Source organism: Macaca fascicularis, chromosome 8 (genome assembly GCF_037993035.2).
Source record: "Macaca fascicularis isolate 582-1 chromosome 8, T2T-MFA8v1.1".
NCBI lineage: Eukaryota > Metazoa > Chordata > Mammalia > Primates > Cercopithecidae > Macaca > Macaca fascicularis.
In genome coordinates this window covers 52,691,686-52,763,774 of record NC_088382.1, presented here as the reverse complement: position 1 = coordinate 52,763,774, position 72,089 = coordinate 52,691,686, and positions in this window count along the sequence as shown.

The following is a 72,089-nucleotide window of genomic DNA, read 5'->3' as shown; positions in this document are numbered from 1 at the left end:
TTCCAGATTTCATCTGAGGATATTTCCTTTTTCACCATAGCCCTCTATGGGCTTCCAAATATCACTTTGCCAATTCCACAAGAACTGTCTTAGCGAAAGGCTTCTTGAGGGGAAAGCTGTAACTCTGTGAGATGATTTCACAGAACACAAAGAAGTTTCTCAGAAAGCTTCTTTGTCTTTGTTATCGCAGGATATTTCCTTTCTCCCTATAGTCTTCAAAGGGATCGGAAATATCTGTTCTCAGTTTCCACAGAAATAAGGCTAGCAAGAAGATCGACGAAATAGAGATGTAACTCTGTGAGTGGAAGTCACACATCACAGAGCAGTTTCTCAGAAAGCTTCTTTCCAGATTTCATCTGAGGATATTTCCTTTTTCACCATAGCCCTCTATGGGCTTCCAAATATCACTTTGCCAATTCCACAAGAACTGTCTTAGCGAAAGGCTTCTTGAGGGGAAAGCTGTAACTCTGTGAGATGATTTCACAGAACACAAAGAAGTTTCTCAGGAAGCTTCTTTCTCTTTGTTATCGGAGGATATTTCCTTTGGCCCTATAGTCTTCAAAGGGATCCAAAATATCTGTTCTCAGATTCCACAGAAATAAGGCTAGCAAAGACATCCCCGAAATACAGATTTAACTCCGTGAGTGGAAGTCACACATCACAGAGTAGTTTCTCAGAAAGCTTCTTTCCAGATTTCATCTGAGGATATTTCCTTTTTCACCATAGCCCTCTATGGGCTTCCAAATATCACTTTGCCAATTCCACAAGAACTGTCTTAGCGAAAGGATTCTTGAGGGGAAAGCTGTAACTCTGTGAGATGATTTCACAGAACACAAAGAAGTTTCTCAGAAAGCTTCTTTCTCTTTGTTATCGGAGGATATTTCCTTTGGCCCTATAGTCTTCAAAGGGATCCGAAATATCTGTTCTCAGATTCTCAGAAATAAGGCTAGCAAAGAGATCCACGAAATACAGATGTAACTCTGTGAAATGAATGAACAGAACACTAAGCAGTTTCTCAGAAAGCTTCTTTCCAGATTTCATCTGAGGATATTTCCTTTTTCACCATAGCCCTCTATGGGCTTCCAAATATCACTTTGCCAATTCCACAAGAACTGTCTTAGCGAAAGGCTTCTTGAGGGGAAAGCTGTAACTCTGTGAGATGATTTCACAGAACACAAAGAAGTTTCTCAGAAAGCTTCTTTCTCTTTGTTATCGGATGATATTTCCTTTGGCCATATAGTCTTCAAAGGGATCCGAAATATCTGTTCTCAGATTCCACAGAAATAAGGCTAGCAAAGAGATCCACGAAACACAGATGTAACTCTGTGAGATGAATGAACAGAACACTAAGCAGTTTCTCAGAAAGCTTCTATCCAGATTTCATCTGAGGATATTTCCTTTTTCACCATAGCCCTCTATGGGCTTCCAAATATCACTTTGCCAATTCCACAAGAACTGTCTTAGCGAAAGGCTTCTTGAGGGGAAAGCTGTAACTCTGTGAGATGATTTCACAGAACACAAAGAAGTTTCTCAGAAAGCTTCTTTCTCTTTGTTATCGCAGGTTATTTCCTTTGGCCCTATAGTCTTCAAAGGGATCCGAAATATCTGTTCTCAGATTCCACAGAAATAAGGCTAGCAAAGAGATCCACGAAATACAGATGTAACTCTGTGAGATGAATGAACAGAACACTAAGCAGTTTCTCAGAAATCTTCTTTCCAGATTTCATCTGAGGATATTTCCTTTTTCACCATAGCCCTCTATGGGCTTCCAAATATCACTTTGCCAATTCCACAAGAACTGTCTTAGCGAAAGGCTTCTTGAGGGGAAAGCTGTAACTCTGTGAGATGATTTCACAGAACACAAAGAAGTTTCTCAGAAAGCTTCTTTGTCTTTGTTATCGCAGGATATTTCCTTTGGCCCTATAGTCTTCAAAGGGATCCGAAATATCTGTTTTCAGTTTCCACAGAAATAAGGCTAGCAAGAAGATCGACGAAATAGAGATGTAACTCTGTGAGTGGAAGTCACACATCACAGAGCAGTTTCTCAGAAAGCTTCTTTCCAGATTTCATCTGAGGATATTTTCTTTTTCACCATAGCCCTCTATGGGCTTCCAAATATCACTTTGCCAATTCCACAAGAACTGTCTTAGCGAAAGGCTTCTTGAGGGGAAAGCTGTAACTCTGTGAGATGATTTCACAGAACACAAAGAAGTTTCTCAGGAAGCTTCTTTCTCTTTGTTATCAGAGGATATTTCCTTTGGCCCTATAGTCTTCAAAGGGATCCAAAATATCTGTTCTCAGATTCCACAGAAATAAGGCTAGCAAAGACATCCCCGAAATACAGATTTAACTCCGTGAGTGGAAGTCACACATCACAGAGCAGTATCTCAGAAAGCTTCTTTCCAGATTTCATCTGAGGATATTTCCTTTTTCACCATAGCCCTCTATGGGCTTCCAAATATCACTTTGCCAATTCCACAAGAACTGTCTTAGCGAAAGGATTCTTGAGGGGAAAGCTGTAACTCTGTGAGATGATTTCACAGAACACAAAGAAGTTTCTCAGAAAGCTTCTTTCTCTTTGTTATCGGAGGATATTTCCTTTGGCCCTATAGTCTTCAAAGGGATCCGAAATATCTGTTCTCAGATTCTCAGAAATAAGGCTAGCAAAGAGATCCACGAAATACAGATGTAACTTTGTGAAATGAATGAACAGAACACTAAGCAGTTTCTCAGAAAGCTTCTTTCCAGATTTCATCTGAGGATATTTCCTTTTTCACCATAGCCCTCTATGGGCTTCCAAATATCACTTTGCCAATTCCACAAGAACTGTCTTAGCGAAAGGCTTCTTGAGGGGAAAGCTGTAACTCTGTGAGATGATTTCACAGAACACAAAGAAGTTTCTCAGAAAGCTTCTTTGTCTTTGTTATCGCAGGATATTTCCTTTGGCCCTATAGTCTTCAAAGGGATCCGAAATATCTGTTCTCAGTTTCCACAAAAATAAGGCTAGCAAGAAGATCGACGAAATAGAGATGTAACTCTGTGAGTGGAAGTCACACATCACAGAGCAGTTTCTCAGAAAGCTTCTTTCCAGATTTCATCTGAGGATATTTCCTTTTTCACCATAGCCCTCTATGGGCTTCCAAATATCACTTTGCCAATTCCACAAGAACTGTCTTAGCGAAAGGCTTCTTGAGGGGAAAGCTGTAACTCTGTGAGATGATTTCACAGAACACAAAGAAGTTTCTCAGGAAGCTTCTTTCTCTTTGTTATCGGAGGATATTTCCTTTGGCCCTATAGTCTTCAAAGGGATCCAAAATATCTGTTCTCAGATTCCACAGAAATAAGGCTAGCAAAGACATCCCGGAAATACAGATTTAACTCCCTGAGTGGAAGTCACACATCACAGAGCAGTTTCTCATAAAGCTTCTTTCCAGATTTCATCTGAGGATATTTCCTTTTTCACCATAGCCCTCTATGGGCTTCCAAATATCACTTTGCCAATTCCACAAGAACTGCCTTAGCGAAAGGATTCTTGAGGGGAAAGCTGTAACTCTGTGAGATGATTTCACAGAACACAAAGAAGTTTCTCAGAAAGCTTCTTTCTCTTTGTTATCGGAGGATATTTCCTTTGGCCCTGTAGTCTTCAAAGAGATCCGAATTATCTGTTCTCAGATTCTCAGAAATAAGGCTAGCAAAGAGATCCACGAAATACAGATGTAACTCTGTGAGATGAATGAACAGAACACTAAGCAGTTTCTCAGAAAGCTTCTTTCCAGATTTCATCTGAGGATATTTCCTTTTTCAACATAGACCTCTATGGGCTTCCAAATATCACTTTGCCAATTCCACAAGAACTGTCTTAGCGAAAGGCTTCTTGAGGGGAAACCTGTAACTCTGTGACATGATTTCACAGAACACAAAGAAGTTTCTCAGAAAGCTTCTTTCTCTTTGTTATCGGAGGATATTTCCTTTGGCCCTGTAGTCTTCAAAGGGATCCGAAATATCTGTTCTCAGAATCCACAGAAATAAGGCTAGCAAAGAGATCCACGAAATACAGATGTAACTCTGTGAGTGGAAGTAACACACCACAGAGCAGTTTCTCAGAAATCTTCTTTCCATATTTCATCTGAGGATATTTCCTTTTTCACCATAGCCCTCTATGGGCTTCCAAATATCACTTTGCCAATTCCACAAGAACTGTCTTAGCGAAAGGATTCTTGAGGGGAAAGCTGTAACTCTGTGAGATGATTTCACAGAACACAAAGAAGTTTCTCAGAAAGCTTCTTTCTCTTTGTTATCGGAGGATATTTCCTTTGGCCCTATAGTCTTCAAAGGGATCCGAAATATCTGTTCTCAGATACCACAGAAATAAGGCTAGCAAAGAGATCCACGAAATACAGATGTAACTCTGTGAGTGGAACTCACACATCACAGAGCAGTTTCTCAGAAAGCTTCTTTCCAGATTTCATCTGAGGATATTTCCTTTTTCACCATAGCCCTCTATGGGCTTCCAAATATCACTTTGCCAATTCCACAAGAACTGTCTTAGCGAAAGGCTTCTTGAGGGGAAAGCTGTAACTCTGTGAGATGATTTCACAGAACACAAAGAAGTTTCTCAGAAAGCTTCTTTCTCTTTGTTATCGGATGATATTTCCTTTGGCCATATAGTCTTCAAAGGGATCCGAAATATCTGTTCTCAGATTCCACAGAAATAAGGCTGGCAAAGAGATCCACGAAACACAGATGTAACTCTGTGAGATGAATGAACAGAACACTAAGCAGTTTCTCAGAAAGCTTCTTTCCAGATTTCATCTGAGGATATTTCCTTTTTCACCATAGCCCTCTATGGGCTTCCAAATATCACTTTGCCAATTCCACAAGAACTGTCTTAGCGAAAGGCTTCTTGAAGGGAAAGCTGTAACTCTGTGAGATGATTTCACAGAACACAAAGAAGTTTCTCAGAAAGCTTCTTACTCTTTGTTATTGGAGGATATTTCCTTTGGCCCTATAGTCTTCAAAGGGATCCGAAATATCTGTTCTCAGATTCCACAGAAATAAGGCTAGCAAAGAGATCCACGAAATAGAGATGTAACTCTGTGAGTGGAAGTCACACATCACAGAGCAGTTTCTCAGAAAGCTTCTTTCCAGATTTCATCTGAGGATATTTCCTTTTTCACCATAGCCCTCTATGGGCTTCCAAATATCACCTTGCCAATTCCACAAGAACTGTCTTAGCGAAAGGCTTCTTGAGGGGAAAGCTGCAACTCTGTGAGATGATTTCACAGAACACAAAGAAGTTTCTCAGAAAGCTTCTTTCTCTTTGTTATCAGAGGATATTTCCTTTGGCCCTATAGTCTTCAAAGGGATCCGAAATATCTGTTCTCAGATTCCACAGAAATAAGGCTAGCAAAGAGATCCACGAAATACAGATGGAACTCTGTGAGTGGAAGTCACACATCACAGAGCAGTTTCTCAGAAAGCTTCTTTCCAGATTTCATCTGAGGATATTTCCTTTTTCACCATAGCCCTCTATGGGCTTCCAAATATCACTTTGCCAATTCCACAAGAACTGTCTTAGCGAAAGGCTTCTTGAGGGGCAAGCTGTAACTCTGTGAGATGATTTCACAGAACACAAAGAAGTGTCTCAGAAAGCTTCTTTCTCTTTGTTATCGGATGATATTTCCTTTGGCCCTATAGTCTTCAAAGATATCCGAAATATCTGTTCTCAGATTATACAGAAATAAGGCTAGCAAAGAGATACACGAAATACAGGTAAAACTCTGTGATTGGAAGTCACACATCACAGAGCAGTTTCTCAAAAAGCTTCTTTCCAGATTTCATCTGAGGATATTTCCTTTTTCACCATAGCCCTCTATGGGCTTCCAAATATCACTTTGCCAATTCCACAAGAACTGTCTTAGCGAAAGGCTTCTTGAGGGGAAAGCTGTAACTCTGTGAGATGATTTCACAGAACACAAAGAAGTTTCTCAGAAAGCTTCTTTCTCTTTGTTATCAGAGGATATTTCCTTTGGCCCTATAGTCTTCAAAGGGATCCGAAATATCTGTTCTCAGATTCCACAGAAATAAGGCTAGCAAAGAGATCCACGAAATACAGATGTAACTCTGTCAGTGGAAGTCAAACATCACAGAGCAGTTTCTCAGAAAGCTTCTTTCCAGATTTCATCTGAGGATATTTCCTTTTTCACCATAGCCCTCTATGGGCTTCCAAATATCACTTTGCCAATTCCACAAGAACTGTCTTAGCGAAAGGCTACTTGAGGGGAAAGCTGTAACTCTGTGAGATGATTTCACAGAACACAAAGAAGTTTCTCAGAAAGCTTCTTTCTCTTTGTTATCAGAGGATATTTCCTTTGGCCCTATAGTCTTCAAAGATATCCGAAATATCTGTTCTCAGATTATACAGAAATAAGGCTAGCAAAGAGATACACGAAATACACGTAAAACTCTGTGATTGGAAGTCACACATCAAAGAGCAGTTTCTCAATAAGCTTATTTCCAGATTTCATCTGAGGATATTTCCTTTTTCACCATAGCCCTCTATGGGCTCCCAAATATCACTTTGCCAATTCCACAAGAACTGTCTTAGCGAAAGGCTTCTTGAGGGGAAAGCTGTAACTCTGTGAGATGATTTCACAGAACACAAAGAAGTTTCTCAGAAAGCTTCTTTCTCTTTGTTATCGGAGGATATTTCCTTTGGCCCTATAGTTTTCAAAGGGATCCAAAATATCTGTTCTCAGATTGCACAGAAATAAGGCTAGCAAAGAGATCCTCGAAACACAGATGTAACTCTGTGAGATGAATGAACAGAACACTAAGCAGTTTCTCAGAAAGCTTCTTTCCCGATTTCATCTGAGGATAATTCCTTTTTCACCATAGCCCTCTACGGGCTTCCAAATATCACTTTGCCAATTCCACAAGAACTGTCTTAGCGAAAGGCTTCTTGAGGGGAAAGCTGTAACTTTGTGAGATGATTTCACAGAACACAAAGAAGTTTCTCAGAAAGCTTCTTTGTCTTTGTTATCGCAGGATATTTCCTTTGGCCCTATAGTCTTCAAAGGGATCCGAAATATCTCTTCTCAGATTCCACAGTAATAAGGCTAGCAAAGAGATCCACGAAATACAGATGTAACTCGGTGAGATGAATGAACAGAACACTAAGCAGTTTCTCAGAAAGCTTCTTTCCAGATTTCATCTGAGGATATTTCCTTTTTCACCATAGCCCTCTATGGGCTTCCAAATATCACTTTTCCAATTCCACAAGAACTGTCTTAGCGAAAGGCTTCTTGAGGGGAAAGCTGTAACTCTGTGAGATGATTTCACCGAATACAAAGAAGTTTCTCAGAAAGCTTTTTTCTCTTTGTTATCGGAGGATATTTCCTTTGGCCCTATAGTCTTCAAAGGGATCCGAAATATCTGTTCTCAGATTCCACAGAAATAAGGCTAGCAAAGAGATCCACGAAACACAGAAGTAACTCTGTGAGATGAATGAACTGAACACTAAGCAGTTTCTCAGAAAGCTTCTTTCCAGATTTCATCTGAGGATATTTCCTTTTTCACCATAGCCCTCTATGGGCTTCCAAATATCACTTTGCCAATTCCACAAGAACTGTCTTAGCGAAAGGCTTCTTGAGGGGAAAGCTGTAACTCTGTGAGATGATTTCACAGAACACAAAGAAGTTTCTCAGAAAGCTTCTTTCTCTTTGTTATCGGATGATATTTCCTTTGGCCATATATTCTTCAAAGGGATCCGAAATATCTGTTCTCAGATTCCACAGAAATAAGGCTAGCAAAGAGATCCACGAAACACAGATGTAACTCTGTGAGATGAATGAACAGAACACTAAGCAGTTTCTCAGAAAGCTTCTATCCAGATTTCATCTGAGGATATTTCCTTTTTCACCATAGCCCTCTATGGGCTTCCAAATATCACTTTGCCAATTCCACAAGAACTGTCTTAGCGAAAGGCTTCTTGAGGGGAAAGCTGTAACTCTGTGAGATGATTTCACAGAACACAAAGAAGTTTCTCAGAAAGCTTCTTTCTCTTTGTTATCGCAGGATATTTCCTTTGGCCCTATAGTCTTCAAAGGGATCCGAAATATCTGTTCTCAGATTCCACAGAAATAAGGCTAGCAAAGAGATCCACGAAATACAGATATAACTCTGTGAGATGAATGAACAGAACACTAAGCAGTTTCTCAGAAATCTTCTTTCCAGATTTCATCTGAGGATATTTCCTTTTTCACCATAGCCCTCTATGGGCTTCCAAATATCACTTTGCCAATTCCACAAGAACTGTCTTAGCGAAAGGATTCTTGAGGGGAAAGCTGTAACTCTGTGAGATGATTTCACAGAACACAAAGAAGTTTCTCAGAAATCTTCTTTCTCTTTGTTATCGGAGGATATTTCCTTTGGCCCTATAGTCTTCAAAGGGATCCGAAATATCTGTTCTCAGATTCCACAGAAATAAGGCTAGCAAAGACATCCCCGAAATACAGATTTAACTCCGTGAGTGGAAGTCACACATCACAGAGCAGTTTCTCAGAAAGCTTCTTTCCAGATTTCATCTGAGGATATTTCCTTTTTCACCATAGCCCTCTATGGGCTTCCAAATATCACTTTGCCAATTCCACAAGAACTGTCTTAGCGAAAGGATTCTTGAGGGGAAAGCTGTAACTCTGTGAGATGATTTCACAGAACACAAAGAAGTTTCTCAGAAAGCTTCTTTCTCTTTGTTATCGGAGGATATTTCCTTTGGCCCTATAGTCTTCAAAGGGATCCGAAATATATGTTCTCAGATTCTGAGAAATAAGGCTAGCAAAGAGATCCACGAAATACAGATGTAACTCTGTGAAATGAATGAACAGAACACTAAGCAGTTTCTCAGAAAGCTTCTTTCCAGATTTCATCTGAGGATATTTCCTTTTTCACCATAGCCCGCTATGGGCTTCCAAATATCACTTTGCCAATTCCACAAGAACTGTCTTAGCGAAAGGCTTCTTGAGGGGAAAGCTGTAACTCTGTGAGATGATTTCACAGAACACAAAGAAGTTTCTCAGAAAGCTTCTTTGTCTTTGTTATCGCAGGATATTTCCTTTGGCCCTATAGTCTTCAAAGGGATCCGAAATATCTGTTCTCAGTTTCCACAGAAATAAGGCTAGCAAGAAGATCGACGAAATAGAGATGTAACTCTGTGAGTGGAAGTCACACATCACAGAGCAGTTTCTCAGAAAGCTTCTTTCCAGATTTCATCTGAGGATATTTCCTTTTTCACCATAGCCCTCTATGGGCTTCCAAATATCACTTTGCCAATTCCACAAGAACTGTCTTAGCGAAAGGATTCTTGAGGGGAAAGCTGTAACTCTGTGAGATGATTTCACAGAACACAAAGAAGTTTCTCAGAAAGCTTCTTTCTCTTTGTTATCGGAGGATATTTCCTTTGGCCCTATAGTCTTCAAAGGGATCCCAAATATCTGTTCTCAGATTCTCAGAAATAAGGCTAGCAAAGAGATCCACGAAATACAGATGTAACTCTGTGAAATGAATGAACAGAACACTAAGCAGTTTCTCAGAAAGCTTCTTTCCAGATTTCATCTGAGGATATTTCCTTTTTCACCATAGCCCTCTATGGGCTTCCAAATATCACTTTGCCAATTCCACAAGAACTGTCTTAGCGAAAGGCTTCTTGAGGGGAAAGCTGTAACTCTGTGAGATGATTTCACAGAACACAAAGAAGTTTCTCAGAAAGCTTCTTTCTCTTTGTTATCGGATGATATTTCCTTTGGCCATATAGTCTTCAAAGGGATCCGAAATATCTGTTCTCAGATTCCACAGAAATAAGGCTAGCAAAGAGATCCACGAAACACAGATGTAACTCTGTGAGATGAATGAACAGAACCCTAAGCAGTTTCTCAGAAAGCTTCTATCCAGATTTCATCTGAGGATATTTCCTTTTTCACCATAGCCCTCTATGGGCTTCCAAATATCACTTTGCCAATTCCACAAGAACTGTCTTAGCGAAAGGCTTCTTGAGGGGAAAGCTGTAACTCTGTGACATGATTTCACAGAACACAAAGAAGTTTCTCAGAAAGCTTCTTTCTCTTTGTTATCGCAGGATATTTCCTTTGGCCCTATAGTCTTCAAAGGGATCCGAAATATCTGTTCTTAGATTCCACAGAAATAAGGCTAGCAAAGAGATCCACGAAATACAGATGTAACTCTGTGAGGTGAATGAACAGAACACTAAGCAGTTTCTCAGAAAGCTTCTTTCCAGATTTCATCTGAGGATATTTCCTTTTTCACCATAGACCTCTATGGGCTTCCAAATATCACTTTGCCAATTCCACAAGAACTGTCTTAGCGAAAGGCTTCTTGAGGGGAAAGCTGTAACTCTGTGACATGATTTCACAGAACACAAAGAAGTTTCTCAGAAAGCTTCTTTCTCTTTGTTATCGGAGGATATTTCCTTTGGCCCTGTAGTCTTCAAAGGGATCCGAAATATCTGTTCTCCGATTCCACAGAAATAAGGCTAGCAAAGAGATCCACGAAATACAGATGTAACTCTGTGAGTGGAAGTAACACACCACAGAGCAGTTTCTCAGAAATCTTCTTTCCATATTTCATCTGAGGATATTTCCTTTTTCACCATAGCCCTCTATGGGCTTCCAAATATCACTTTGCCAATTCCACAAGAACTGTCTTAGCGAAAGGCTTCTTGAGGGGAAAGCTGTAACTCTGTGAGATGATTTCACAGAACACAAAGAACTTTCTCAGAAAGCTTCTTTCTCTTTGTTATCGGAGGATATTTCCTTTGGCCCTATAGTCTTCAAAGGGATCCGAAATATCTGTTCTCAGATACCACAGAAATAAGGCTAGCAAAGAGATCCACGAAATACAGATGTAACTCTGTGAGTGGAACTCACACATCACAGAGCAGTTTCTCAGAAAGCTTCTTTCCAGATTTCATCTGAGGATATTTCCTTTTTCACCATAGCCCTCTATGGGCTTCCAAATATCACTTTGCCAATTCCACAAGAACTGTCTTAGCGAAAGGCTTCTTGAGGGGAAAGCTGTAACTCTGTGAGATGATTTCACAGAACACAAAGAAGTTTCTCAGAAAGCTTCTTTCTCTTTGTTATCGGAAGATATTTCCTTTGGCCATATAGTCTTCAAAGGGATCCGAAATATCTGTTCTCAGATTCCACAGAAATAAGGCTGGCAAAGAGATCCACGAAACACAGATGTAACTCTGTGAGATGAATGAACAGAACACTAAGCAGTTTCTCAGAAAGCTTCTTTCCAGATTTCATCTGAGGATATTTCCTTTTTCACCACAGCCCTCTATGGGCTTCCAAATATCACTTTGCCAATTCCACAAGAACTGTGTTAGCGAAAGGCTTCTTGAGGGGAAAGCTGTAACTCTGTGAGATGATTTCACAGAACACAAAGAAGTTTCTCAGAAAGCTTCTTACTCTTTGTTATTGGAGGATATTTCCTTTGGCCCTATAGTCTTCAAAGGGATCCGAAATATCTGTTCTCAGATTCCACAGAAATAAGGCTAGCAAAGAGATCCACGAAATACAGATGTAACTCTGTGAGTGGAAGTCACAATCACAGAGCAGTTTCTCAGAAAGCTTCTTTCCAGATTTCATCTGAGGATATTTCCTTTTTCACCATAGCCCTCTATGGGCTTCCAAATATCACTTTGCCAATTCCACAAGAACTGTCTTAGCGAAAGGCTTCTTGAGGGGAAAGCTGTAACTCTGTGAGATGATTTCACAGAACACAAAGAAGTTTCTCAGAAAGCTTCTTTCTCTTTGTTATCGGATGATATTTCCTTTGGCCATATAGTCTTCAAAGGGATCCGAAATATCTGTTCTCAGATTCCACAGAAATAAGGCTAGCAAAGAGATCCATGAAACACAGATGTAACTCTGTGAGATGAATGAACAGAACACTAAGCAGTTTCTCAGAAACCTTCTATCCAGATTTCATCTGAGGATATTTCCTTTTTCACCATAGCCCTCTATGGGCTTCCAAATATCACTTTGCCAATTCCACAAGAACTGTCTTAGCGAAAGGCTTCTTGAGGGGAAAGCTGTAACTCTGTGAGATGATTTCACAGAACACAAAGAAGTTTCTCAGAAAGCTTCTTTCTCTTTGTTATCGCAGGATATTTCCTTTGGCCCTATAGTCTTCAAAGGGATCCGAAATATCTGTTCTCAGATTCCACAGAAATAAGGCTAGCAAAGAGATCCACGAAATACAGATGTAACTCTGTGAGATGAATGAACAGAACACTAAGCAGTTTCTCAGAAATCTTCTTTCCAGATTTCATCTGAGGATATTTCCTTTTTCACCATAGCCTTCTATGGGCTTCCAAATATCACTTTGCCAATTCCACAAGAACTGTCTTAGCGAAAGGCTTCTTGAGGGGAAAGCTGTAACTCTGTGAGATGATTTCACAGAACACAAAGAAGTTTCTCAGAAAGCTTCTTTCTCTTTGTTATCAGAGGATATTTCCTTTGGCCCTATAGTCTTCAAAGGGATCCAAAATATCTGTTCTCAGATTCCACAGAAATAAGGCTAGCAAAGACATCCCCGAAATACAGATTTAACTCCGTGAGTGGAAGTCACACATCACAGAGCAGTTTCTCAGAAAGCTTCTTTCCAGATTTCATCTGAGGATATTTCCTTTTTCACCATAGCCCTCTATGGGCTTCCAAATATCACTTTGCCAATTCCACAAGAACTGTCTTAGCGAAAGGATTCTTGAGGGGAAAGCTGTAACTCTGTGAGATGATTTCACAGAACACAAGGAAGTTTCTCAGAAAGCTTCTTTCTCTTTGTTATCGGAGGATATTTCCTTTGGCCCTATAGTCTTCAAAGGGATCCGAAATATCTGTTCTCAGATTCTCAGAAATAAGGCTAGCAAAGAGATCCACGAAATACAGATGTAACTCTGTGAAATGAATGAACAGAACACTAAGCAGTTTCTCAGAAAGCTTCTTTCCAGATTTCATCTGAGGATATTTCCTTTTTCACCATAGCCCTCTATGGGCTTCCAAATATCACTTTGCCAATTCCACAAGAACTGTCTTAGCGAAAGGCTTCTTGAGGGGAAAGCTGTAACTCTGTGAGATGATTTCACAGAACACAAAGAAGTTTCTCAGAAAGCTTCTTTGTCTTTGTTATCGCAGGATATTTCCTTTCTCCCTATAGTCTTCAAAGGGATCGGAAATATCTGTTCTCAGTTTCCACAGAAATAAGGCTAGCAAGAAGATCGACGAAATAGAGATGTAACTCTGTGAGTGGAAGTCACACATCACAGAGCAGTTTCTCAGAAAGCTTCTTTCCAGATTTCATCTGAGGATATTTCCTTTTTCACCATAGCCCTCTATGGGCTTCCAAATATCACTTTGCCAATTCCACAAGAACTGTCTTAGCGAAAGGCTTCTTGAGGGGAAAGCTGTAACTCTGTGAGATGATTTCACAGAACACAAAGAAGTTTCTCAGGAAGCTTCTTTCTCTTTGTTATCGGAGGATATTTCCTTTGGCCCTATAGTCTTCAAAGGGATCCAAAATATCTGTTCTCAGATTCCACAGAAATAAGGCTAGCAAAGACATCCCCGAAATACAGATTTAACTCCGTGAGTGGAAGTCACACATCACAGAGTAGTTTCTCAGAAAGCTTCTTTCCAGATTTCATCTGAGGATATTTCCTTTTTCACCATAGCCCTCTATGGGCTTCCAAATATCACTTTGCCAATTCCACAAGAACTGTCTTAGCGAAAGGATTCTTGAGGGGAAAGCTGTAACTCTGTGAGATGATTTCACAGAACACAAAGAAGTTTCTCAGAAAGCTTCTTTCTCTTTGTTATCGGAGGATATTTCCTTTGGCCCTATAGTCTTCAAAGGGATCCGAAATATCTGTTCTCAGATTCTCAGAAATAAGGCTAGCAAAGAGATCCACGAAATACAGATGTAACTCTGTGAAATGAATGAACAGAACACTAAGCAGTTTCTCAGAAAGCTTCTTTCCAGATTTCATCTGAGGATATTTCCTTTTTCACCATAGCCCTCTATGGGCTTCCAAATATCACTTTGCCAATTCCACAAGAACTGTCTTAGCGAAAGGCTTCTTGAGGGGAAAGCTGTAACTCTGTGAGATGATTTCACAGAACACAAAGAAGTTTCTCAGAAAGCTTCTTTCTCTTTGTTATCGGATGATATTTCCTTTGGCCATATAGTCTTCAAAGGGATCCGAAATATCTGTTCTCAGATTCCACAGAAATAAGGCTAGCAAAGAGATCCACGAAACACAGATGTAACTCTGTGAGATGAATGAACAGAACACTAAGCAGTTTCTCAGAAAGCTTCTATCCAGATTTCATCTGAGGATATTTCCTTTTTCACCATAGCCCTCTATGGGCTTCCAAATATCACTTTGCCAATTCCACAAGAACTGTCTTAGCGAAAGGCTTCTTGAGGGGAAAGCTGTAACTCTGTGAGATGATTTCACAGAACACAAAGAAGTTTCTCAGAAAGCTTCTTTCTCTTTGTTATCGCAGGTTATTTCCTTTGGCCCTATAGTCTTCAAAGGGATCCGAAATATCTGTTCTCAGATTCCACAGAAATAAGGCTAGCAAAGAGATCCACGAAATACAGATGTAACTCTGTGAGATGAATGAACAGAACACTAAGCAGTTTCTCAGAAATCTTCTTTCCAGATTTCATCTGAGGATATTTCCTTTTTCACCATAGCCCTCTATGGGCTTCCAAATATCACTTTGCCAATTCCACAAGAACTGTCTTAGCGAAAGGCTTCTTGAGGGGAAAGCTGTAACTCTGTGAGATGATTTCACAGAACACAAAGAAGTTTCTCAGAAAGCTTCTTTGTCTTTGTTATCGCAGGATATTTCCTTTGGCCCTATAGTCTTCAAAGGGATCCGAAATATCTGTTTTCAGTTTCCACAGAAATAAGGCTAGCAAGAAGATCGACGAAATAGAGATGTAACTCTGTGAGTGGAAGTCACACATCACAGAGCAGTTTCTCAGAAAGCTTCTTTCCAGATTTCATCTGAGGATATTTTCTTTTTCACCATAGCCCTCTATGGGCTTCCAAATATCACTTTGCCAATTCCACAAGAACTGTCTTAGCGAAAGGCTTCTTGAGGGGAAAGCTGTAACTCTGTGAGATGATTTCACAGAACACAAAGAAGTTTCTCAGGAAGCTTCTTTCTCTTTGTTATCAGAGGATATTTCCTTTGGCCCTATAGTCTTCAAAGGGATCCAAAATATCTGTTCTCAGATTCCACAGAAATAAGGCTAGCAAAGACATCCCCGAAATACAGATTTAACTCCGTGAGTGGAAGTCACACATCACAGAGCAGTATCTCAGAAAGCTTCTTTCCAGATTTCATCTGAGGATATTTCCTTTTTCACCATAGCCCTCTATGGGCTTCCAAATATCACTTTGCCAATTCCACAAGAACTGTCTTAGCGAAAGGATTCTTGAGGGGAAAGCTGTAACTCTGTGAGATGATTTCACAGAACACAAAGAAGTTTCTCAGAAAGCTTCTTTCTCTTTGTTATCGGAGGATATTTCCTTTGGCCCTATAGTCTTCAAAGGGATCCGAAATATCTGTTCTCAGATTCTCAGAAATAAGGCTAGCAAAGAGATCCACGAAATACAGATGTAACTTTGTGAAATGAATGAACAGAACACTAAGCAGTTTCTCAGAAAGCTTCTTTCCAGATTTCATCTGAGGATATTTCCTTTTTCACCATAGCCCTCTATGGGCTTCCAAATATCACTTTGCCAATTCCACAAGAACTGTCTTAGCGAAAGGCTTCTTGAGGGGAAAGCTGTAACTCTGTGAGATGATTTCACAGAACACAAAGAAGTTTCTCAGAAAGCTTCTTTGTCTTTGTTATCGCAGGATATTTCCTTTGGCCCTATAGTCTTCAAAGGGATCCGAAATATCTGTTCTCAGTTTCCACAAAAATAAGGCTAGCAAGAAGATCGACGAAATAGAGATGTAACTCTGTGAGTGGAAGTCACACATCACAGAGCAGTTTCTCAGAAAGCTTCTTTCCAGATTTCATCTGAGGATATTTCCTTTTTCACCATAGCCCTCTATGGGCTTCCAAATATCACTTTGCCAATTCCACAAGAACTGCCTTAGCGAAAGGATTCTTGAGGGGAAAGCTGTAACTCTGTGAGATGATTTCACAGAACACAAAGAAGTTTCTCAGAAAGCTTCTTTCTCTTTGTTATCGGAGGATATTTCCTTTGGCCCTGTAGTCTTCAAAGAGATCCGAATTATCTGTTCTCAGATTCTCAGAAATAAGGCTAGCAAAGAGATCCACGAAATACAGATGTAACTCTGTGAGATGAATGAACAGAACCCTAAGCAGTTTCTCAGAAAGCTTCTTTCCAGATTTCATCTGAGGATATTTCCTTTTTCAACATAGACCTCTATGGGCTTCCAAATATCACTTTGCCAATTCCACAAGAACTGTCTTAGCGAAAGGCTTCTTGAGGGGAAACCTGTAACTCTGTGACATGATTTCACAGAACACAAAGAAGTTTCTCAGAAAGCTTCTTTCTCTTTGTTATCGGAGGATATTTCCTTTGGCCCTGTAGTCTTCAAAGGGATCCGAAATATCTGTTCTCAGAATCCACAGAAATAAGGCTAGCAAAGAGATCCACGAAATACAGATGTAACTCTGTGAGTGGAAGTAACACACCACAGAGCAGTTTCTCAGAAATCTTCTTTCCATATTTCATCTGAGGATATTTCCTTTTTCACCATAGCCCTCTATGGGCTTCCAAATATCACTTTGCCAATTCCACAAGAACTGTCTTAGCGAAAGGATTCTTGAGGGGAAAGCTGTAACTCTGTGAGATGATTTCACAGAACACAAAGAAGTTTCTCAGAAAGCTTCTTTCTCTTTGTTATCGGAGGATATTTCCTTTGGCCCTATAGTCTTCAAAGGGATCCGAAATATCTGTTCTCAGATACCACAGAAATAAGGCTAGCAAAGAGATCCACGAAATACAGATGTAACTCTGTGAGTGGAACTCACACATCACAGAGCAGTTTCTCAGAAAGCTTCTTTCCAGATTTCATCTGAGGATATTTCCTTTTTCGCCATAGCCCTCTATGGGCTTCCAAATATCACTTTGCCAATTCCACAAGAACTGTCTTAGCGAAAGGCTTCTTGAGGGGAAAGCTGTAACTCTGTGAGATGATTTCACAGAACACAAAGAAGTTTCTCAGAAAGCTTCTTTCTCTTTGTTATCGGATGATATTTCCTTTGGCCATATAGTCTTCAAAGGGATCCGAAATATCTGTTCTCAGATTCCACAGAAATAAGGCTGGCAAAGAGATCCACGAAACACAGATGTAACTCTGTGAGATGAATGAACAGAACACTAAGCAGTTTCTCAGAAAGCTTCTTTCCAGATTTCATCTGAGGATATTTCCTTTTTCACCATAGCCCTCTATGGGCTTCCAAATATCACTTTGCCAATTCCACAAGAACTGTCTTAGCGAAAGGCTTCTTGAAGGGAAAGCTGTAACTCTGTGAGATGATTTCACAGAACACAAAGAAGTTTCTCAGAAAGCTTCTTACTCTTTGTTATTGGAGGATATTTCCTTTGGCCCTATAGTCTTCAAAGGGATCCGAAATATCTGTTCTCAGATTCCACAGAAATAAGGCTAGCAAAGAGATCCACGAAATAGAGATGTAACTCTGTGAGTGGAAGTCACACATCACAGAGCAGTTTCTCAGAAAGCTTCTTTCCAGATTTCATCTGAGGATATTTCCTTTTTCACCATAGCCCTCTATGGGCTTCCAAATATCACCTTGCCAATTCCACAAGAACTGTCTTAGCGAAAGGCTTCTTGAGGGGAAAGCTGCAACTCTGTGAGATGATTTCACAGAACACAAAGAAGTTTCTCAGAAAGCTTCTTTCTCTTTGTTATCAGAGGATATTTCCTTTGGCCCTATAGTCTTCAAAGGGATCCGAAATATCTGTTCTCAGATTCCACAGAAATAAGGCTAGCAAAGAGATCCACGAAATACAGATGGAACTCTGTGAGTGGAAGTCACACATCACAGAGCAGTTTCTCAGAAAGCTTCTTTCCAGATTTCATCTGAGGATATTTCCTTTTTCACCATAGCCCTCTATGGGCTTCCAAATATCACTTTGCCAATTCCACAAGAACTGTCTTAGCGAAAGGCTTCTTGAGGGGCAAGCTGTAACTCTGTGAGATGATTTCACAGAACACAAAGAAGTGTCTCAGAAAGCTTCTTTCTCTTTGTTATCGGATGATATTTCCTTTGGCCCTATAGTCTTCAAAGATATCCGAAATATCTGTTCTCAGATTATACAGAAATAAGGCTAGCAAAGAGATACACGAAATACAGGTAAAACTCTGTGATTGGAAGTCACACATCACAGAGCAGTTTCTCAAAAAGCTTCTTTCCAGATTTCATCTGAGGATATTTCCTTTTTCACCATAGCCCTCTATGGGCTTCCAAATATCACTTTGCCAATTCCACAAGAACTGTCTTAGCGAAAGGCTTCTTGACGGGAAAGCTGTAACTCTGTGAGATGATTTCACAGAACACAAAGAAGTTTCTCAGAAAGCTTCTTTGTCTTTGTTATCGCAGGATATTTCCTTTGGCCCTATAGTCTTCAAAGGGATCCGAAATATCTGTTCTCAGTTTCCACAAAAATAAGGCTAGCAAGAAGATCGACGAAATAGAGATGTAACTCTGTGAGTGGAAGTCACACATCACAGAGCAGTTTCTCAGAAAGCTTCTTTCCAGATTTCATCTGAGGGTATTTCCTTTTTCACCATAGCCCTCTATGGGCTTCCAAATATCACTTTGCCAATTCCACAAGAACTGTCTTAGCGAAAGGCTTCTTGAGGGGAAAGCTGTAACTCTGTGAGATGATTTCACAGAACACAAAGAAGTTTCTCAGGAAGCTTCTTTCTCTTTGTTATCGGAGGATATTTCCTTTGGCCCTATAGTCTTCAAAGGGATCCAAAATATCTGTTCTCAGATTCCACAGAAATAAGGCTAGCAAAGACATCCCCGAAATACAGATTTAACTCCCTGAGTGGAAGTCACACATCACAGAGCAGTTTCTCATAAAGCTTCTTTCCAGATTTCATCTGAGGATATTTCCTTTTTCACCATAGCCCTCTATGGGCTTCCAAATATCACTTTGCCAATTCCACAAGAACTGTCTTAGCGAAAGGATTCTTGAGGGGAAAGCTGTAACTCTGTGAGATGATTTCACAGAACACAAAGAAGTTTCTCAGAAAGCTTCTTTCTCTTTGTTATCGGAGGATATTTCCTTTGGCCCTGTAGTCTTCAAAGAGATCCGAATTATCTGTTCTCAGATTCTCAGAAATAAGGCTAGCAAAGAGATCCACGAAATACAGATGTAACTCTGTGAGATGAATGAACAGAACACTAAGCAGTTTCTCAGAAAGCTTCTTTCCAGATTTCATCTGAGGATATTTCCTTTTTCAACATAGACCTCTATGGGTTTCCAAATATCACTTTGCCAATTCCACAAGAACTGTCTTAGCGAAAGGCTTCTTGAGGGGAAACCTGTAACTCTGTGACATGATTTCACAGAACACAAAGAAGTTTCTCAGAAAGCTTCTTTCTCTTTGTTATCGGAGGATATTTCCTTTGGCCCTGTAGTCTTCAAAGGGATCCGAAATATCTGTTCTCAGAATCCACAGAAATAAGGCTAGCAAAGAGATCCACGAAATACAGATGTAACTCTGTGAGTGGAAGTAACACACCACAGAGCAGTTTCTCAGAAATCTTCTTTCCATATTTCATCTGAGGATATTTCCTTTTTCACCATAGCCCTCTATGGGCTTCCAAATATCACTTTGCCAATTCCACAAGAACTGTCTTAGCGAAAGGATTCTTGAGGGGAAAGCTGTAACTCTGTGAGATGATTTCACAGAACACAAAGAAGTTTCTCAGAAAGCTTCTTTGTCTTTGTTATCGCAGGATATTTCCTTTGGCCCTATAGTCTTCAAAGGGATCCGAAATATCTGTTCTCAGTTTCCACAAAAATAAGGCTAGCAAGAAGATCGACGAAATAGAGATGTAACTCTGTGAGTGGAAGTCACACATCACAGAGCAGTTTCTCAGAAAGCTTCTTTCCAGATTTCATCTGAGGGTATTTCCTTTTTCACCATAGCCCTCTATGGGCTTCCAAATATCACTTTGCCAATTCCACAAGAACTGTCTTAGCGAAAGGCTTCTTGAGGGGAAAGCTGTAACTCTGTGAGATGATTTCACAGAACACAAAGAAGTTTCTCAGGAAGCTTCTTTCTCTTTGTTATCGGAGGATATTTCCTTTGGCCCTATAGTCTTCAAAGGGATCCAAAATATCTGTTCTCAGATTCCACAGAAATAAGGCTAGCAAAGACATCCCCGAAATACAGATTTAACTCCCTGAGTGGAAGTCACACATCACAGAGCAGTTTCTCATAAAGCTTCTTTCCAGATTTCATCTGAGGATATTTCCTTTTTCACCATAGCCCTCTATGGGCTTCCAAATATCACTTTGCCAATTCCACAAGAACTGTCTTAGCGAAAGGATTCTTGAGGGGAAAGCTGTAACTCTGTGAGATGATTTCACAGAACACAAAGAAGTTTCTCAGAAAGCTTCTTTCTCTTTGTTATCGGAGGATATTTCCTTTGGCCCTGTAGTCTTCAAAGAGATCCGAATTATCTGTTCTCAGATTCTCAGAAATAAGGCTAGCAAAGAGATCCACGAAATACAGATGTAACTCTGTGAGATGAATGAACAGAACACTAAGCAGTTTCTCAGAAAGCTTCTTTCCAGATTTCATCTGAGGATATTTCCTTTTTCAACATAGACCTCTATGGGTTTCCAAATATCACTTTGCCAATTCCACAAGAACTGTCTTAGCGAAAGGCTTCTTGAGGGGAAACCTGTAACTCTGTGACATGATTTCACAGAACACAAAGAAGTTTCTCAGAAAGCTTCTTTCTCTTTGTTATCGGAGGATATTTCCTTTGGCCCTGTAGTCTTCAAAGGGATCCGAAATATCTGTTCTCAGAATCCACAGAAATAAGGCTAGCAAAGAGATCCACGAAATACAGATGTAACTCTGTGAGTGGAAGTAACACACCACAGAGCAGTTTCTCAGAAATCTTCTTTCCATATTTCATCTGAGGATATTTCCTTTTTCACCATAGCCCTCTATGGGCTTCCAAATATCACTTTGCCAATTCCACAAGAACTGTCTTAGCGAAAGGATTCTTGAGGGGAAAGCTGTAACTCTGTGAGATGATTTCACAGAACACAAAGAAGTTTCTCAGAAAGCTTCTTTCTCTTTGTTATCGGAGGATATTTCCTTTGGCCCTATAGTCTTCAAAGGGATCCGAAATATCTGTTCTCAGATACCACAGAAATAAGGCTAGCAAAGAGATCCACGAAATACAGATGTAACTCTGTGAGTGGAACTCACACATCACAGAGCAGTTTCTCAGAAAGCTTCTTTCCAGATTTCATCTGAGGATATTTCCTTTTTCACCATAGCCCTCTATGGGCTTCCAAATATCACTTTGCCAATTCCACAAGAACTGTCTTAGCGAAAGGCTTCTTGAAGGGAAAGCTGTAACTCTGTGAGATGATTTCACAGAACACAAAGAAGTTTCTCAGAAAGCTTCTTACTCTTTGTTATTGGAGGATATTTCCTTTGGCCCTATAGTCTTCAAAGGGATCCGAAATATCTGTTCTCAGATTCCACAGAAATAAGGCTAGCAAAGAGATCCACGAAATAGAGATGTAACTCTGTGAGTGGAAGTCACACATCACAGAGCAGTTTCTCAGAAAGCTTCTTTCCAGATTTCATCTGAGGATATTTCCTTTTTCACCATAGCCCTCTATGGGCTTCCAAATATCACCTTGCCAATTCCACAAGAACTGTCTTAGCGAAAGGCTTCTTGAGGGGAAAGCTGTAACTCTGTGAGATGATTTCACAGAACACAAAGAAGTTTCTCAGAAAGCTTCTTTCTCTTTGTTATCAGAGGATATTTCCTTTGGCCCTATAGTCTTCAAAGGGATCCGAAATATCTGTTCTCAGATTCCACAGAAATAAGGCTAGCAAAGAGATCCACGAAATACAGATGGAACTCTGTGAGTGGAAGTCACACATCACAGAGCAGTTTCTCAGAAAGCTTCTTTCCAGATTTCATCTGAGGATATTTCCTTTTTCACCATAGCCCTCTATGGGCTTCCAAATATCACTTTGCCAATTCCACAAGAACTGTCTTAGCGAAAGGCTTCTTGAGGGGCAAGCTGTAACTCTGTGAGATGATTTCACAGAACACAAAGAAGTGTCTCAGAAAGCTTCTTTCTCTTTGTTATCGGATGATATTTCCTTTGGCCCTATAGTCTTCAAAGATATCCGAAATATCTGTTCTCAGATTATACAGAAATAAGGCTAGCAAAGAGATACACGAAATACAGGTAAAACTCTGTGATTGGAAGTCACACATCACAGAGCAGTTTCTCAAAAAGCTTCTTTCCAGATTTCATCTGAGGATATTTCCTTTTTCACCATAGCCCTCTATGGGCTTCCAAATATCACTTTGCCAATTCCACAAGAACTGTCTTAGCGAAAGGCTTCTTGACGGGAAAGCTGTAACTCTGTGAGATGATTTCACAGAACACAAAGAAGTTTCTCAGAAAGCTTCTTTGTCTTTGTTATCGCAGGATATTTCCTTTGGCCCTATAGTCTTCAAAGGGATCCGAAATATCTGTTCTCAGTTTCCACAGAAATAAGGCTAGCAAGAAGATCGACGAAATAGAGATGTAACTCTGTGAGTGGAAGTCACACATCACAGAGCAGTTTCTCAGAAAGCTTCTTTCCAGATTTCATCTGAGGATATTTCCTTTTTCACCATAGCCCTCTATGGGCTTCCAAATATCACTTTGCCAATTCCACAAGAACTGTCTTAGCGAAAGGCTTCTTGAGGGGAAAGCTGTAACTCTGTGAGATGATTTCACAGAACACAAAGAAGTTTCTCAGGAAGCTTCTTTCTCTTTGTTATCGGAGGATATTTCCTTTGGCCCTATAGTCTTCAAAGGGATCCAAAATATCTGTTCTCAGATTCCACAGAAATAAGGCTAGCAAAGACATCCCCGAAATACAGATTTAACTCCGTGAGTGGAAGTCACACATCACAGAGCAGTTTCTCAGAAAGCTTCTTTCCAGATTTCATCTGAGGATATTTCCTTTTTCACCATAGCCCTCTATGGGCTTCCAAATATCACTTTGCCAATTCCACAAGAACTGTCTTAGCGAAAGGATTCTTGAGGGGAAAGCTGTAACTCTGTGAGATGATTTCACAGAACACAAAGAAGTTTCTCAGAAAGCTTCTTTCTCTTTGTTATCGGAGGATATTTCCTTTGGCCCTATAGTCTTCAAAGAGATCCGAAATATCTGTTCTCAGATTCTCAGAAATAAGGCTAGCAAAGAGATCCACGAAATACAGATGTAACTCTGTGAGATGAATGAACAGAACACTAAGCAGTTTCTCAGAAAGCTTCTTTCCAGATTTCATCTGAGGATATTTCCTTTTTCACCATAGACCTCTATGGGCTTCCAAATATCACTTTGCCAATTCCACAAGAACTGTCTTAGCGAAAGGCTTCTTGAGGGGAAAGCTGTAACTCTGTGACATGATTTCACAGAACACAAAGAAGTTTCTCAGAAAGCTTCTTTCTCTTTGTAATCGGAGGATATTCCCTCTGGCCCTGTAGTCTTCAAAGGGATCCGAAATATCTGTTCTCAGAATCCACAGAAATAAGGCTAGCAAAGAGATCCACGAAATACAGATGTAACTCTGTGAGTGGAAGTAACACATCACAGAGCAGTTTCTCAGAAATCTTCTTTCCATATTTCATCTGAGGATATTTCCTTTTTCACCATAGCCCTCTATGGGCTTCCAAATATCACTTTGCCAATTCCACAAGAACTGTCTTAGCGAAAGGATTCTTGAGGGGAAAGCTGTAACTCTGTGAGATGATTTCACAGAACACAAAGAAGTTTCTCAGAAAGCTTCTTTCTCTTTGTTATCGGAGGATATTTCCTTTGGCCCTATAGTCTTCAAAGGGATCCGAAATATCTGTTCTCAGATTCCACAGAAATAAGGCTAGCAAAGAGATCCACGAAATACAGATGTAACTCTGTGAGTGGAACTCACACATCACAGAGCAGTTTCTCAGAAAGCTTCTTTCCAGATTTCATCTGAGGATATTTCCTTTTTCACCATAGCCCTCTATGGGCTTCCAAATATCACTTTGCCAATTCCACAAGAACTGTCTTAGCGAAAGGCTTCTTGAGGGGAAAGCTGTAACTCTGTGAGATGATTTCACAGAACTCAAAGAAGTTTCTCAGAAAGCTTCTTTCTCTTTGTTATCGGATGATATTTCCTTTGGCCATATAGTCTTCAAAGGGATCCGAAATATCTGTTCTCAGATTCCACAGAAATAAGGCTGGCAAAGAGATCCACGAAACACAGATGTAACTCTGTGAGATGAATGAACAGAACACTAAGCAGTTTCTCAGAAAGCTTCTTTCCAGATTTCATCTGAGGATATTTCCTTTTTCACCATAGCCCTCTATGGGCTTCCAAATATCACTTTGCCAATTCCACAAGAACTGTCTTAGCGAAAGGCTTCTTGAGGGGAAAGCTGTAACTCTGTGAGATGATTTCACAGAACACAAAGAAGTTTCTCAGAAAGCTTCTTACTCTTTGTTATTGGAGGATATTTCCTTTGGCCCTATAGTCTTCAAAGGGATCCGAAATATCTGTTCTCAGATTCCACAGAAATAAGGCTAGCAAAGAGATCCACGAAATACAGATGTAACTCTGTGAGTGGAAGTCACACATCACAGAGCAGTTTCTCAGAAAGCTTCTTTCCAGATTTCATCTGAGGATATTTCCTTTTTCACCATAGCCCTCTATGGGCTTCCAAATATCACTTTGCCAATTCCACAAGAACTGTCTTAGCGAAAGGCTTCTTGAGGGGAAAGCTGTAACTCTGTGAGATGATTTCACAGAACACAAAGAAGTTTCTCAGAAAGCTTCTTTCTCTTTGTTATCGGAGGATATTTCCTTTGGCCCTATAGTCTTCAAAGAGATCCGAAATATCTGTTCTCAGATTCTCAGAAATAAGGCTAGCAAAGAGATCCACGAAATACAGATGTAACTCTGTGAGATGAATGAACAGAACACTAAGCAGTTTCTCAGAAAGCTTCTTTCCAGATTTCATCAGAGGATATTTCCTTTTTCACCATAGACCTCTATGGGCTTCCAAATATCACTTTGCCAATTCCACAAGAACTGTCTTAGCGAAAGGCTTCTTGAGGGGAAAGCTGTAACTCTGTGACATGATTTCACAGAACACAAAGAAGTTTCTCAGAAAGCTTCTTTCTCTTTGTTATCGGAGGATATTTCCTTTGGCCCTGTAGTCTTCAAAGGGATCCGAAATATCTGTTCTCAGATTCCACAGAAATAAGGCTAGCAAAGAGATCCACGAAATACAGATGTAACTCTGTGAGTGGAAGTAACACATCACAGAGCAGTTTCTCAGAAATCTTCTTTCCATATTTCATCTGAGGATATTTCCTTTTTCACCATAGCCCTCTATGGGCTTCCAAATATCACTTTGCCAATTCCACAAGAACTGTCTTAGCGAAAGGATTCTTGAGGGGAAATCTGTAACTCTGTGAGATGATTTCACAGAACACAAAGAAGTTTCTCAGAAAGCTTCTTTCTCTTTGTTATCGGAGGATATTTCCTTTGGCCCTATAGTCTTCAAAGGGATCCGAAATATCTGTTCTCAGATTCCACAGAAATAAGGCTAGCAAAGAGATCCACGAAATACAGATGTAACTCTGTGAGTGGAACTCACACATCACAGAGCAGTTTCTCAGAAAGCTTCTTTCCAGATTTCATCTGAGGATATTTCCTTTTTCACCATAGCCCTCTATGGGCTTCCAAATATCACTTTGCCAATTCCACAAGAACTGTCTTAGCGAAAGGCTTCTTGAGGGGAAAGCTGTAACTCTGTGAGATGATTTCACAGAACTCAAAGAAGTTTCTCAGAAAGCTTCTTTCTCTTTGTTATCGGATGATATTTCCTTTGGCCATATAGTCTTCAAAGGGATCCGAAATATCTGTTCTCAGATTCCACAGAAATAAGGCTGGCAAAGAGATCCACGAAACACAGATGTAACTCTGTGAGATGAATGAACAGAACACTAAGCAGTTTCTCAGAAAGCTTCTTTCCAGATTTCATCTGAGGATATTTCCTTTTTCACCATAGCCCTCTATGGGCTTCCAAATTTCACTTTGCCAATTCCACAAGAACTGTCTTAGCGAAAGGCTTCTTGAGGGGAAAGCTGTAACTCTGTGAGATGATTTCACAGAACACAAAGAAGTTTCTCAGAAAGCTTCTTACTCTTTGTTATTGGAGGATATTTCCTTTGGCCCTATAGTCTTCAAAGGGATCCGAAATATCTATTCTCAGATTCCACAGAAATAAGGCTAGCAAAGAGATCCACGAAATACAGATGTAACTCTGTGAGTGGAAGTCACACATCACAGAGCAGTTTCTCAGAAAGCTTCTTTCCAGATTTCATCTGAGGATATTTCCTTTTTCACCATAGCCCTCTATGGGCTTCCAAATATCACTTTGCCAATTCCACAAGAACTGTCTTAGCGAAAGGCTTCTTGAGGGGAAAGCTGTAACTCTGTGAGATGATTTCACAGAACACAAAGAATTTTCTCAGAAAGCTTCTTTATCTTTCTTATCGGAGGATATTTCCTTTGGCCCTATAGTCTTCAAAGGGATCCGAAATATCTGTTCTCAGATTCCACAGAAATAAGGCTAGCAAAGAGATCCACGAAACACAGATGTAACTCTGTGAGATGAATGAACAGAACACTAAGCAGTTTCTCAGAAATCTTCTTTCCAGATTTCATCTGAGGATATTTCCTTTTTCACCATAGCCCTCTATGGGCTTCCAAATATCACTTTGCCAATTCCACAAGAACTGTCTTAGCGAAAGGCTTCTTGAGGGGAAAGCTGTAACTCTGTGACATGATTTCACAGAACACAAAGAAGTTTCTCAGAAAGCTTCTTTCTCTTTGTTATCGGATGATATTTCCTTTGGCCCTATAGTCTTCAAAGGGATCCGAAATATCTGTTCTCAGATTCCACAGAAATAAGGCTAGCAAAGAGATCCACGAAATACAGATGTAACTCTGTGAGTGGAAGTCACACATCACAGAGCAGTTTCTCAGAAAGCTTCTTTCCAGATTTCATCTGAGGATATTTCCTTTTTCACCATAGCCCTCTATGGGCTTCCAAATATCACTTTGCCAATTCCACAAGAACTGTCTTAGCGAAAGGCTTCTTGAGGGGCAAGCTGTAACTCTGTGAGATGATTTCACAGAACACAAAGAAGTGTCTCAGAAAGCTTCTTTCTCTTTGTTATCGGATGATATTTCCTTTGGCCCTATAGTCTTCAAAGATATCCCAAATATCTGTTCTCAGATTATACAGAAATAAGGCTAGCAAAGAGATACACGAAATACAGGTAAAACTCTGTGATTGGAAGTCACACATCACAGAGCAGTTTCTCAAAAAGCTTCTTTCCAGATTTCATCTGAGGATATTTCCTTTTTCACCATAGCCCTCTATGGGCTTCCAAATATCACTTTGCCAATTCCACAAGAACTGTCTTAGCGAAAGGCTTCTTGAGGGGAAAGCTGTAACTCTGTGAGATGATTTCACAGAACACAAAGAAGTTTCTCAGAAAGCTTCTTTGTCTTTGTTATCGCAGGATATTTCCTTTGGCCCTATAGTCTTCAAAGGGATCCGAAATATCTGTTCTCAGTTTCCACAGAAATAAGGCTAGCAAGAAGATCGACGAAATAGAGATGTAACTCTGTGAGTGGAAGTCACACATCACAGAGCAGTTTCTCAGAAAGCTTCTTTCCAGATTTCATCTGAGGATATTTCCTTTTTCACCATAGCCCTCTATGGGCTTCCAAATATCACTTTGCCAATTCCACAAGAACTGTCTTAGCGAAAGGCTTCTTGAGGGGAAAGCTGTAACTCTGTGAGATGATTTCACAGAACACAAAGAAGTTTCTCAGGAAGCTTCTTTCTCTTTGTTATCGGAGGATATTTCCTTTGGCCCTATAGTCTTCAAAGGGATCCAAAATATCTGTTCTCAGATTCCACAGAAATAAGGCTAGCAAAGACATCCCCGAAATACAGATTTAACTCCGTGAGTGGAAGTCACACATCACAGAGCAGTTTCTCAGAAAGCTTCTTTCCAGATTTCATCTGAGGATATTTCCTTTTTCACCATAGCCCTCTATGGGCTTCCAAATATCACTTTGCCAATTCCACAAGAACTGTCTTAGCGAAAGGATTCTTGAGGGGAAAGCTGTAACTCTGTGAGATGATTTCACAGAACACAAAGAAGTTTCTCAGAAAGCTTCTTTCTCTTTGTTATCGGAGGATATTTCCTTTGGCCCTATAGTCTTCAAAGAGATCCGAAATATCTGTTCTCAGATTCTCAGAAATAAGGCTAGCAAAGAGATCCACGAAATACAGATGTAACTCTGTGAGATGAATGAACAGAACACTAAGCAGTTTCTCAGAAAGCTTCTTTCCAGATTTCATCTGAGGATATTTCCTTTTTCAGCATAGACCTCTATGGGCTTCCAAATATCACTTTGCCAATTCCACAAGAACTGTCTTAGCGAAAGGCTTCTTGAGGGGAAAGCTGTAACTCTGTGACATGATTTCACAGAACACAAAGAAGTTTCTCAGAAAGCTTCTTTCTCTTTGTTATCGGAGGATATTTCCTTTGGCCCTGTAGTCTTCAAAGGGATCCGAAATATCTGTTCTCAGAATCCACAGAAATAAGGCTAGCAAAGAGATCCACGAAATACAGATGTAACTCTGTGAGTGGAAGTAACACATCACAGAGCAGTTTCTCAGAAATCTTCTTTCCATATTTCATCTGAGGATATTTCCTTTTTCACCATAGCCCTCTATGGGCTTCCAAATATCACTTTGCCAATTCCACAAGAACTGTCTTAGCGAAAGGATTCTTGAGGGGAAAGCTGTAACTCTGTGAGATGATTTCACAGAACACAAAGAAGTTTCTCAGAAAGCTTCTTTCTCTTTGTTATCGGAGGATATTTCCTTTGGCCCTATAGTCTTCAAAGGGATCCGAAATATCTGTTCTCAGATTCCACAGAAATAAGGCTAGCAAAGAGATCCACGAAATACAGATGTAACTCTGTGAGTGGAACTCACACATCACAGAGCAGTTTCTCAGAAAGCTTCTTTCCAGATTTCATCTGAGGATATTTCCTTTTTCACCATAGCCCTCTATGGGCTTCCAAATATCACTTTGCCAATTCCACAAGAACTGTCTTAGCGAAAGGCTTCTTGAGGGGAAAGCTGTAACTCTGTGAGATGATTTCACAGAACTCAAAGAAGTTTCTCAGAAAGCTTCTTTCTCTTTGTTATCGGATGATATTTCCTTTGGCCATATAGTCTTCAAAGGGATCCGAAATATCTGTTCTCAGATTCCACAGAAATAAGGCTGGCAAAGAGATCCACGAAACACAGATGTAACTCTGTGAGATGAATGAACAGAACACTAAGCAGTTTCTCAGAAAGCTTCTTTCCAGATTTCATCTGAGGATATTTCCTTTTTCACCATAGCCCTCTATGGGCTTCCAAATATCACTTTGCCAATTCCACAAGAACTGTCTTAGCGAAAGGCTTCTTGAGGGGAAAGCTGTAACTCTCTGAGATGATTTCACAGAACACAAAGAAGTTTCTGAGAAAGCTTCTTTCTCTTTGTTATCGGAGGATATTCCCTTTGGCCCTATAGTCTTCAAAGGGATCCAAAATATCTGTTCTCAGATTGCACAGAAATAAGGCTAGCAAAGAGATCCTCGAAACACAGATGTAACTCTGTGAGATGAATGAACAGAACACTAAGCAGTTTCTCAGAAAGCTTCTTTCCAGATTTCATCTGAGGATACTTCCTTTTTCACCATAGCCCTCTACGGGCTTCCAAATATCACTTTGCCAATTCCACAAGAACTGTCTTAGCGAAAGGCTTCTTGAGGGGAAAGCTGTAACTCTGTGAGATGATTTCACAGAACACAAAGAAGTTTCTCAGAAAGCTTCTTACTCTTTGTTATTGGAGGATATTTCCTTTGGCCCTATAGTCTTCAAAGGGATCCGAAATATCTATTCTCAGATTCCACAGAAATAAGGCTAGCAAAGAGATCCACGAAATACAGATGTAACTCTGTGAGTGGAAGTCACACATCACAGAGCAGTTTCTCAGAAAGCTTCTTTCCAGATTTCATCTGAGGATATTTCCTTTTTCACCATAGCCCTCTATGGGCTTCCAAATATCACTTTGCCAATTCCACAAGAACTGTCTTAGCGAAAGGCTTCTTGAGGGGAAAGCTGTAACTCTGTGAGATGATTTCACAGAACACAAAGAATTTTCTCAGAAAGCTTCTTTATCTTTCTTATCGGAGGATATTTCCTTTGGCCCTATAGTCTTCAAAGGGATCCGAAATATCTGTTCTCAGATTCCACAGAAATAAGGCTAGCAAAGAGATCCACGAAACACAGATGTAACTCTGTGAGATGAATGAACAGAACACTAAGCAGTTTCTCAGAAATCTTCTTTCCAGATTTCATCTGAGGATATTTCCTTTTTCACCATAGCCCTCTATGGGCTTCCAAATATCACTTTGCCAATTCCACAAGAACTGTCTTAGCGAAAGGCTTCTTGAGGGGAAAGCTGTAACTCTGTGACATGATTTCACAGAACACAAAGAAGTTTCTCAGAAAGCTTCTTTCTCTTTGTTATCGGATGATATTTCCTTTGGCCCTATAGTCTTCAAAGGGATCCGAAATATCTGTTCTCAGATTCCACAGAAATAAGGCTAGCAAAGAGATCCACGAAATACAGATGTAACTCTGTGAGTGGAAGTCACACATCACAGAGCAGTTTCTCAGAAAGCTTCTTTCCAGATTTCATCTGAGGATATTTCCTTTTTCACCATAGCCCTCTATGGGCTTCCAAATATCACTTTGCCAATTCCACAAGAACTGTCTTAGCGAAAGGCTTCTTGAGGGGCAAGCTGTAACTCTGTGAGATGATTTCACAGAACACAAAGAAGTGTCTCAGAAAGCTTCTTTCTCTTTGTTATCGGATGATATTTCCTTTGGCCCTATAGTCTTCAAAGATATCCCAAATATCTGTTCTCAGATTATACAGAAATAAGGCTAGCAAAGAGATACACGAAATACAGGTAAAACTCTGTGATTGGAAGTCACACATCACAGAGCAGTTTCTCAAAAAGCTTCTTTCCAGATTTCATCTGAGGATATTTCCTTTTTCACCATAGCCCTCTATGGGCTTCCAAATATCACTTTGCCAATTCCACAAGAACTGTCTTAGCGAAAGGCTTCTTGAGGGGAAAGCTGTAACTCTGTGAGATGATTTCACAGAACACAAAGAAGTTTCTCAGAAAGCTTCTTTGTCTTTGTTATCGCAGGATATTTCCTTTGGCCCTATAGTCTTCAAAGGGATCCGAAATATCTGTTCTCAGTTTCCACAGAAATAAGGCTAGCAAGAAGATCGACGAAATAGAGATGTAACTCTGTGAGTGGAAGTCACACATCACAGAGCAGTTTCTCAGAAAGCTTCTTTCCAGATTTCATCTGAGGATATTTCCTTTTTCACCATAGCCCTCTATGGGCTTCCAAATATCACTTTGCCAATTCCACAAGAACTGTCTTAGCGAAAGGCTTCTTGAGGGGAAAGCTGTAACTCTGTGAGATGATTTCACAGAACACAAAGAAGTTTCTCAGGAAGCTTCTTTCTCTTTGTTATCGGAGGATATTTCCTTTGGCCCTATAGTCTTCAAAGGGATCCAAAATATCTGTTCTCAGATTCCACAGAAATAAGGCTAGCAAAGACATCCCCGAAATACAGATTTAACTCCGTGAGTGGAAGTCACACATCACAGAGCAGTTTCTCAGAAAGCTTCTTTCCAGATTTCATCTGAGGATATTTCCTTTTTCACCATAGCCCTCTATGGGCTTCCAAATATCACTTTGCCAATTCCACAAGAACTGTCTTAGCGAAAGGCTTCTTGAGGGGAAAGCTGTAACTCTGTGAGATGATTTCACAGAACACAAAGAATTTTCTCAGAAAGCTTCTTTATCTTTCTTATCGGAGGATATTTCCTTTGGCCCTATAGTCTTCAAAGGGATCCGAAATATCTGTTCTCAGATTCCACAGAAATAAGGCTAGCAAAGAGATCCACGAAACACAGATGTAACTCTGTGAGATGAATGAACAGAACACTAAGCAGTTTCTCAGAAATCTTCTTTCCAGATTTCATCTGAGGATATTTCCTTTTTCACCATAGCCGTCTATGGGCTTCCAAATATCACTTTGCCAATTCCACAAGAACTGTCTTAGCGAAAGGCTTCTTGAGGGGAAAGCTGTAACTCTGTGACATGATTTCACAGAACACAAAGAAGTTTCTCAGAAAGCTTCTTTCTCTTTGTTATCGGATGATATTTCCTTTGGCCCTATAGTCTTCAAAGGGATCCGAAATATCTGTTCTCAGATTCCACAGAAATAAGGCTAGCAAAGAGATCCACGAAATACAGATGTAACTCTGTGAGTGGAAGTCACACATCACAGAGCAGTTTCTCAGAAAGCTTCTTTCCAGATTTCATCTGAGGATATTTCCTTTTTCACCATAGCCCTCTATGGGCTTCCAAATATCACTTTGCCAATTCCACAAGAACTGTCTTAGCGAAAGGCTTCTTGAGGGGAAAGCTGTAACTCTGTGAGATGATTTCACAGAACACAAAGAAGTTTCTCAGAAAGCTTCTTTCTCTTTGTTATCGGAGGATATTTCCTTTGGCCCTATAGTCTTCAAAGAGATCCGAAATATCTGTTCTCAGATTCTCAGAAATAAGGCTAGCAAAGAGATCCACGAAATACAGATGTAACTCTGTGAGATGAATGAACAGAACACTAAGCAGTTTCTCAGAAAGCTTCTTTCCAGATTTCATCTGAGGATATTTCCTTTTTCACCATAGCCCTCTATGGGCTTCCAAATATCACCTTGCCAATTCCACAAGAACTGTCTTAGCGAAAGGCTTCTTGAGGGGAAAGCTGTAACTCTGTGAGATGATTTCACAGAACACAAAGAAGTTTCTCAGAAAGCTTCTTTCTCTTTGTTATCAGAGGATATTTCCTTTGGCCCTATAGTCTTCAAAGGGATCCGAAATATCTGTTCTCAGATTCCACAGAAATAAGGCTAGCAAAGAGATCCACGAAATACAGATGGAACTCTGTGAGTGGAAGTCACACATCACAGAGCAGTTTCTCAGAAAGCTTCTTTCCAGATTTCATCTGAGGATATTTCCTTTTTCACCATAGCCCTCTATGGGCTTCCAAATATCACTTTGCCAATTCCACAAGAACTGTCTTAGCGAAAGGCTTCTTGAGGGGCAAGCTGTAACTCTGTGAGATGATTTCACAGAACACAAAGAAGTGTCTCAGAAAGCTTCTTTCTCTTTGTTATCGGATGATATTTCCTTTGGCCCTATAGTCTTCAAAGATATCCGAAATATCTGTTCTCAGATTATACAGAAATAAGGCTAGCAAAGAGATACACGAAATACAGGTAAAACTCTGTGATTGGAAGTCACACATCACAGAGCAGTTTCTCAAAAAGCTTCTTTCCAGATTTCATCTGAGGATATTTCCTTTTTCACCATAGCCCTCTATGGGCTTCCAAATATCACTTTGCCAATTCCACAAGAACTGTCTTAGCGAAAGGCTTCTTGACGGGAAAGCTGTAACTCTGTGAGATGATTTCACAGAACACAAAGAAGTTTCTCAGAAAGCTTCTTTGTCTTTGTTATCGCAGGATATTTCCTTTGGCCCTATAGTCTTCAAAGGGATCCGAAATATCTGTTCTCAGTTTCCACAGAAATAAGGCTAGCAAGAAGATCGACGAAATAGAGATGTAACTCTGTGAGTGGAAGTCACACATCACAGAGCAGTTTCTCAGAAAGCTTCTTTCCAGATTTCATCTGAGGATATTTCCTTTTTCACCATAGCCCTCTATGGGCTTCCAAATATCACTTTGCCAATTCCACAAGAACTGTCTTAGCGAAAGGCTTCTTGAGGGGAAAGCTGTAACTCTGTGAGATGATTTCACAGAACACAAAGAAGTTTCTCAGGAAGCTTCTTTCTCTTTGTTATCGGAGGATATTTCCTTTGGCCCTATAGTCTTCAAAGGGATCCAAAATATCTGTTCTCAGATTCCACAGAAATAAGGCTAGCAAAGACATCCCCGAAATACAGATTTAACTCCGTGAGTGGAAGTCACACATCACAGAGCAGTTTCTCAGAAAGCTTCTTTCCAGATTTCATCTGAGGATATTTCCTTTTTCACCATAGCCCTCTATGGGCTTCCAAATATCACTTTGCCAATTCCACAAGAACTGTCTTAGCGAAAGGATTCTTGAGGGGAAAGCTGTAACTCTGTGAGATGATTTCACAGAACACAAAGAAGTTTCTCAGAAAGCTTCTTTCTCTTTGTTATCGGAGGATATTTCCTTTGGCCCTATAGTCTTCAAAGAGATCCGAAATATCTGTTCTCAGATTCTCAGAAATAAGGCTAGCAAAGAGATCCACGAAATACAGATGTAACTCTGTGAGATGAATGAACAGAACACTAAGCAGTTTCTCAGAAAGCTTCTTTCCAGATTTCATCTGAGGATATTTCCTTTTTCACCATAGACCTCTATGGGCTTCCAAATATCACTTTGCCAATTCCACAAGAACTGTCTTAGCGAAAGGCTTCTTGAGGGGAAAGCTGTAACTCTGTGACATGATTTCACAGAACACAAAGAAGTTTCTCAGAAAGCTTCTTTCTCTTTGTAATCGGAGGATATTCCCTCTGGCCCTGTAGTCTTCAAAGGGATCCGAAATATCTGTTCTCAGAATCCACAGAAATAAGGCTAGCAAAGAGATCCACGAAATACAGATGTAACTCTGTGAGTGGAAGTAACACATCACAGAGCAGTTTCTCAGAAATCTTCTTTCCATATTTCATCTGAGGATATTTCCTTTTTCACCATAGCCCTCTATGGGCTTCCAAATATCACTTTGCCAATTCCACAAGAACTGTCTTAGCGAAAGGATTCTTGAGGGGAAAGCTGTAACTCTGTGAGATGATTTCACAGAACACAAAGAAGTTTCTCAGAAAGCTTCTTTCTCTTTGTTATCGGAGGATATTTCCTTTGGCCCTATAGTCTTCAAAGGGATCCGAAATATCTGTTCTCAGATTCCACAGAAATAAGGCTAGCAAAGAGATCCACGAAATACAGATGTAACTCTGTGAGTGGAACTCACACATCACAGAGCAGTTTCTCAGAAAGCTTCTTTCCAGATTTCATCTGAGGATATTTCCTTTTTCACCATAGCCCTCTATGGGCTTCCAAATATCACTTTGCCAATTCCACAAGAACTGTCTTAGCGAAAGGCTTCTTGAGGGGAAAGCTGTAACTCTGTGAGATGATTTCACAGAACTCAAAGAAGTTTCTCAGAAAGCTTCTTTCTCTTTGTTATCGGATGATATTTCCTTTGGCCATATAGTCTTCAAAGGGATCCGAAATATCTGTTCTCAGATTCCACAGAAATAAGGCTGGCAAAGAGATCCACGAAACACAGATGTAACTCTGTGAGATGAATGAACAGAACACTAAGCAGTTTCTCAGAAAGCTTCTTTCCAGATTTCATCTGAGGATATTTCCTTTTTCACCATAGCCCTCTATGGGCTTCCAAATATCACTTTGCCAATTCCACAAGAACTGTCTTAGCGAAAGGCTTCTTGAGGGGAAAGCTGTAACTCTGTGAGATGATTTCACAGAACACAAAGAAGTTTCTCAGAAAGCTTCTTACTCTTTGTTATTGGAGGATATTTCCTTTGGCCCTATAGTCTTCAAAGGGATCCGAAATATCTGTTCTCAGATTCCACAGAAATAAGGCTAGCAAAGAGATCCACGAAATACAGATGTAACTCTGTGAGTGGAAGTCACACATCACAGAGCAGTTTCTCAGAAAGCTTCTTTCCAGATTTCATCTGAGGATATTTCCTTTTTCACCATAGCCCTCTATGGGCTTCCAAATATCACTTTGCCAATTCCACAAGAACTGTCTTAGCGAAAGGCTTCTTGAGGGGAAAGCTGTAACTCTGTGAGATGATTTCACAGAACACAAAGAAGTTTCTCAGAAAGCTTCTTTCTCTTTGTTATCGGAGGATATTTCCTTTGGCCCTATAGTCTTCAAAGAGATCCGAAATATCTGTTCTCAGATTCTCAGAAATAAGGCTAGCAAAGAGATCCACGAAATACAGATGTAACTCTGTGAGATGAATGAACAGAACACTAAGCAGTTTCTCAGAAAGCTTCTTTCCAGATTTCATCAGAGGATATTTCCTTTTTCACCATAGACCTCTATGGGCTTCCAAATATCACTTTGCCAATTCCACAAGAACTGTCTTAGCGAAAGGCTTCTTGAGGGGAAAGCTGTAACTCTGTGACATGATTTCACAGAACACAAAGAAGTTTCTCAGAAAGCTTCTTTCTCTTTGTTATCGGAGGATATTTCCTTTGGCCCTGTAGTCTTCAAAGGGATCCGAAATATCTGTTCTCAGATTCCACAGAAATAAGGCTAGCAAAGAGATCCACGAAATACAGATGTAACTCTGTGAGTGGAAGTAACACATCACAGAGCAGTTTCTCAGAAATCTTCTTTCCATATTTCATCTGAGGATATTTCCTTTTTCACCATAGCCCTCTATGGGCTTCCAAATATCACTTTGCCAATTCCACAAGAACTGTCTTAGCGAAAGGATTCTTGAGGGGAAATCTGTAACTCTGTGAGATGATTTCACAGAACACAAAGAAGTTTCTCAGAAAGCTTCTTTCTCTTTGTTATCGGAGGATATTTCCTTTGGCCCTATAGTCTTCAAAGGGATCCGAAATATCTGTTCTCAGATTCCACAGAAATAAGGCTAGCAAAGAGATCCACGAAATACAGATGTAACTCTGTGAGTGGAACTCACACATCACAGAGCAGTTTCTCAGAAAGCTTCTTTCCAGATTTCATCTGAGGATATTTCCTTTTTCACCATAGCCCTCTATGGGCTTCCAAATATCACTTTGCCAATTCCACAAGAACTGTCTTAGCGAAAGGCTTCTTGAGGGGAAAGCTGTAACTCTGTGAGATGATTTCACAGAACTCAAAGAAGTTTCTCAGAAAGCTTCTTTCTCTTTGTTATCGGATGATATTTCCTTTGGCCATATAGTCTTCAAAGGGATCCGAAATATCTGTTCTCAGATTCCACAGAAATAAGGCTGGCAAAGAGATCCACGAAACACAGATGTAACTCTGTGAGATGAATGAACAGAACACTAAGCAGTTTCTCAGAAAGCTTCTTTCCAGATTTCATCTGAGGATATTTCCTTTTTCACCATAGCCCTCTATGGGCTTCCAAATTTCACTTTGCCAATTCCACAAGAACTGTCTTAGCGAAAGGCTTCTTGAGGGGAAAGCTGTAACTCTGTGAGATGATTTCACAGAACACAAAGAAGTTTCTCAGAAAGCTTCTTACTCTTTGTTATTGGAGGATATTTCCTTTGGCCCTATAGTCTTCAAAGGGATCCGAAATATCTATTCTCAGATTCCACAGAAATAAGGCTAGCAAAGAGATCCACGAAATACAGATGTAACTCTGTGAGTGGAAGTCACACATCACAGAGCAGTTTCTCAGAAAGCTTCTTTCCAGATTTCATCTGAGGATATTTCCTTTTTCACCATAGCCCTCTATGGGCTTCCAAATATCACTTTGCCAATTCCACAAGAACTGTCTTAGCGAAAGGCTTCTTGAGGGGAAAGCTGTAACTCTGTGAGATGATTTCACAGAACACAAAGAATTTTCTCAGAAAGCTTCTTTATCTTTCTTATCGGAGGATATTTCCTTTGGCCCTATAGTCTTCAAAGGGATCCGAAATATCTGTTCTCAGATTCCACAGAAATAAGGCTAGCAAAGAGATCCACGAAACACAGATGTAACTCTGTGAGATGAATGAACAGAACACTAAGCAGTTTCTCAGAAATCTTCTTTCCAGATTTCATCTGAGGATATTTCCTTTTTCACCATAGCCCTCTATGGGCTTCCAAATATCACTTTGCCAATTCCACAAGAACTGTCTTAGCGAAAGGCTTCTTGAGGGGAAAGCTGTAACTCTGTGACATGATTTCACAGAACACAAAGAAGTTTCTCAGAAAGCTTCTTTCTCTTTGTTATCGGATGATATTTCCTTTGGCCCTATAGTCTTCAAAGGGATCCGAAATATCTGTTCTCAGATTCCACAGAAATAAGGCTAGCAAAGAGATCCACGAAATACAGATGTAACTCTGTGAGTGGAAGTCACACATCACAGAGCAGTTTCTCAGAAAGCTTCTTTCCAGATTTCATCTGAGGATATTTCCTTTTTCACCATAGCCCTCTATGGGCTTCCAAATATCACTTTGCCAATTCCACAAGAACTGTCTTAGCGAAAGGCTTCTTGAGGGGCAAGCTGTAACTCTGTGAGATGATTTCACAGAACACAAAGAAGTGTCTCAGAAAGCTTCTTTCTCTTTGTTATCGGATGATATTTCCTTTGGCCCTATAGTCTTCAAAGATATCCCAAATATCTGTTCTCAGATTATACAGAAATAAGGCTAGCAAAGAGATACACGAAATACAGGTAAAACTCTGTGATTGGAAGTCACACATCACAGAGCAGTTTCTCAAAAAGCTTCTTTCCAGATTTCATCTGAGGATATTTCCTTTTTCACCATAGCCCTCTATGGGCTTCCAAATATCACTTTGCCAATTCCACAAGAACTGTCTTAGCGAAAGGCTTCTTGAGGGGAAAGCTGTAACTCTGTGAGATGATTTCACAGAACACAAAGAAGTTTCTCAGAAAGCTTCTTTGTCTTTGTTATCGCAGGATATTTCCTTTGGCCCTATAGTCTTCAAAGGGATCCGAAATATCTGTTCTCAGTTTCCACAGAAATAAGGCTAGCAAGAAGATCGACGAAATAGAGATGTAACTCTGTGAGTGGAAGTCACACATCACAGAGCAGTTTCTCAGAAAGCTTCTTTCCAGATTTCATCTGAGGATATTTCCTTTTTCACCATAGCCCTCTATGGGCTTCCAAATATCACTTTGCCAATTCCACAAGAACTGTCTTAGCGAAAGGCTTCTTGAGGGGAAAGCTGTAACTCTGTGAGATGATTTCACAGAACACAAAGAAGTTTCTCAGGAAGCTTCTTTCTCTTTGTTATCGGAGGATATTTCCTTTGGCCCTATAGTCTTCAAAGGGATCCAAAATATCTGTTCTCAGATTCCACAGAAATAAGGCTAGCAAAGACATCCCCGAAATACAGATTTAACTCCGTGAGTGGAAGTCACACATCACAGAGCAGTTTCTCAGAAAGCTTCTTTCCAGATTTCATCTGAGGATATTTCCTTTTTCACCATAGCCCTCTATGGGCTTCCAAATATCACTTTGCCAATTCCACAAGAACTGTCTTAGCGAAAGGATTCTTGAGGGGAAAGCTGTAACTCTGTGAGATGATTTCACAGAACACAAAGAAGTTTCTCAGAAAGCTTCTTTCTCTTTGTTATCGGAGGATATTTCCTTTGGCCCTATAGTCTTCAAAGAGATCCGAAATATCTGTTCTCAGATTCTCAGAAATAAGGCTAGCAAAGAGATCCACGAAATACAGATGTAACTCTGTGAGATGAATGAACAGAACACTAAGCAGTTTCTCAGAAAGCTTCTTTCCAGATTTCATCTGAGGATATTTCCTTTTTCACCATAGACCTCTATGGGCTTCCAAATATCACTTTGCCAATTCCACAAGAACTGTCTTAGCGAAAGGCTTCTTGAGGGGAAAGCTGTAACTCTGTGACATGATTTCACAGAACACAAAGAAGTTTCTCAGAAAGCTTCTTTCTCTTTGTTATCGGAGGATATTTCCTTTGGCCCTGTAGTCTTCAAAGGGATCCGAAATATCTGTTCTCAGAATCCACAGAAATAAGGCTAGCAAAGAGATCCACGAAATACAGATGTAACTCTGTGAGTGGAAGTAACACATCACAGAGCAGTTTCTCAGAAATCTTCTTTCCATATTTCATCTGAGGATATTTCCTTTTTCACCATAGCCCTCTATGGGCTTCCAAATATCACTTTGCCAATTCCACAAGAACTGTCTTAGCGAAAGGATTCTTGAGGGGAAAGCTGTAACTCTGTGAGATGATTTCACAGAACACAAAGAAGTTTCTCAGAAAGCTTCTTTCTCTTTGTTATCGGAGGATATTTCCTTTGGCCCTATAGTCTTCAAAGGGATCCGAAATATCTGTTCTCAGATTCCACAGAAATAAGGCTAGCAAAGAGATCCACGAAATACAGATGTAACTCTGTGAGTGGAACTCACACATCACAGAGCAGTTTCTCAGAAAGCTTCTTTCCAGATTTCATCTGAGGATATTTCCTTTTTCACCATAGCCCTCTATGGGCTTCCAAATATCACTTTGCCAATTCCACAAGAACTGTCTTAGCGAAAGGCTTCTTGAGGGGAAAGCTGTAACTCTGTGAGATGATTTCACAGAACTCAAAGAAGTTTCTCAGAAAGCTTCTTTCTCTTTGTTATCGGATGATATTTCCTTTGGCCATATAGTCTTCAAAGGGATCCGAAATATCTGTTCTCAGATTCCACAGAAATAAGGCTGGCAAAGAGATCCACGAAACACAGATGTAACTCTGTGAGATGAATGAACAGAACACTAAGCAGTTTCTCAGAAAGCTTCTTTCCAGATTTCATCTGAGGATATTTCCTTTTTCACCATAGCCCTCTATGGGCTTCCAAATATCACTTTGCCAATTCCACAAGAACTGTCTTAGCGAAAGGCTTCTTGAGGGGAAAGCTGTAACTCTCTGAGATGATTTCACAGAACACAAAGAAGTTTCTGAGAAAGCTTCTTTCTCTTTGTTATCGGAGGATATTCCCTTTGGCCCTATAGTCTTCAAAGGGATCCAAAATATCTGTTCTCAGATTGCACAGAAATAAGGCTAGCAAAGAGATCCTCGAAACACAGATGTAACTCTGTGAGATGAATGAACAGAACACTAAGCAGTTTCTCAGAAAGCTTCTTTCCAGATTTCATCTGAGGATACTTCCTTTTTCACCATAGCCCTCTACGGGCTTCCAAATATCACTTTGCCAATTCCACAAGAACTGTCTTAGCGAAAGGCTTCTTGAGGGGAAAGCTGTAACTCTGTGAGATGATTTCACAGAACACAAAGAAGTTTCTCAGAAAGCTTCTTACTCTTTGTTATTGGAGGATATTTCCTTTGGCCCTATAGTCTTCAAAGGGATCCGAAATATCTATTCTCAGATTCCACAGAAATAAGGCTAGCAAAGAGATCCACGAAATACAGATGTAACTCTGTGAGTGGAAGTCACACATCACAGAGCAGTTTCTCAGAAAGCTTCTTTCCAGATTTCATCTGAGGATATTTCCTTTTTCACCATAGCCCTCTATGGGCTTCCAAATATCACTTTGCCAATTCCACAAGAACTGTCTTAGCGAAAGGCTTCTTGAGGGGAAAGCTGTAACTCTGTGAGATGATTTCACAGAACACAAAGAATTTTCTCAGAAAGCTTCTTTATCTTTCTTATCGGAGGATATTTCCTTTGGCCCTATAGTCTTCAAAGGGATCCGAAATATCTGTTCTCAGATTCCACAGAAATAAGGCTAGCAAAGAGATCCACGAAACACAGATGTAACTCTGTGAGATGAATGAACAGAACACTAAGCAGTTTCTCAGAAATCTTCTTTCCAGATTTCATCTGAGGATATTTCCTTTTTCACCATAGCCCTCTATGGGCTTCCAAATATCACTTTGCCAATTCCACAAGAACTGTCTTAGCGAAAGGCTTCTTGAGGGGAAAGCTGTAACTCTGTGACATGATTTCACAGAACACAAAGAAGTTTCTCAGAAAGCTTCTTTCTCTTTGTTATCGGATGATATTTCCTTTGGCCCTATAGTCTTCAAAGGGATCCGAAATATCTGTTCTCAGATTCCACAGAAATAAGGCTAGCAAAGAGATCCACGAAATACAGATGTAACTCTGTGAGTGGAAGTCACACATCACAGAGCAGTTTCTCAGAAAGCTTCTTTCCAGATTTCATCTGAGGATATTTCCTTTTTCACCATAGCCCTCTATGGGCTTCCAAATATCACTTTGCCAATTCCACAAGAACTGTCTTAGCGAAAGGCTTCTTGAGGGGCAAGCTGTAACTCTGTGAGATGATTTCACAGAACACAAAGAAGTGTCTCAGAAAGCTTCTTTCTCTTTGTTATCGGATGATATTTCCTTTGGCCCTATAGTCTTCAAAGATATCCCAAATATCTGTTCTCAGATTATACAGAAATAAGGCTAGCAAAGAGATACACGAAATACAGGTAAAACTCTGTGATTGGAAGTCACACATCACAGAGCAGTTTCTCAAAAAGCTTCTTTCCAGATTTCATCTGAGGATATTTCCTTTTTCACCATAGCCCTCTATGGGCTTCCAAATATCACTTTGCCAATTCCACAAGAACTGTCTTAGCGAAAGGCTTCTTGAGGGGAAAGCTGTAACTCTGTGAGATGATTTCACAGAACACAAAGAAGTTTCTCAGAAAGCTTCTTTGTCTTTGTTATCGCAGGATATTTCCTTTGGCCCTATAGTCTTCAAAGGGATCCGAAATATCTGTTCTCAGTTTCCACAGAAATAAGGCTAGCAAGAAGATCGACGAAATAGAGATGTAACTCTGTGAGTGGAAGTCACACATCACAGAGCAGTTTCTCAGAAAGCTTCTTTCCAGATTTCATCTGAGGATATTTCCTTTTTCACCATAGCCCTCTATGGGCTTCCAAATATCACTTTGCCAATTCCACAAGAACTGTCTTAGCGAAAGGCTTCTTGAGGGGAAAGCTGTAACTCTGTGAGATGATTTCACAGAACACAAAGAAGTTTCTCAGGAAGCTTCTTTCTCTTTGTTATCGGAGGATATTTCCTTTGGCCCTATAGTCTTCAAAGGGATCCAAAATATCTGTTCTCAGATTCCACAGAAATAAGGCTAGCAAAGACATCCCCGAAATACAGATTTAACTCCGTGAGTGGAAGTCACACATCACAGAGCAGTTTCTCAGAAAGCTTCTTTCCAGATTTCATCTGAGGATATTTCCTTTTTCACCATAGCCCTCTATGGGCTTCCAAATATCACTTTGCCAATTCCACAAGAACTGTCTTAGCGAAAGGCTTCTTGAGGGGAAAGCTGTAACTCTGTGAGATGATTTCACAGAACACAAAGAATTTTCTCAGAAAGCTTCTTTATCTTTCTTATCGGAGGATATTTCCTTTGGCCCTATAGTCTTCAAAGGGATCCGAAATATCTGTTCTCAGATTCCACAGAAATAAGGCTAGCAAAGAGATCCACGAAACACAGATGTAACTCTGTGAGATGAATGAACAGAACACTAAGCAGTTTCTCAGAAATCTTCTTTCCAGATTTCATTTGAGGATATTTCCTTTTTCACCATAGCCGTCTATGGGCTTCCAAATATCACTTTGCCAATTCCACAAGAACTGTCTTAGCGAAAGGCTTCTTGAGGGGAAAGCTGTAACTCTGTGACATGATTTCACAGAACACAAAGAAGTTTCTCAGAAAGCTTCTTTCTCTTTGTTATCGGATGATATTTCCTTTGGCCCTATAGTCTTCAAAGGGATCCGAAATATCTGTTCTCAGATTCCACAGAAATAAGGCTAGCAAAGAGATCCACGAAATACAGATGTAACTCTGTGAGTGGAAGTCACACATCACAGAGCAGTTTCTCAGAAAGCTTCTTTCCAGATTTCATCTGAGGATATTTCCTTTTTCACCATAGCCCTCTATGGGCTTCCAAATATCACTTTGCCAATTCCACAAGAACTGTCTTAGCGAAAGGCTTCTTGAGGGGAAAGCTGTAACTCTGTGAGATGATTTCACAGAACACAAAGAAGTTTCTCAGAAAGCTTCTTTCTCTTTGTTATCGGAGGATATTTCCTTTGGCCCTATAGTCTTCAAAGAGATCCGAAATATCTGTTCTCAGATTCTCAGAAATAAGGCTAGCAAAGAGATCCACGAAATACAGATGTAACTCTGTGAGATGAATGAACAGAACACTAAGCAGTTTCTCAGAAAGCTTCTTTCCAGATTTCATCTGAGGATATTTCCTTTTTCACCATAGACCTCTATGGGCTTCCAAATATCACTTTGCCAATTCCACAAGAACTGTCTTAGCGAAAGGCTTCTTGAGGGGAAAGCTGTAACTCTGTGACATGATTTCACAGAACACAAAGAAGTTTCTCAGAAAGCTTCTTTCTCTTTGTTATCGGAGGATATTTCCTTTGGCCCTGTAGTCTTCAAAGGGATCCGAAATATCTGTTCTCAGAATCCACAGAAATAAGGCTAGCAAAGAGATCCACGAAATACAGATGTAACTCTGTGAGTGGAAGTAACACATCGCAGAGCAGTTTCTCAGAAATCTTCTTTCCATATTTCATCTGAGGATATTTCCTTTTTCACCATAGCCCTCTATGGGCTTCCAAATATCACTTTGCCAATTCCACAAGAACTGTCTTAGCGAAAGGATTCTTGAGGGGAAATCTGTAACTCTGTGAGATGATTTCACAGAACACAAAGAAGTTTCTCAGAAAGCTTCTTTCTCTTTGTTATCGGAGGATATTTCCTTTGGCCCTATAGTCTTCAAAGGGATCCGAAATATCTGTTCTCAGATTCCACAGAAATAAGGCTAGCAAAGAGATCCACGAAATACAGATGTAACTCTGTGAGTGGAACTCACACATCACAGAGCAGTTTCTCAGAAAGCTTCTTTCCAGATTTCATCTGAGGATATTTCCTTTTTCACCATAGCCCTCTATGGGCTTCCAAATATCACTTTGCCAATTCCACAAGAACTGTCTTAGCGAAAGGCTTCTTGAGGGGAAAGCTGTAACTCTGTGAGATGATTTCACAGAACTCAAAGAAGTTTATCAGAAAGCTTCTTTCTCTTTGTTATCGGATGATATTTCCTTTGGCCATATAGTCTTCAAATGGATCCGAAATATCTGTTCTCAGATTCCACAGAAATAAGGCTGGCAAAGAGATCCACGAAACACAGATGTAACTCTGTGAGATGAATGAACAGAACACTAAGCAGTTTCTCAGAAAGCTTCTTTCCAGATTTCATCTGAGGATATTTCCTTTTTCACCATAGCCCTCTATGGGCTTCCAAATATCACTTTGCCAATTCCACAAGAACTGTCTTAGCGAAAGGCTTCTTGAGGGGAAAGCTGTAACTCTGTGAGATGATTTCACAGAACACAAAGAAGTTTCTCAGAAAGCTTCTTACTCTTTGTTATTGGAGGATATTTCCTTTGGCCCTGTAGTCTTCAAAGGGATCCGAAATATCTGTTCTCAGAATCCACAGAAATAATGCTAGCAAAGAGATCCACGAAATACAGATGTAACTCTGTGAGTGGAAGTAACACATCACAGAGCAGTTTCTCAGAAATCTTCTTTCCATATTTCATCTGAGGATATTTCCTTTTTCACCCTAGCCCTCTATGGGCTTCCAAATATCACTTTGCCAATTCCACAAGAACTGTCTTAGCGAAAGGATTCTTGAGGGGAAATCTGTAACTCTGTGAGATGATTTCACAGAACACAAAGAAGTTTCTCAGAAAGCTTCTTTCTCTTTGTTATCGGAGGATATTTCCTTTGGCCCTATAGTCTTCAAAGGGATCCGAAATATCTGTTCTCAGATTCCACAGAAATAAGGCTAGCAAAGAGATCCACGAAATACAGATGTAACTCTGTGAGTGGAACTCACACATCACAGAGCAGTTTCTCAGAAAGCTTCTTTCCAGATTTCATCTGAGGATATTTCCTTTTTCACCATAGCCCTCTATGGGCTTCCAAATATCACTTTGCCAATTCCACAAGAACTGTCTTAGCGAAAGGCTTCTTGAGGGGAAAGCTGTAACTCTGTGAGATGATTTCACAGAACTCAAAGAAGTTTCTCAGAAAGCTTCTTTCTCTTTGTTATCGGATGATATTTCCTTTGGCCATATAGTCTTCAAAGGGATCCGAAATATCTGTTCTCAGATTCCACAGAAATAAGGCTGGCAAAGAGATCCACGAAACACAGATGTAACTCTGTGAGATGAATGAACAGAACACTAAGCAGTTTCTCAGAAAGCTTCTTTCCAGATTTCATCTGAGGATATTTCCTTTTTCACCATAGCCCTCTATGGGCTTCCAAATATCACTTTGCCAATTCCACAAGAACTGTCTTAGCGAAAGGCTTCTTGAGGGGAAAGCTGTAACTCTGTGAGATGATTTCACAGAACACAAAGAAGTTTCTCAGAAAGCTTCTTACTCTTTGTTATTGGAGGATATTTCCTTTGGCCCTATAGTCTTCAAAGGGATCCGAAATATCTGTTCTCAGATTCCACAGAAATAAGGCTAGCAAAGAGATCCACGAAACACAGATGTAACTCTGTGAGATGAATGAACAGAACACTAAGCAGTTTCTCAGAAATCTTCTTTCCAGATTTCATCTGAGGATATTTCCTTTTTCACCATAGCCGTCTATGGGCTTCCAAATATCACTTTGCCAATTCCACAAGAACTGTCTTAGCGAAAGGCTTCTTGAGGGGAAAGCTGTAACTCTGTGAGATGATTTCACAGAACACAAAGAAGTTTCTCAGAAAGCTTCTTTCTCTTTGTTATCAGAGGTTATTTCCTTTGGCCCTATAGTCTTCAAAGGGATCCGAAATATCTGTTCTCAGATTCCACAGAAATAAGGCTAGCAAAGAGATCCACGAAATACAGATGTAACTCTGTGAGTGGAAGTCACACATCACAGAGCAGTTTCTCAGAAAGCTTCTTTCCAGATTTCATCTGAGGATATTTCCTTTTTCACCATAGCCCTCTAAGGGCTTCCAAATATCACTTTGCCAATTCCACAAGAACTGTCTTAGCGAAAGGCTTCTTGAGGGGAAAGCTGTAACTCTGTGAGATGATTTCACAGAACACAAAGAAGTTTCTCAGAAAGCTTCTTTGTCTTTGTTATCGCAGGATATTTCCTTTGGCCATGTAGTCTTCAAAGGGATCCGAAATATCTGTTCTCAGATTCCACAGAAATAAGGCTAGCAAAGAGATCCACGAAACACAGATGTAACTCTGTGAGATGAATGAACAGAACACTAAGAAGTTTCTCAGAAAGCTTCTTTCCAGATTTCATCTGAGGATATTTCCATTTTCACCATAGCCCTCTATGGGCTTCCAAATATCACTTTGCCAATTCCACAAGAACTGTCTTAGCGAAAGGATTCTTGAGGGGAAAGCTGTAACTCTGTGAGATGATTTCACAGAACACAAAGAAGTTTCTCAGAAAGCTTCTTTCTCTTTGTTATCTGAGGATATTTCCTTTGGCCCTGTAGTCTCCAAAGGATCCGAAATATCTGTTCTCAGATTCCACAGAAATAAGGCTAGCAAAGAGATCCACGAAATACACATGTAACACTGTGAGTGGAAGTCAAACATCACAGAGCAGTTTCTCAGAAAGCTTCTTTCCAGATTTCATCTGAGGATATTTCCTTTTTCACCATAACCCTCTATGGGCTTCCAAATATCACTTTGCCAATTCCACAAGAACTGTCTTAGCGAAAGGCTTCTTGAGGGGAAAGCTGTAACTCTGTGAGATGATTTCACAGAACACAAAGAAGTTTCTCAGAAAGCTTCTTTCTCTTTGTTATCAGAGGATATTTCCTTTGGCCCTATAGTCTTCAAAGGGATCCGAAATATCTGTTCTCAGATTCCACAGAAATAAGGCTAGCAAAGAGATCGACGAAATACAGATGTAACTCTGTGAGTGGAAGTCACACATCACAGAGCAGTTTCTCAGAAAGCTTCTTTCCAGATTTCATCTCAGGATATTTCCTTTTTCACCATAGCCCTCTAAGGGCTTCCAAATATCACTTTGCCAATTTCACAAGAACTGTCTTAGTGAAAGGCTTCTTGAGGGGAAAGCTGTAACTCTGTGAGATGATTTCACAGAACACAAAGAAGTTTCTCAGAAAGCTTCTTTCTCTTTGTTATCGGATGATATTTCCTTTGGCCATATAGTCTTCAAAGGGATCCGAAATATCTGTTCTCAGATTCCACAGAAATAAGGCTAGCAAAGAGATCCACGAAACACAGATGTAACTCTGTGAGACGAATGAACAGAACACTAAGCAGTTTCTCAGAAATCTTCTTTCCAGATTTCATCTGAGGATATTTCCTTTTTCACCATAGCCCTCTATGGGCTTCCAAATATCACTTTGCCTATTCCACAAGAACTGTCTTAGCGAAAGGCTTCTTGAGGGGAAAGCTGTACCTCTGTGAGATGATTTCACAGAACACAAAGAAGTTTCTCAGAAAGCTTCTTTCTCTTTGTTATCGGAGGATATTTCCTTTGGCCCTATACTTTTCAATGGGATCGGAAATATCTGTTCTCAGATTCCACAGAAATAAGGCTAGCAAAGAGATCCACGAAATACAGATGTAACTCTGTGAGTGGAAGTCACACATCACAGAGCAGTTTCTCAGAAAGCTTCTTTCCAGATTTCATCTGAGGATATTTCCTTTTTCACCATAGCCCTCTATGGGCTTCCAAATATCACTTTGCCAATTCCACAAGAACTGTCTTAGCGAAAGGCTTCTTGAGGGGAAAGCTGTAACTCTGTGAGATGATTTCACAGAACACAAAGAAGTTTCTCAGAAAGCTTCTTTGTCTTTGTTATCGCAGGATATTTCCTTTGGCCCTATAGTCTTCAAAGGGATCCGAAATATCTCTTCTCAGATTCCACAGTAATAAGGCTAGCAAAGAGATCCACGAAATACAGATGTAATTCTGTGAGATGAAAGAACAGAACACTAAGCAGTTTCTCAGAAAGCTTCTTTCCAGATTTCATCTGAGGATATTTCCTTTTTCACCATAGCCCTCTACGGGCTTCCAAATATCACTTTGCCAATTCCACAAGAACTGTCTTAGCGAAAGGCTTCTTGAGGGGAAAGCTGTAACTCTGTGAGATGATTTCACAGAACACAAAGAAGTTTCTCAGAAAGCTTCTTTCTCTTTGTTATCGGATGATATTTCCTTTGGCCATATAGTCTTCAAAGGGATCCGAAATATCTGTTCTCAGATTCCACAGAAATAAGGCTAGCAAAGAGATCCACGAAACACAGATGTAACTCTGTGAGACGAATGAACAGAACACTAAGCAGTTTCTCAGAAATCTTCTTTCCAGATTTCATCTGAGGATATTTCCTTTTTCACCATAGCCCTCTATGGGCTTCCAAATATCACTTTGCCTATTCCACAAGAACTGTCTTAGCGAAAGGCTTCTTGAGGGGAAAGCTGTACCTCTGTGAGATGATTTCACAGAACACAAAGAAGTTTCTCAGAAAGCTTCTTTCTCTTTGTTATCGGAGGATATTTCCTTTGGCCCTATACTTTTCAATGGGATCGGAAATATCTGTTCTCAGATTCCACAGAAATAAGGCTAGCAAAGAGATCCACGAAATACAGATGTAACTCTGTGAGTGGAAGTCACACATCACAGAGCAGTTTCTCAGAAAGCTTCTTTCCAGATTTCATCTGAGGATATTTCCTTTTTCACCATAGCCCTCTATGGGCTTCCAAATATCACTTTGCCAATTCCACAAGAACTGTCTTAGCGAAAGGCTTCTTGAGGGGAAAGCTGTAACTCTGTGAGATGATTTCACAAAACACAAAGAAGTTTCTCAGAAAGCTTCTTTGTCTTTGTTATCGCAGGATATTTCCTTTGGCCCTATAGTCTTCAAAGGGATCCGAAATATCTCTTCTCAGATTCCACAGTAATAAGGCTAGCAAAGAGATCCACGAAATACAGATGTAATTCTGTGAGATGAAAGAACAGAACACTAAGCAGTTTCTCAGAAAGCTTCTTTCCAGATTTCATCTGAGGATATTTCCTTTTTCACCATAGCCCTCTATGGGCTTCCAAATATCACTTTGCCAATTCCACAAGAACTGTCTTAGCGAAAGGCTTCTTGAGGGGAAAGCTGTATCTCTGTGAGATGATTTCACCGAATACAAAGAAGTTTCTCAGAAAGCTTTTTTCTCTTTGTTATCGGAGGATATTTCCTTTGGCCCTATAGTCTTCAAAGGGATCCGAAATATCTGTTCTCAGATTCCACAGAAATAAGGCTAGCAAAGAGATCCACGAAACACAGAAGTAACTCTGTGAGATGAATGAACTGAACACTAAGCAGTTTCTCAGAAAGCTTCTTTCCAGATTTCATCTGAGGATATTTCCTTTTTCACCATAGCCCTCTATGGGCTTCCAAATATCACTTTGCCAATTCCACAAGAACTGTCTTAGCGAAAGGCTTCTTGAGGGGAAAGCTGTAGCTCTGTGAGATGATTTCACAGAACACAAAGAAGTTTCTCAGAAAGCTTCTTTCTCTTTGTTATCGGATGATATTTCCTTTGGCCATATAGCCTTCAAAGGGATCCGAAATATCTGTTCTCAGATTCCACAGAAATAAGGCTAGCAAAGAGATCCACGAAACACAGATGTAACTCTGTGAGATGAATGAACAGAACACTAAGCAGTTTCTCAGAAAGCTTCTTTCCAGATTTCATCTGAGGATACTTCCTTTTTTACCATAGCCCTCTATGGGCTTCCAAATATCACTTTGCCAATTCCACAAGAACTGTCTTAGCGTAAGGCTTCTTGAAGGGAAAGCTGTAACTCTGTGAGATGATTTCACAGAACACAAAGAAGTTTCTCAGAAAGCTTCTTTCTCTTTGTTATCGGAGGATATTTCCTTTGGCCCTATAGTCTTCAAAGGGATCCGAAATATCTGTTCTCAGATTCCACAGAAATAAGGCTGGCAAAGAGATCCACGAAACACAGATGTAACTCTGTGAGATGAATGAACAGAACACTAAGCAGTTTCTCAGAAAGCTTCTTTCCAGATTTCATCTGAGGATATTTCCTTTTTCACCATAGCGCTCTATGGGCTTCCAAATATCACTTTCCCAATTCCACAAGAACTGTCTTAGCGAAAGGCTTCTTGAGGGGAAAGCTGTAACTCTGTGAGATGATTTCACAGAACACAAAGAAGTTTCTCAGAAAGCTTCTTTCTCTTTGTTATCGGAGGATATTTCCTTTGGCCCTATACTTTTCAATGGGATCCGAAATATCTGTTCTCAGATTCCACAGAAATAAGGCTAGCAAAGAGATCCACGAAATACAGATGTAACTCTGTGAGTGGAAGTCACACATCACAGAGCAGTTTCTCAGAAAGCTTCTTTCCAGATTTCATCTGAGGATATTTCCTTTTTCACCATAGCCCTCTATGGGCTTCCAAATATCACTTTGCCAATTCCACAAGAACTGTCTTAGCGAAAGGCTTCTTGAGGGGAAAGCTGTAACTCTGTGAGATGATTTCACAGAACACAAAGAAGTTTCTCAGAAAGCTTCTTTCTCTTTGTTATCAGAGGATATTTCCTTTGGCCCTATAGTCTTCAAAGGGATCCGAAATATCTGTTCTCAGATTCCACAGAAATAAGGCTAGCAAAGAGATCCACGAAATACAGATGTAACTCTGTCAGTGGAAGTCAAACATCACAGAGCAGTTTCTCAGAAAGCTTCTTTCCAGATTTCATCTGAGGATATTTCCTTTTTCACCATAGCCCTCTATGGGCTTCCAAATATCACTTTGCCGATTCCACAAGAACTGTCTTAGCGAAAGGCTACTTGAGGGGAAAGCTGTAACTCTGTGAGATGATTTCACAGAACACAAAGAAGTTTCTCAGAAAGCTTCTTTCTCTTTGTTATCGCAGGATATTTCCTTTGGCCCTATAGTCTTCAAAGATATCCGAAATATCTGTTCTCAGATTATACAGAAATAAGGCTAGCAAAGAGATACACGAAATACAGGTAAAACTCTGTGATTGGAAGTCACACATCACAGAGCAGTTTCTCAAAAAGCTTCTTTCCAGATTTCATCTGAGGATATTTCCTTTTTCACCATAGCCCTCTATGGGCTTCCAAATATCACTTTGCCAATTCCACAAGAACTGTCTTAGCGAAAGGCTTCTTGAGGGGAAAGCTGTAACTCTCTGAGATGATTTCACAGAACACAAAGAAGTTTCTGAGAAAGCTTCTTTCTCTTTGTTATCGGAGGATATTCCCTTTGGCCCTATAGTCTTCAAAGGGATCCAAAATATCTGTTCTCAGATTGCACAGAAATAAGGCTAGCAAAGAGATCCTCGAAACACAGATGTAACTCTGTGAGATGAATGAACAGAACACTAAGCAGTTTCTCAGAAAGCTTCTTTCCAGATTTCATCTGAGGATACTTCCTTTTTCACCATAGCCCTCTACGGGCTTCCAAATATCACTTTGCCAATTCCACAAGAACTGTCTTAGCGAAAGGCTTCTTGAGGGGAAAGCTGTAACTCTGTGAGATGATTTCACAGAACACAAAGAAGTTTCTCAGAAAGCTTCTTTGTCTTTGTTATCGCAGGATATTTCCTTTGGCCCTATAGTCTTCAAAGGGATCCGAAATATCTCTTCTCAGATTCCACAGTAATAAGGCTAGCAAAGAGATCCACGAAATACAGATGTAACTCTGTGAGATGAATGAACAGAACACTAAGCAGTTTCTCAGAAAGCTTCTTTCCAGATTTCATCTGAGGATATTTCCTTTTTCACCATAGCCCTCTATGGGCTTCCAAATATCACTTTGCCAATTCCACAAGAACTGTCTTAGCGAAAGTCTTCTTGAGGGGAAAGCTGTAACTCTGTGAGATGATTTCACCGAATACAAAGAAGTTTCTCAGAAAGCTTTTTTCTCTTTGTTATCGGAGGATATTTCCTTTGGCCCTATAGTCTTCAAAGGGATCCGAAATATCTGTTCTCAGATTCCACAGAAATAAGGCTAGCAAAGAGATCCACGAAACACAGAAGTAACTCTGTGAGATGAATGAACTGAACACTAAGCAGTTTCTCAGAAAGCTTCTTTCCAGATTTCATCTGAGGATATTTCCTTTTTCACCATAGCCCTCTACGGGCTTCCAAATATCACTTTGCCAATTCCACAAGAACTGTCTTAGCGAAAGGCTTCTTGAGGGGAAAGCTGTAACTCTGTGAGATGATTTCACAGAACACAAAGAAGTTTCTCAGAAAGCTTCTTTCTCTTTGTTATCGGATGATATTTCCTTTGGCCATATAGCCTTCAAAGGGATCCGAAATATCTGTTCTCAGATTCCACAGAAATAAGGCTAGCAAAGAGATCCACGAAACACAGATGTAACTCTGTGAGATGAATGAACAGAACACTAAGCAGTTTCTCAGAAAGCTTCTTTCCAGATTTCATCTGAGGATACTTCCTTTTTTACCATAGCCCTCTATGGGCTTCCAAATATCACTTTGCCAATTCCACAAGAACTGTCTTAGCGAAAGCTTCTTGAGGGGAAAGCTGTAACTCTGTGAGATGATTTCACAGAACACAAAGAAGTTTCTCAGAAAGCTTCTTTCTCTTTGTTATCGGAGGATATTTCCTTTGGCCCTATAGTCTTCAAAGGGATCCGAAATATCTGTTCTCAGATTCCACAGAAATAAGGCTAGCAAAGAGATCCACGAAACACAGATGTAACTCTGTGAGATGAATGAACAGAACACTAAGCAGTTTCTCAGAAAGCTTCTTTCCAGATTTCATCTGAGGATATTTCCTTTTTCACCATAGCGCTCTATGGGCTTCCAAATATCACTTTCCCAATTCCACAAGAACTGTCTTAGCGAAAGGCTTCTTGAGGGGAAAGCTGTAACTCTGTGAGATGATTTCACAGAACACAAAGAAGTTTCTCAGAAAGATTCTTTCTCTTTGTTATCGGAGGATATTTCCTTTGGCCCTATACTCTTCAAAGGGATCCGAAATATCTGTTCTCAGATTCCAAAGAAATAAGTCTAGCAAAGAGATCCACGAAATACAGATGTAACTCTGTGAGTGGAAGTCAAAAATCACAGAGCAGTTTCTCAGAAAGCTTCTTTCCAGATTTCATCTGAGGATATTTCCTTTTTCACCATAGCCCTCTATGGGCTTCCAAATATCACTTTGCCAATTCCACAAGAACTGTCTTAATGAAAGGCTACTTGAGGGGAAAGCTGTAACTCTGTGAGATGATTTCACAGAACACAAAGAAGTTTCTCAGAAAGCTTCTTTCTCTTTGTTATCGGATGATATTTCCTTTGGCCCTACAGTCTTCAAAGATATCCGAAATATCTGTTCTCAGATTATACAGAAATAAGGCTAGCAAAGAGATACACGAAATACAGGTAAAACTCTGTGATTGGAAGTCACACATCAGAGAGCAGTTTCTCAAAAAGCTTCTTTCCAGATTTCATCTGAGGATATTTCCTTTTTCACCATAGCCCTCTATGGGCTTCCAAATATCACTTTGCCAATTCCACAAGAACTGTCTTAGCGAAAGGCTTCTTGAGGGGAAAGCTGTAACTCTGTGAGATGATTTCACCGAATACAAAGAAGTTTCTCAGAAAGCTTTTTTCTCTTTGTTATCGGAGGATATTTCCTTTGGCCCTATAGTCTTCAAAGGGATCCGAAATATCTGTTCTCAGATTCCACAGAAATAAGGCTAGCAAAGAGATCCACGAAACACAGAAGTAACTCTGTGAGATGAATGAACTGAACACTAAGCAGTTTCTCAGAAAGCTTCTTTCCAGATTTCATCTGAGGATATTTCCTTTTTCACCATAGCCCTCTACGGGCTTCCAAATATCACTTTGCCAATTCCACAAGAACTGTCTTAGCGAAAGGCTTCTTGAGGGGAAAGCTGTAACTCTGTGAGATGATTTCACAGAACACAAAGAAGTTTCTCAGAAAGCTTCTTTCTCTTTGTTATCACAGGATATTTCCTTTGGCACTATTGTCTTCAAAGGGATCCGAAATATCTGTTCTCAGATTCCACAGAAATAAGTCTAGCAAAGAGATCCACGAAATACAGATGTAACTCTGTGAGTGGAAGTCACACATCACAGAGCAGTTTCTCAGAAAGCTGCTTTCCAGATTTCATCTGAGGATATTTCCTTTTTCACCATAGCCCTCTATGGGCTTCCAAATATCACTTTGCCAATTCCACAAGAACTGTCTTAGCGAAAGGCTTCTTGAGGGGAAAGCTGTAACTCTGTGAGATGATTTCACAGAACACAAAGAAGTTTCTCAGAAAGCTTCTTTCTCTTTGTTATCGGAGGATATTTCCTTTGGCCATATAGTCTTCAAAGGGATCCGAAATATCTGTTCTCAGATTCCACAGAAATAAGGCTAGCAAAGAGATCCACGAAACACAGATGTAACTCTGTGAGATGAATGAACAGAACACTAAGCAGTTTCTCAGAAAGCTTCTTTCCAGATTTCATCTGAGGATATTTCCTTTTTCACCATAGCCCTCTATGGGCTTCCAAATATCACTCTTGCCAATTCCACAAGAACTGTCTTAGCGAAAGGCTACTTGAGGGGAAAGCTGTAACTCTGTGAGATGATTTCACAGAACACAAAGAAGTTTCTCAGAAAGCTTCTTTCTCTTTGTTATCGGAGGATATTTCCTTTGGCCATATAGTCTTCAAAGGGATCCGAAATATCTGTTCTCAGATTCCACAGAAATAAGGCTAGCAAAGAGATCCACGAAACACAGATGTTACTCTGTGAGATGAATGAACTGAACACTAAGCAGTTTCTCAGAAAGCTTCTTTCCAGATTTCATCTGAGGATATTTCCTTTTTCACCATAGCCCTCTATGGGCTTCCAAATATCACTTTGCCAATTCCACAAGAACTGTCTTAGCGAAAGGCTTCTTGAGGGGAAAGCTGTAACTCTGTGAGTTGAAATCACAGAACACAAAGAAGTTTCTCAGAAAGCTTCTTTCTCTTTGTTATCGGATGATATTTCCTTTGGCCATATAGTCTTCAAAGGCATCCGAAATATCTGTTCTCAGATTCCACAGAAATAAGTCTAGCAAAGAGATCCACGAAATACAGATGTAACTCTGTGAGTGGAAGTGAAACATCACAGAGCAGTTTCTCAGAAAGCTTTTTTCCAGATATCATCTTAGGATATTTCCTTTTTCACCATAGCCCTCTATGGGCTTCCAAATATCACTTTGCCAATTCCACAAGAACTGTCTTAGCGAAAGGCTACTTAAGGGGAAAGCTGTAACTCTGTGAGATGATTTCACAGAACACAAAGAGTTTCTCAGAAAGCTTCTTTCTCTTTGTTACCGGATGATATTTCCTTTGGCCCTATAGTCTTCAAAGATATCCGAAATATCTGTTCTCAGATTATACAGAAATAAGGCTGGCAAAGAGATACACGAAATACAGGTAAAACTCTGTGATTGGAAGTCACACATCACAGAGCAGTTTCTCAAAAAGCTTCTTTCCAGATTTCATCTGAGGATATTTCCTTTTTCACCATAGCCCTCTATGGGCTTCCAAATATCACTTTGCCAATTCCACAAGAACTGTCTTAGCGAAAGGCTTCTTAAGGGGAAAGCTGTAACTCTGTGAGATGATTTCACCGAATACAAAGAAGTTTCTCAGAAAGCTTTTTTCTCTTTGTTATCGGAGGATATTTCCTTTGGCCCTATAGTCTTCAAAGGGATCCGAAATATCTGTTCTCAGATTCCACAGAAATAAGGCTAGCAAAGAGATCCACGAAACACAGAAGTAACTCTGTGAGATGAATGAACTGAACACTAAGCAGTTTCTCAGAAAGCTTCTTTCCAGATTTCATCTGAGGATATTTCCTTTTTCACCATAGCCCTCTACGGGCTTCCAAATATCACTTTGCCAATTCCACAAGAACTGTCTTAGCGAAAGGCTTCTTGATGGGAAAGCTGTAACTCTGTGAGATGATTTCACAGAACACAAAGAAGTTTCTCAGAAATCTTCTTTCTCTTTGTTATCGGATGATATTTCCTTTGGCCCTATAGTCTTCAAAGGGATCCGAAATATCTGTTCTCAGATTCCACAGAAATAAGGCTAGCAAAGAGATCCACGAAACACAGATGTAACTCTGTGAGATGAATGAACAGAACACTAAGCAGTTTCTCAGAAAGCTTCTTTCCAGATTTCATCTGAGGATATTTCCTTTTTCACCATAGCCCTCTATGGGCTTCCAAATATCACTTTGCCAATTCCACAAGAACTGTCTTAGCGAAAGCCTTCTTGAGGGGAAAGCTGTAACTCTGTGAGATGATTTCACAGAACACAAAGAAGTTTCTCAGAAATCTTCTTTCTCTTTCTTATCGGATGATATTTCCTTTGGCCCTATAGTCTTCAAAGATATCCGAAATATTTGTTCTCAGATTATACAGAAATAAGGCTAGCAAAGAGATACACGAAATATAGGTAAAACTCTGTGATTGGAAGTCACACATCACAGAGCAGTTTCTCAAAAAGGTTCTTTCCAGATTTCATCTGAGGATATTTCCTTTTTCACCATAGCCCTCTATGGGCTTCCAAATATCACTTTGCCAATTCCACAAGAACTGTCTTAGCGAAAGGCTTCTTGAGGGGAAAGCTGTAACTCTGTGAGATGATTTCACCGAATACAAAGAAGTTTCTCAGAAAGCTTTTTTCTCTTTGTTATCGGAGGGTATTTCCTTTGGCCCTATAGTCTTCAAAGGGATCCGAAATATCTGTTCTCAGATTCCACAGAAATAAGGCTAGCAAAGAGATCCACGAAACACAGATGTAACTCCGTGAGATGAATGAACTGAACACTAAGCAGTTTCTCAGAAAGCTTCTTTCCAGATTTCATCTGAGGATATTTCCTTTTTCACCATAGCACTCTACGGGCTTCCAAATACCACTTTGCCAATTCCACAAGAACTGTCTTAGCGAAAGGCTTCTTGAGGGGAAAGCTGTAACTCTGTGAGATGATTTCACAGAACACAAAGAAGTTTCTCAGAAAGCTTCTTTCTCTTTGTTATCGCAGGATATTTCCTTTGGCCCTATAGTCTTCAAATGGATCCGAAATATCTGTTCTCAGATTCCACAGAAATAAGGCTAGCAAAGAGATCCACGAAATACAGATGTAACTCTGTGAGTGGAAGTCACACATCACAGAGCAGTTTCTCAGAAAGCTTCTTTCCAGCTTTCATCTGAGGATATTTCCTTTTCACCATAGCCCTCTATGGGCTTCCAAATATCACTTTGCCAATTCCACAAGAACTGTCTTAGCGAAAGGCTTCTTGAGGGGAAAGCTGTAACTCTGTGAGATGATTTCACAGAACACAAAGAAGTTTCTCAGAAAGCTTCTTTCTCTTTGTTATCGGAGGATATTTCCTTTGGCCATATAGCCTTCAAAGGGATCCGAAATATCTGTTCTCAGATTCCACAGAAATAAGGCTCGCAAAGAGATCCACGAAATACAGATGTAACTCTGTGAGATGAATGAACAGAACACTAAGCAGTTTCTCAGAAAGCTTCTTTCCAGATTTCATCTGAGGATATTTCCTTTTTCACCATAGCACTCTATGGGCTTCCAAATATCTCTTTGCCAATTCCACAAGAACTGTCTTAGCGAAAGGCTTCTTGAGGGGAAAGCTGTAACTCTGTGAGATGATTTCACAGAACACAAAGAAGTTTCTCAGAAATCTTCTTTCTCTTTGTTATCGGAGGATATTTCCTTTGGCCCTATAGTCTTCAAAGGGATCCGAAATATCTGTTCTCAGATTCCACAGAAATAAGGCTAGCAAAGAGATCCACGAAACACAGATGTAACTCTGTGAGATGAATGAACAGAACACTAAGCAGTTTCTCAGAAAGCTTCTTTCCAGATTTCATTTGAGGATATTTCCTTTTTCACCATAGCCCTCTATGGGCTTCCAAATATCACTTTGCCAATTCCACAAGAACTGTCTTAGCGAAAGGCTTCTTGAGGGGAAAGCTGTAACTCTGTGAGATGATTTCACAGAACACAAAGAAGTTTCTCAGAAATCTTCTTTCTCTTCGTTATCGGATGATATTTCCTTTGGCCCTATAGTCTTCAAAGGGATCCGAAATATCTGTTCTCAGATTCCACAGAAATAAGGCTAGCAAAGAGATCCACGAAACACAGATGTAACTCTGTGAGATGAATGAACAGAACACTAAGCAGTTTCTCAGAAAGCTTCTTTCCAGATTTCATCTGAGGATATTTCCTTTTTCACCATAGCCCTCTATGGGCTTCCAAATATCACTTTGCCAATTCCACAAGAACTGTCTTAGCGAAAGCCTTCTTGAGGGGAAAGCTGTAACTCTGTGAGATGATTTCACAGAACACAAAGAAGTTTCTCAGAAAGCTTCTTTCTCTTTGTTATCACAGGATATTTCCTTTGGCACTATTGTCTTCAAAGGGATCCGAAATATCTGTTCTCAGATTCCACAGAAATAAGTCTAGCAAAGAGATCCACGAAATACAGATGTAACTCTGTGAGTGGAAGTCACACATCACAGAGCAGTTTCTCAGAAAGCTGATTTCCAGATTTCATCTGAGGATATTTCCTTTTTCACCATAGCCCTCTATGGGCTTCCAAATATCACTTTGCCAATTCCACAAGAACTGTCTTAGCGAAAGGCTTCTTGAGGGGAAAGCTGTAACTCTGTGAGATGATTTCACAGAACACAAAGAAGTTTCTCAGAAAGCTTCTTTCTCTTTGTTATCGAATGATATTTCCTTTGGCCATATAGTCTTCAAAGGGATCCGAAATATCTGTTCTCAGATTCCACAGAAATAAGGCTAGCAAAGAGATCCACGAAACACAGATGTAACTCTGTGAGATGAATGAACAGAACACTAAGCAGTTTCTCAGAAAGCTTCTTTCCAGATTTCATCTGAGGATATTTCCTTTTTCACCATAGCCCTCTATGGGCTTCCAAATATCACTTTGCCAATTCCACAAGAACTGTCTTAGCGAAAGGCTACTTGAGGGGAAAGCTGTAACTCTGTGAGATGATTTCACAGAACACAAAGAAGTTTCTCAGAAAGCTTCTTTCTCTTTGTTATCGGAGGATATTTCCTTTGGCCATATAGTCTTCAAAGGGATCCGAAATATCTGTTCTCAGATTCCACAGAAATAAGGCTAGCAAAGAGATCCACGAAACACAGATGTTACTCTGTGAGATGAATGAACTGAACACTAAGCAGTTTCTCAGAAAGCTTCTTTCCAGATTTCATCTGAGGATATTTCCTTTTTCACCATAGCCCTCTATGGGCTTCCAAATATCACTTTGCCAATTCCACAAGAACTGTCTTAGCGAAAGGCTTCTTGAGGGGAAAGCTGTAACTCTGTGAGTTGATTTCACAGAACACAAAGAAGTTTCTCAGAAAGCTTCTTTCTCTTTGTTATCGGAGGATATTTCCTTTGGCCTTATAGTCTTCAAAGGCATCCGAAATATCTGTTCTCAGATTCCACAGAAATAAGTCTAGCAAAGAGATCCACGAAACAGATGTAACTCTGTGAGTGGAAGTCAAACATCACAGAGCAGTTTCTCAGAAAGCTTCTTTCCAGATATCATCTGAGGATATTTCCTTTTTCACCATAGCCCTCTATGGGCTTCCAAATATCACTTTGCCAATTCCACAAGAACTGTCTTAGCGAAAGGCTTCTTGAGGGGAAAGCTGTAACTCTGTGAGATGATTTCACCGAATACAAAGAAGTTTCTCAGAAAGCTTTTTTCTCTTTGTTATCGGAGGATATTTCCTTTGGCCCTATAGTCTTCAAAGGGATCCGAAATATCTGTTCTCAGATTCCACAGAAATAAGGCTAGCAAAGAGATCCACGAAACACAGATGTAACTCTGTGAGATGAATGAACTGAACACTAAGCAGTTTCTCAGAAAGCTTCTTTCCAGATTTCATCTGAGGATATTTCCTTTTTCACCATAGCACTCTACGGGCTTTCAAATACCACTTTGCCAATTCCACAAGAACTGTCTTAGCGAAAGGCTTCTTGAGGGGAAAGCTGTAACTCTGTGAGATGATTTCACAGAACACAAAGAAGTTTCTCAGAAAGCTTCTTTCTCTTTGTTATCGCAGGATACTTCCTTTGGCCCTATAGTCTTCAAATGGATCCGAAATATCTGTTCTCAGATTCCACAGAAATAAGGCTAGCAAAGAGATCCACGAAATACAGATGTAACTCTGTGAGTGGAAGTCACACATCACAGAGCAGTTTCTCAGAAAGCTTCTTTCCAGCTTTCATCTGAGGATATTTCCTTTTTCACCATAGCCCTCTATGGGCTTCCAAATATCACTTTGCCAATTCCACAACAACTGTCTTAGCGAAAGGCTTCTTGAGGGGAAAGCTGTAACTCTGTGAGATGATTTCACAGAACACAAAGAAGTTTCTCAGAAAGCTTCTTTGTCTTTGTTATCGCAGGATATTTCCTTTGGCCCTATAGTCTTCAAAGGGATCCGAAATATCTCTTCTCAGATTCCACAGTAATAAGGCTAGCAAAGAGATCCACGAAATACAGATGTAATTCTGTGAGATGAAAGAACAGAACACTAAGCAGTTTCTCAGAAAGCTTCTTTCCAGATTTCATCTGAGGATATTTCCTTTTTCACCATAGCCCTCTATGGGCTTCCAAATATCACTTTGCCAATTCCACAAGAACTGTCTTAGCGAAAGGCTTCTTGAGGGGAAAGCTGTAACTCTGTGAGATGATTTCACAGAACACAAAGAAGTTTCTCAGAAAGCTTCTTTCTCTTTGTTATCGGATGATATTTCCTTTGGCCATATAGTCTTCAAAGGGATCCGAAATATCTGTTCTCAGATTCCACAGAAATAAGGCTAGCAAAGAGATCCACGAAACACAGATGTAACTCTGTGAGACGAATGAACAGAACACTAAGCAGTTTCTCAGAAATCTTCTTTCCAGATTTCATCTGAGGATATTTCCTTTTTCACCATAGCCCTCTATGGGCTTCCAAATATCACTTTGCCTATTCCACAAGAACTGTCTTAGCGAAAGGCTTCTTGAGGGGAAAGCTGTACCTCTGTGAGATGATTTCACAGAACACAAAGAAGTTTCTCAGAAAGCTTCTTTCTCTTTGTTATCGGAGGATATTTCCTTTGGCCCTATACTTTTCAATGGGATCGGAAATATCTGTTCTCAGATTCCACAGAAATAAGGCTAGCAAAGAGATCCACGAAATACAGATGTAACTCTGTGAGTGGAAGTCACACATCACAGAGCAGTTTCTCAGAAAGCTTCTTTCCAGATTTCATCTGAGGATATTTCCTTTTTCACCATAGCCCTCTATGGGCTTCCAAATATCACTTTGCCAATTCCACAAGAACTGTCTTAGCGAAAGGCTTCTTGAGGGGAAAGCTGTAACTCTGTGAGATGATTTCACAGAACACAAAGAAGTTTCTCAGAAAGCTTCTTTGTCTTTGTTATCGCAGGATATTTCCTTTGGCCCTATAGTCTTCAAAGGGATCCGAAATATCTCTTCTCAGATTCCACAGTAATAAGGCTAGCAAAGAGATCCACGAAATACAGATGTAATTCTGTGAGATGAAAGAACAGAACACTAAGCAGTTTCTCAGAAAGCTTCTTTCCAGATTTCATCTGAGGATATTTCCTTTTTCACCATAGCCCTCTATGGGCTTCCAAATATCACTTTGCCAATTCCACAAGAACTGTCTTAGCGAAAGGCTTCTTGAGGGGAAAGCTGTATCTCTGTGAGATGATTTCACCGAATACAAAGAAGTTTCTCAGAAAGCTTTTTTCTCTTTGTTATCGGAGGATATTTCCTTTGGCCCTATAGTCTTCAAAGGGATCCGAAATATCTGTTCTCAGATTCCACAGAAATAAGGCTAGCAAAGAGATCCACGAAACACAGAAGTAACTCTGTGAGATGAATGAACTGAACACTAAGCAGTTTCTCAGAAAGCTTCTTTCCAGATTTCATCTGAGGATATTTCCTTTTTCACCATAGCCCTCTATGGGCTTCCAAATATCACTTTGCCAATTCCACAAGAACTGTCTTAGCGAAAGGCTTCTTGAGGGGAAAGCTGTAGCTCTGTGAGATGATTTCACAGAACACAAAGAAGTTTCTCAGAAAGCTTCTTTCTCTTTGTTATCGGATGATATTTCCTTTGGCCATATAGCCTTCAAAGGGATCCGAAATATCTGTTCTCAGATTCCACAGAAATAAGGCTAGCAAAGAGATCCACGAAACACAGATGTAACTCTGTGAGATGAATGAACAGAACACTAAGCAGTTTCTCAGAAAGCTTCTTTCCAGATTTCATCTGAGGATACTTCCTTTTTTACCATAGCCCTCTATGGGCTTCCAAATATCACTTTGCCAATTCCACAAGAACTGTCTTAGCGTAAGGCTTCTTGAAGGGAAAGCTGTAACTCTGTGAGATGATTTCACAGAACACAAAGAAGTTTCTCAGAAAGCTTCTTTCTCTTTGTTATCGGAGGATATTTCCTTTGGCCCTATAGTCTTCAAAGGGATCCGAAATATCTGTTCTCAGATTCCACAGAAATAAGGCTGGCAAAGAGATCCACGAAACACAGATGTAACTCTGTGAGATGAATGAACAGAACACTAAGCAGTTTCTCAGAAAGCTTCTTTCCAGATTTCATCTGAGGATATTTCCTTTTTCACCATAGCGCTCTATGGGCTTCCAAATATCACTTTCCCAATTCCACAAGAACTGTCTTAGCGAAAGGCTTCTTGAGGGGAAAGCTGTAACTCTGTGAGATGATTTCACAGAACACAAAGAAGTTTCTCAGAAAGCTTCTTTGTCTTTGTTATCGGAGGATATTTCCTTTGGCCCTATACTTTTCAATGGGATCCGAAATATCTGTTCTCAGATTCCACAGAAATAAGGCTAGCAAAGAGATCCACGAAATACAGATGTAACTCTGTGAGTGGAAGTCACACATCACAGAGCAGTTTCTCAGAAAGCTTCTTTCCAGATTTCATCTGAGGATATTTCCTTTTTCACCATAGCCCTCTATGGGCTTCCAAATATCACTTTGCCAATTCCACAAGAACTGTCTTAGCGAAAGGCTTCTTGAGGGGAAAGCTGTAACTCTGTGAGATGATTTCACAGAACACAAAGAAGTTTCTCAGAAAGCTTCTTTCTCTTTGTTATCAGAGGATATTTCCTTTGGCCCTATAGTCTTCAAAGGGATCCGAAATATCTGTTCTCAGATTCCACAGAAATAAGGCTAGCAAAGAGATCCACGAAATACAGATGTAACTCTGTCAGTGGAAGTCAAACATCACAGAGCAGTTTCTCAGAAAGCTTCTTTCCAGATTTCATCTGAGGATATTTCCTTTTTCACCATAGCCCTCTATGGGCTTCCAAATATCACTTTGCCGATTCCACAAGAACTGTCTTAGCGAAAGGCTACTTGAGGGGAAAGCTGTAACTCTGTGAGATGATTTCACAGAACACAAAGAAGTTTCTCAGAAAGCTTCTTTCTCTTTGTTATCGCAGGATATTTCCTTTGGCCCTATAGTCTTCAAAGATATCCGAAATATCTGTTCTCAGATTATACAGAAATAAGGCTAGCAAAGAGATACACGAAATACAGGTAAAACTCTGTGATTGGAAGTCACACATCACAGAGCAGTTTCTCAAAAAGCTTCTTTCCAGATTTCATCTGAGGATATTTCCTTTTTCACCATAGCCCTCTATGGGCTTCCAAATATCACTTTGCCAATTCCACAAGAACTGTCTTAGCGAAAGGCTTCTTGAGGGGAAAGCTGTAACTCTCTGAGATGATTTCACAGAACACAAAGAAGTTTCTGAGAAAGCTTCTTTCTCTTTGTTATCGGAGGATATTTCCTTTGGCCCTATAGTCTTCAAAGGGATCCAAAATATCTGTTCTCAGATTGCACAGAAATAAGGCTAGCAAAGAGATCCTCGAAACACAGATGTAACTCTGTGAGATGAATGAACAGAACACTAAGCAGTTTCTCAGAAAGCTTCTTTCCAGATTTCATCTGAGGATACTTCCTTTTTCACCATAGCCCTCTACGGGCTTCCAAATATCACTTTGCCAATTCCACAAGAACTGTCTTAGCGAAAGGCTTCTTGAGGGGAAAGCTGTAACTCTGTGAGATGATTTCACAGAACACAAAGAAGTTTCTCAGAAAGCTTCTTTGTCTTTGTTATCGCAGGATATTTCCTTTGGCCCTATAGTCTTCAAAGGGATCCGAAATATCTCTTCTCAGATTCCACAGTAATAAGGCTAGCAAAGAGATCCACGAAATAAAGATGTAACTCTGTGAGATGAATGAACAGAACACTAAGCAGTTTCTCAGAAAGCTTCTTTCCAGATTTCATCTGAGGATATTTCCTTTTTCACCATAGCCCTCTATGGGCTTCCAAATATCACTTTGCCAATTCCACAAGAACTGTCTTAGCGAAAGTCTTCTTGAGGGGAAAGCTGTAACTCTGTGAGATGATTTCACCGAATACAAAGAAGTTTCTCAGAAAGCTTTTTTCTCTTTGTTATCGGAGGATATTTCCTTTGGCCCTATAGTCTTCAAAGGGATCCGAAATATCTGTTCTCAGATTCCACAGAAATAAGGCTAGCAAAGAGATCCACGAAACACAGAAGTAACTCTGTGAGATGAATGAACTGAACACTAAGCAGTTTCTCAGAAAGCTTCTTTCCAGATTTCATCTGAGGATATTTCCTTTTTCACCATAGCCCTCTACGGGCTTCCAAATATCACTTTGCCAATTCCACAAGAACTGTCTTAGCGAAAGGCTTCTTGAGGGGAAAGCTGTAACTCTGTGAGATGATTTCACAGAACACAAAGAAGTTTCTCAGAAAGCTTCTTTCTCTTTGTTATCGGATGATATTTCCTTTGGCCATATAGCCTTCAAAGGGATCCGAAATATCTGTTCTCAGATTCCACAGAAATAAGGCTAGCAAAGAGATCCACGAAACACAGATGTAGCTCTGTGAGATGAATGAACAGAACACTAAGCAGTTTCTCAGAAAGCTTCTTTCCAGATTTCATCTGAGGATACTTCCTTTTTTACCATAGCCCTCTATGGGCTTCCAAATATCACTTTGCCAATTCCACAAGAACTGTCTTAGCGAAAGCTTCTTGAGGGGAAAGCTGTAACTCTGTGAGATGATTTCACAGAACACAAAGAAGTTTCTCAGAAAGCTTCTTTCTCTTTGTTATCGGAGGATATTTCCTTTGGCCCTATAGTCTTCAAAGGGATCCGAAATATCTGTTCTCAGATTCCACAGAAATAAGGCTAGCAAAGAGATCCACGAAACACAGATGTAACTCTGTGAGATGAATGAACAGAACACTAAGCAGTTTCTCAGAAAGCTTCTTTCCAGATTTCATCTGAGGATATTTCCTTTTTCACCATAGCGCTCTATGGGCTTCCAAATATCACTTTCCCAATTCCACAAGAACTGTCTTAGCGAAAGGCTTCTTGAGGGGAAAGCTGTAACTCTGTGAGATGATTTCACAGAACACAAAGAAGTTTCTCAGAAAGATTCTTTCTCTTTGTTATCGGAGGATATTTCCTTTGGCCCTATACTCTTCAAAGGGATCCGAAATATCTGTTCTCAGATTATACAGAAATAAGTCTAGCAAAGAGATCCACGAAATACAGATGTAACTCTGTGAGTGGAAGTCAAACATCACAGAGCAGTTTCTCAGAAAGCTTCTTTCCAGATTTCATCTGAGGATATTTCCTTTTTCACCATAGCCCTCTATGGGCTTCCAAATATCACTTTGCCAATTCCACAAGAACTGTCTTAATGAAAGGCTACTTGAGGGGAAAGCTGTAACTCTGTGAGATGATTTCACAGAACACAAAGAAGTTTCTCAGAAAGCTTCTTTCTCTTTGTTATCGGATGATATTTCCTTTGGCCCTACAGTCTTCAAAGATATCCGAAATATCTGTTCTCAGATTATACAGAAATAAGGCTAGCAAAGAGATACACGAAATACAGGTAAAACTCTGTGATTGGAAGTCACACATCAGAGAGCAGTTTCTCAAAAAGCTTCTTTCCAGATTTCATCTGAGGATATTTCCTTTTTCACCATAGCCCTCTATGGGCTTCCAAATATCACTTTGCCAATTCCACAAGAACTGTCTTAGCGAAAGGCTTCTTGAGGGGAAAGCTGTAACTCTGTGAGATGATTTCACCGAATACAAAGAAGTTTCTCAGAAAGCTTTTTTCTCTTTGTTATCGGAGGATATTTCCTTTGGCCCTATAGTCTTCAAAGGGATCCGAAATATCTGTTCTCAGATTCCACAGAAATAAGGCTAGCAAAGAGATCCACGAAACACAGAAGTAACTCTGTGAGATGAATGAACTGAACACTAAGCAGTTTCTCAGAAAGCTTCTTTCCAGATTTCATCTGAGGATATTTCCTTTTTCACCATAGCCCTCTACGGGCTTCCAAATATCACTTTGCCAATTCCACAAGAACTGTCTTAGCGAAAGGCTTCTTGAGGGGAAAGCTGTAACTCTGTGAGATGATTTCACAGAACACAAAGAAGTTTCTCAGAAAGCTTCTTTCTCTTTGTTATCACAGGATATTTCCTTTGGCACTATTGTCTTCAAAGGGATCCGAAATATCTGTTCTCAGATTCCACAGAAATAAGTCTAGCAAAGAGATCCACGAAATACAGATGTAACTCTGTGAGTGGAAGTCACACATCACAGAGCAGTTTCTCAGAAAGCTGCTTTCCAGATTTCATCTGAGGATATTTCCTTTTTCACCATAGCCCTCTATGGGCTTCCAAATATCACTTTGCCAATTCCACAAGAACTGTCTTAGCGAAAGGCTTCTTGAGGGGAAAGCTGTAACTCTGTGAGATGATTTCACAGAACACAAAGAAGTTTCTCAGAAAGCTTCTTTCTCTTTGTTATCGGAGGATATTTCCTTTGGCCATATAGTCTTCAAAGGGATCCGAAATATCTGTTCTCAGATTCCACAGAAATAAGGCTAGCAAAGAGATCCACGAAACACAGATGTAACTCTGTGAGATGAATGAACAGAACACTAAGCAGTTTCTCAGAAAGCTTCTTTCCAGATTTCATCTGAGGATATTTCCTTTTTCACCATAGCCCTCTATGGGCTTCCAAATATCACTCTTGCCAATTCCACAAGAACTGTCTTAGCGAAAGGCTACTTGAGGGGAAAGCTGTAACTCTGTGAGTTGAAATCACAGAACACAAAGAAGTTTCTCAGAAAGCTTCTTTCTCTTTGTTATCGGATGATATTTCCTTTGGCCATATAGTCTTCAAAGGCATCCGAAATATCTGTTCTCAGATTCCACAGAAATAAGTCTAGCAAAGAGATCCACGAAATACAGATGTAACTCTGTGAGTGGAAGTGAAACATCACAGAGCAGTTTCTCAGAAAGCTTCTTTCCAGATATCATCTTAGGATATTTCCTTTTTCACCATAGCCCTCTATGGGCTTCCAAATATCACTTTGCCAATTCCACAAGAACTGTCTTAGCGAAAGGCTACTTAAGGGGAAAGCTGTAACTCTGTGAGATGATTTCACAGAACACAAAGAGTTTCTCAGAAAGCTTCTTTCTCTTTGTTACCGGATGATATTTCCTTTGGCCCTATAGTCTTCAAAGATATCCGAAATATCTGTTCTCAGATTATACAGAAATAAGGCTGGCAAAGAGATACACGAAATACAGGTAAAACTCTGTGATTGGAAGTCACACATCACAGAGCAGTTTCTCAAAAAGCTTCTTTCCAGATTTCATCTGAGGATATTTCCTTTTTCACCATAGCCCTCTATGGGCTTCCAAATATCACTTTGCCAATTCCACAAGAACTGTCTTAGCGAAAGGCTTCTTAAGGGGAAAGCTGTAACTCTGTGAGATGATTTCACCGAATACAAAGAAGTTTCTCAGAAAGCTTTTTTCTCTTTGTTATCGGAGGATATTTCCTTTGGCCCTATAGTCTTCAAAGGGATCCGAAATATCTGTTCTCAGATTCCACAGAAATAAGGCTAGCAAAGAGATCCACGAAACACAGAAGTAACTCTGTGAGATGAATGAACTGAACACTAAGCAGTTTCTCAGAAAGCTTCTTTCCAGATTTCATCTGAGGATATTTCCTTTTTCACCATAGCCCTCTACGGGCTTCCAAATATCACTTTGCCAATTCCACAAGAACTGTCTTAGCGAAAGGCTTCTTGATGGGAAAGCTGTAACTCTGTGAGATGATTTCACAGAACACAAAGAAGTTTCTCAGAAATCTTCTTTCTCTTTGTTATCGGATGATATTTCCTTTGGCCCTATAGTCTTCAAAGGGATCCGAAATATCTGTTCTCAGATTCCACAGAAATAAGGCTAGCAAAGAGATCCACGAAACACAGATGTAACTCTGTGAGATGAATGAACAGAACACTAAGCAGTTTCTCAGAAAGCTTCTTTCCAGATTTCATCTGAGGATATTTCCTTTTTCACCATAGCCCTCTATGGGCTTCCAAATATCACTTTGCCAATTCCACAAGAACTGTCTTAGCGAAAGCCTTCTTGAGGGGAAAGCTGTAACTCTGTGAGATGATTTCACAGAACACAAAGAAGTTTCTCAGAAATCTTCTTTCTCTTTCTTATCGGATGATATTTCCTTTGGCCCTATAGTCTTCAAAGATATCCGAAATATTTGTTCTCAGATTATACAGAAATAAGGCTAGCAAAGAGATACACGAAATATAGGTAAAACTCTGTGATTGGAAGTCACACATCACAGAGCAGTTTCTCAAAAAGGTTCTTTCCAGATTTCATCTGAGGATATTTCCTTTTTCACCATAGCCCTCTATGGGCTTCCAAATATCACTTTGCCAATTCCACAAGAACTGTCTTAGCGAAAGGCTTCTTGAGGGGAAAGCTGTAACTCTGTGAGATGATTTCACCGAATACAAAGAAGTTTCTCAGAAAGCTTTTTTCTCTTTGTTATCGGAGGGTATTTCCTTTGGCCCTATAGTCTTCAAAGGGATCCGAAATATCTGTTCTCAGATTCCACAGAAATAAGGCTAGCAAAGAGATCCACGAAACACAGATGTAACTCCGTGAGATGAATGAACTGAACACTAAGCAGTTTCTCAGAAAGCTTCTTTCCAGATTTCATCTGAGGATATTTCCTTTTTCACCATAGCACTCTACGGGCTTCCAAATACCACTTTGCCAATTCCACAAGAACTGTCTTAGCGAAAGGCTTCTTGAGGGGAAAGCTGTAACTCTGTGAGATGATTTCACAGAACACAAAGAAGTTTCTCAGAAAGCTTCTTTCTCTTTGTTATCGCAGGATATTTCCTTTGGCCCTATAGTCTTCAAATGGATCCGAAATATCTGTTCTCAGATTCCACAGAAATAAGGCTAGCAAAGAGATCCACGAAATACAGATGTAACTCTGTGAGTGGAAGTCACACATCACAGAGCAGTTTCTCAGAAAGCTTCTTTCCAGCTTTCATCTGAGGATATTTCCTTTTCACCATAGCCCTCTATGGGCTTCCAAATATCACTTTGCCAATTCCACAAGAACTGTCTTAGCGAAAGGCTTCTTGAGGGGAAAGCTGTAACTCTGTGAGATGATTTCACAGAACACAAAGAAGTTTCTCAGAAAGCTTCTTTCTCTTTGTTATCGGATGATATTTCCTTTGGCCATATAGCCTTCAAAGGGATCCGAAATATCTGTTCTCAGATTCCACAGAAATAAGGCTCGCAAAGAGATCCACGAAATACAGATGTAACTCTGTGAGATGAATGAACAGAACACTAAGCAGTTTCTCAGAAAGCTTCTTTCCAGATTTCATCTGAGGATATTTCCTTTTTCACCATAGCACTCTATGGGCTTCCAAATATCTCTTTGCCAATTCCACAAGAACTGTCTTAGCGAAAGGCTTCTTGAGGGGAAAGCTGTAACTCTGTGAGATGATTTCACAGAACACAAAGAAGTTTCTCAGAAATCTTCTTTCTCTTTGTTATCGGAGGATATTTCCTTTGGCCCTATAGTCTTCAAAGGGATCCGAAATATCTGTTCTCAGATTCCACAGAAATAAGGCTAGCAAAGAGATCCACGAAACACAGATGTAACTCTGTGAGATGAATGAACAGAACACTAAGCAGTTTCTCAGAAAGCTTCTTTCCAGATTTCATTTGAGGATATTTCCTTTTTCACCATAGCCCTCTATGGGCTTCCAAATATCACTTTGCCAATTCCACAAGAACTGTCTTAGCGAAAGGCTTCTTGAGGGGAAAGCTGTAACTCTGTGAGATGATTTCACAGAACACAAAGAAGTTTCTCAGAAATCTTCTTTCTCTTTGTTATCGGATGATATTTCCTTTGGCCCTATAGTCTTCAAAGGGATCCGAAATATCTGTTCTCAGATTCCACAGAAATAAGGCTAGCAAAGAGATCCACGAAACACAGATGTAACTCTGTGAGATGAATGAACAGAACACTAAGCAGTTTCTCAGAAAGCTTCTTTCCAGATTTCATCTGAGGATATTTCCTTTTTCACCATAGCCCTCTATGGGCTTCCAAATATCACTTTGCCAATTCCACAAGAACT